The 71,511-nt window shown below is 45.0% G+C and overlaps 1 protein-coding gene, 1 long non-coding RNA gene and 1 other non-coding gene across 4 annotated transcripts in view; 2 read left to right on the top strand and 1 right to left on the bottom strand.

Moving 5' to 3' along the window:
- The window catches only part of LOC108583846, a 12,401-nt gene extending 1,480 nt beyond the window's left edge, over positions 1-10,921 (bottom strand). Inside the window, exons 1-2 of the long non-coding RNA XR_001898658.3 lie at positions 10,233-10,921; positions 1,679-1,801 (exon numbers count right to left, since the gene is read on the bottom strand). This is a non-coding gene — a long non-coding RNA (uncharacterized LOC108583846). The remainder of the gene's footprint in view (positions 1-1,678; positions 1,802-10,232) is intronic.
- Positions 10,922-15,275: 4,354 nt separating this feature from the next.
- On the top strand, positions 15,276-63,940 carry SLC25A43 (solute carrier family 25 member 43). Of its 2 annotated transcripts, XM_003918196.3 has the most exons (5): positions 15,276-15,898; positions 23,306-23,547; positions 26,933-27,105; positions 61,462-61,596; positions 62,309-63,940. In XM_003918196.3, exons 1-5 carry the CDS (start codon positions 15,624-15,626, stop codon positions 62,507-62,509), a joined length of 1,026 nt encoding a protein of 341 aa, XP_003918245.1. In that variant the 5' UTR covers positions 15,276-15,623; the 3' UTR covers positions 62,510-63,940. The 2 variants fall into 2 exon arrangements, with proteins under 2 accessions (XP_003918245.1, XP_021788281.1); XM_021932589.2 differs by lacking the exon at positions 61,462-61,596 and having other exon boundaries at positions 15,511-15,898.
- LOC116272296 lies at positions 40,887-41,050 on the top strand. The gene has a single exon (XR_004181009.1). It is a non-coding gene; the product is annotated as a U1 spliceosomal RNA (small nuclear RNA).
- Positions 63,941-71,511: the final 7,571 nt, after the last annotated feature.

The following is a 71,511-nucleotide window of genomic DNA, read 5'->3' as shown; positions in this document are numbered from 1 at the left end:
GAGACCATCCTGGTTAACATGGTGAAACCCCGTCTCTACCAAAAATACAAAAAACTAGCCAGGCATGGTGGCACGTGCCTGTAGTCCCAGCTACTCCGGAAGCTGAGGCAGGAGAATGGTGTGAACCCAGGAGGCGGAGGTTGCAGTGAGCGGAGATTGTGCCACTGCACTCCAGCCTGGGCGACAGAGCAAGACTCCGTCTCAAAAAAAAAAAAGGCATGTGTACTGCAGCTACAGTTTTTGTAATCATTGCATTCAGTTTATCTGGCAGGATAGAACACTGATGAAGCTTATCATATAAGCATACATTTGGGCTGCGTAAAGTTAATCCTAATCATGCTTATGATCATTCAGATTAAGGGTTTTTGTTCCAGAAAGACACAAGATTTTTCTTGAAACTCAGTCAAGTGATGAATTTTCCTTAGGGAAGTCAGTGACTTCCTTGAGCAAAAGTAGTTATATATGGTCATTACCCTAAGCTCATAACAAAGCTGGAAAAAAAAAAACCTTTAACATAACTGTCAAGCATTAAGTGCTTCTCATAATCTTCATGTGTAGCTCAGGTAGAGGGGGCTTTCTTGTGGTCAACAGTGTGTAGATGTATTAGTTAGTGCTGCCATTTGGATGTTTGTTCCCCCAAAACTCATGTGGAAATTTGATCCCCAGTGTTGGAGATGGGGCCTATTAGGAGATCTTTGGGTAATGGGGCAAATCCCTCATGAATAGATTAATGCCCTAGGGAGGGAAGTGGTGAGTGAGTTCTCACTCTATTACTTCTCATGAGAGCTGGTTGTTATAAAGAGACTGATACCTCCCCCTTCTCTCCCTTGCTTCCTCTCTCTCCATGTGATCTCTGCACACACTGGCTCCCCTTTGCCTTCTGCCATGAGTGGAAGCAGCCTGAGGCTTTTACCAAGAGGCCCAACATTCCAGCCCGTGGAACCATGAGCCAAACAAACCTCTTTTCTTTATTAGCGCTGATATTTCTTTTTCTTTCTTTCCTTTCTTCCTCTCTTTTTTTTTTTTTTTTTTTTGTTTGTTTGTTTGTTTGACAGAGTCTCACTCTGTCACCCAGGCTGGAGTGCAGTGGCACAATCTCAACTCACTGCAATCAACCACTGCCTCCCAGACTCAAGCGATTCTTGTGCCTCAGTCTCCCGAGTAGCTGAGACTACAGGTGTGCACTACCACATCCAGCCAATTTTTTGTATTTTTAGTAGAGACGGGGTTTCACCACGTTGGCCAGGCTGGTCTTTTTGTTTGTTTTTGTTTTTGTTTTTGAGACAGAGTCTCACTCTGTCACCCAGGCTGGAGTGCAGTGGCATGATCTTGGCTCACTGCAACCTCTGCCTCCTGGGCTCAGGTGATTCTTGTGCCTCAGACTCCCAAGTAGCTGGGATTACAGGCACGCACCACCATACCTCGCTAATTTTTTGTATTTTTAGTAAAGACACGGTTTTACTATGTTGGCCAGGCTGGTCTCCAACTCCTGGCCTCAAGTGATCTGCCCGCCTTGGCCTCCCAAAGTTCTGGGATTACAGGCATGAGCCACTGCGCCCAGCCAGATATTTCTGTATACCAACACAAACAGAAACAGTCAGGTAGACTAGAAACTGCTGTGGTAACAAAGAAACACTGAAATTTCATTGGCTTAACCAAAGGTTGATTTTTCACTCACACAAAGTCCCATGAGATGGTTCCTGTATGAGCAACTGTCCAGGGTGGTTTTCCTCTGAGGGGAAACCCAAGGATACAGGTTCCTTGCATCGTGTTTCACCATTTCAGAGTCCTTTGCTTCCTGCTGTACAACAGCAAAGAGATTTATTAATAGCATGAAAAATCATGAAGGGTATTACATGGGTCAGGCCTAGAAGTGGCAGTTATCAATCCTACACATGTTCCCTCGCCAAAACAAAACCACATGGTTCCACTTAGGCAAAAAGAAAGCCTGGAAATGTAAGGGAGCATGTGGATATTGGTGGATAGCCTCTGGCATAATAGACTTTTCTTTTGATATAACAGTTTGAAAACATGAAACAAGCTCTAAAGTTGGATTTACCTAAGCTTTTACTCTTTATAGTTTATCCTGACACATCACCTTCAGTCTAAGTTATTCACATAAAGTCATCAATAAGCTTAAATTCCTTCTGTATCTCAATTAATTACATCACCATCCACCCATTTGCTCAAGTGCAAAACTTAAAAGTTATCCGTGTTTCTGCTACATAGAAACTGGATAAAAGAGCTGGGCGCGGTGGCTCACGCTTGTAATCCCATTACTTTGGGAGGCCGAGGTGGGCAGATCATCTGAGGTCAGGAGTTCGAAACTAGTCTGACCAACATGGTAAAACCCTGTCTCTATGAAAAATACAAAAATTAGCTGGGCATGGTGGTGGGCGCCTGTAATCCCAGCTACTCGGGAGACTGAGACAGGAGAATCACTTGAACCCAGGAGGCAGAGGTTGCAGTGAGCCAAGATCCCACCAGTGCACTCCAGCCTGGGCAACAAGAGCAAAACCCCATCTCAAAAAAAAAAAAAAAAAAAAAAAACTGGATAAAAGAAAGCCAAAGAGCCCTGTGCAGGAGTGATCCCAGAGCAGCTTCTATGGATACTATAATTCTAATTGGAAGGAATATTCCTAAAGTGAAGATGGATTGGTAGAATTACCTGTGAAGATATGCTCACAATGTCAGGTCCATTTAAAAAAAGAAAATAAAATAGAAGACCTATGAAGAGTATTTTAATATTTCCCTTTGCTCTAAGGTTGTGTTTTATACTAACTTCTTATTGCAGTGTGATAGCCCCTTAAGACTTCCCTAAAGCGAAGAGGGTTCCCTGAATATCCTATGTGAGTATTCAGGTCTGCTTAACAGTTATAGTTCTCACTGTCAATTAATAAACAGACATTTTGGTTCATATGTATCTGTATCTTATGAGTAGAATCATTCATTCATTCATATATTTAATAAATATTTATTGAGTGCCTAGTAGGCTACAGTTTTAAATGCCAAAAATATGGAAGTATACCAGATGAAACCTCTGCCCTGTTAAGAGCACCCATCTTAGTAGACCCAAAAGAGGCGAGGCGGAAGGCGGATCTTGAGGTCCGGTCCGAGGCCATCCTGGCCAGCAGTGAAACCCGTCTCTACTAAAATAAAAAGCAGAGGCTGATGGTGAGAGCGCCTGTAGTCAGCTACTCGGGAGAGCTGAGGCAGGAGAATGGTAAGCCAGGGGCTGAGGAGCTTGCAGTGAGCTGAGATCGGCCACTGCGCTCCAGCCTGGGCTGAGCCAAGGCGCTCGTCTCAAAAAAAAAAGAGCAGATTTTAGCCCAGAGTGGTGGATCATGCCTGTAATCCCAGAACTTTGGGAGGGTGAGTGGGCAGATGACTTGAGTCAGGAGTTTGAGACCAGCCTGGACGGCATGGTGAAACCCCATTTCTACTAAAAAATACAAAATTAGCCAGATGGTGGCGGGCGCCTATGGTCAACCTCAGGAAGGCTGAAGCAGAAGAATCCATGACAGGAGAGCAGAAGAGTTGCAGTAGGCAAAGATCGTGCCACTGCACTCAACCTGGGTAACAAGAACAAGACTCTGTCTCAAAAAGAGAGAGAGAGGTTTTGAAGAAAAATATACAGTGTCGAGATGGATGAAGTGAAATTGAATTCTATAGAGAACAAAGAAGCGGGGAAGGGAGGATGGGGATGTACCAAGATTAGGGGTTACAATTTTTAAACTAGGTATTCAGGCCTCACTGAAGAAACATTTGAAAATCTCTGGAGGTGAAGAAAGTAGCCATTCAGATGGCTATGGAAGAAACATTCCAGGCAGAAGAGACTAAGTGCAGAGAGGCCTGAGGTAAAGTGCCTGTAAACTGTTCTGTGGATCAGCAGAAAGGCCAGTGTGACTGGTGGAGTGACATGAGGGGAGAGTAGTGGTGAGGAGTCAGAGATAATGTGAGGGACTGCAGTAGGGAGCAGAAGGAGGAAGGTGTGTAGGGCCTTGCAGCAGAACAATGTTAAGTTTTGGATTTTACTTTGAGGCATTAGAGTCATGGGAGGTTCGAACAGTAGTGACACCATCTGACTTTCATGCTAAAAGGATCAGTTAGCCATATGGGTAGCTCACGCCTGTAATCCCAGCACTGGGCAGAGAGGTGGGAGGGATCACTGAGGTCAGGAGTGCGAGACCAGCCTGTGGCACATGGTGCCAACCCCGTTTCTACTAAGGCTAAAAATTAGCTGAGTGGTGGTAGTGCCTGTAATCCAGATACTGGGAGGCTGAGGCAGAATTGCTTTCAGGAGGTGGAGGTGGCAGTGAGCCAAGATCATGCCACTGCACTCCAGCCTGAGCCACAGAGAGTAAGACTCTGTCTTGATTAAAAAAAAAAAAATTAAAGGATCAATCATTCTAATTGCAGATTTGAGAATACAGTGTAAAGAGGAACGTAGGCAAGAAAGACCCATTAAGAATATCCCAATAAGGTACAGGTGTGGATGATAGTTTTAAAAGAGAAAAAGAGTCATCCAAGCATGACTACAAGATTTACGGCACAAGGTTACCAAAGAATGAAGTTTCTGCCAGGTCTGATGGCTCATGCCTGTAATCCCAGCAATTTAGGGCCGAGTGGGTGGATCACGAGGGTCAGGGGAGTTGAGACCAGCCTGGTCAGCATGGTGGGAAAGAAGCCTGTCTCACTGTAATAAAAGGAGGGCTGTCAAGTGAATTGCTTGCCTTGATGTAGTCCCAGCTACTCAGGAGGCTGAGGCACAAAAATTACTTGTGCTGGCGAGCGTGGCTCAAGCCCTGTAATCCCAGCACTTTGGGAGGCGAGGCAGGAGGCGGATCACGAGGTAGGAATGGGGTAAATGCATTTTAACATGGAAAACCGTGATGGTGGTGGTGCAGATGGCCGTCAATCTCCATCCTGGTCAGGTGTCCTCCTGCTCTCCTGACGGAAGTAAGAACTGTGTGTCAAAAAAAAAAAAAAAAATGAGGTTTCATTTGCCAAGATGGGGAAGGTTAGGGAGGGACAGATTTGATGGGGTAGATCAGGGGTCTCATTTGAGACACTTTATGATTGAGATGTGTATGAAATATAAAAGTGGAGCTATTAAGGGGGTATCTGGACATGGGAATCCAGAGTTCGGGGAGAAGTCCAAACTGGAGATACAGTAGTCCTCTCTTATCTGCAGAACTGTTCCAAGATCCCCAGTGGACGCCTGAAAACATGGATAGTATTGAACCCAACATATACACTGTTTTTTCCACCTGATAACCGAGAGAGCTACTAAGAGACCAACAGGCAGGTATCATGGACAACTTGGGTACACTGGACAGAGGGATGATTCACATCCCAGGTGGGACAAAGCAAGATTTCATCACACTACTCAGAATGGTGCATAATTTAAAACTTACGAATTGTTTATTTCTGGAATTTTCCATTTAATATTCGCAAACTGTAGTTCACCACAGGTAACTGAAACTGAGGAACATGAAACTTCAGATGAGGGAACACTACAGTATATATTTGGGAGTCATCAGGACATAGATGACATTTAAACCCATGAGACTAGATGAGATCAGCATGGAAATCAGTTTAAATGGAGAAAAAGCTCAAGGAGTGAGCCTGGAGCATTTGAATATTTTAGAGGTCACGGAGATGAGGAAAAACCAACAAAGGAGAACAAGGAGTGACTGGTAGTTATTAAGAGTCAGCCTTCTGAGCCTGCTTGCTGCAGGGTACCCTGATAAAGCTGAATTTCTGGATCTGCAGAGCTAAGAAGTCAACAGCAGGGACTGCTGTCTGGTGAAGTCTAGCTAAGTAGTCAGTCAGCGTTTTCCTTTGATATCTTTTAAATGCAACAAAATCTCATGCAAATTATATGCAAAAACAACAGGATGGCAATATTGTGGTAGATATGGCTAGTCTGTGGTTTAGGGACAGACATTAAACCCCAGAACCATGCATGCCACACTGGTAGGAGGAGCTCCACCCTGTGACCCTCCAACCAGGCCCTCAGGTCAACCTTGGAGAACACCCAGCAGAGACACTGAAAACCACTCCCAGTGAGGCAGGAGAATAGGGACTGGAGTTATGGACTCTAAGGCCATTTCACACTGACTTCCTAGAACTAAATTGAAAGGAAAACCCTAACTTTTCATGCCTAAGTAACAAAAGGACCAGAGGCTACTCCCTTTCCAAATCCCCACCTTTTCTGGATGGCAGATGGGAAATTGAAAGTACCTCTCACTGGTTGCAAAAGGCAAAGGAGTGTAACTTTGTAACTTCACTTTAGCCTCTGATTGGTTGCACCAATCAGATGTTTGCATAGGAGAATGACCTTTGTAACTTCACTTCAGCCTCTGATTGTGGGCCACCACTTCATTTACATGGGGTGAACACCAAGTGGCCAATGGGAACCCTCTAGGGGTTATTTGGACCCAAGAAGTTTCTGTATCGGGGGTCTTGAGCGCTGCTCTGCCGCTCCCACAGAGTGGAGTACACTTTCATTTTAAATAAATCCCTGCTTTCATTCTTTCGTTGCTTCATTCTTTCCTTGCTTTGCTGTGCATTTTGTCCAATTACTTGTTCAAAACTTCAAGAATCTGGACAGCTTGCAGTCAAGACCCTCTACTGATAACACCAGTGCCCCAGTAGCAAAAGGCTAGTGACTCACTGCACCCCCTTTCATTGCTGCCACAAATACCAACTGACCTAGAAGTAAAAGAACACTTCACACTCCAACAGCTGGACCTTATCAGCAGGTTAGGTTGAGAGAGATTTTAGTTAAGGTTAGCACTCCAAGTCTATGATGGGTTAAATTCCAAAGCCTCAAATCTCTCAAGATATTCTTCCCCCATCCCTGCTGTAATCGAAACCTTGGCTGTCTGCTGACCCCTTTCAAGCGCAAGTTGTTTATTTTCTCATCCCCCCAACAGCTAAATGCCTCAGGGAGTGCCAGGAGGTGGAGCTCCAGCTCTCCTCGCTCCCCAAGACCACTTTCTGATCTTCGTTCCTCCTCCCTCCTGAGAAATCTCTAGCTCTTCCTTGGCTCATGCTATCCACTTGTATCATCCTCTCCCATTCCTGGTGGCAGTCTTCTATCACCTTCCCAGTCACTACCCTCATTTGTGAAGAATTTAGTTCTGCACTCACAGTCTCTCTGTCCTCTTTGTTCCAACTTCCCTTGCCATTCTCAGTGATTTCAATATTCATATGGCCAATAACCCAGCACGCACACCTCATGTTTCCTTGATCTGCCCATTGCAAATGACCACTGCCATTTTGGGACATACTTCACAACCCAGAGCAGCAAGATGGGACCTTGTATCTTGAAGGTTCATATACTACTTCAATGCATTTTTTTCATTGGTGCACCAGCACATGGTTTATAAAAGTTGACAACTCCTTAGTACAGGAAATAGGTAAAAGTGTGTATTGTTTTTACTAGAAGTTGGGCCTGTGCTTCATTTTTTCTGTTTTGTTTTCTGTTAAACTCACCGTGGGTCAGTGATTACAAATGGGATTTTATTTTATTTTTATTTTTTAGAGATGAGGTCTTGCTCTGTCACTCAGGCTGGGGAGCATAGCTCACTAGGGCCTCAAACTCCTGGGATCAAGGGAGTCTCCCACCTCAGCCTGCACAATAGCTAGGGCTACAGGTGCACACCACCACACTCAGCTAATTTTTAAAATTTTTTGTAAAGACGACATCTCACTATGTTGCCCAGGCTGGTCTCAAACTCCTGGCCTCAAGTGATCCTCCTGCCTTGGCCTCCCAAAGTGCTGGGATCATAGGCTGAGTCACCATGCCCAGCCTATAAATAGGATTTTTAAGTGTCACAGTAGATGAAGATAAACCCCTAACAATCCAAAGAGACATATGCACAAGGTCATTCATCACAACATTGCTTATAATTGCAAAATATTGGAAATAATATAAATGTCCATACATAGGTTTATAGCTGAATAAGCTATGGTACCTCCATACAATAGAATACTATGTGGCTGTAAAAAAAAAAAAAAGGTGAGAAAAGTCTCTACAAACTGAAGTGGAGTGACTTCTAAAATAAAGTTACAGTGAAAAAGCAAAGTGCCAAAGATATGTCTATAGAATGCTACCTTTTAGGTAGTAAATAAAAGGAAGCATTTTCATACAAACACCTGTACATGAATGTTCACAGCAGCATTATTCATAATAGCCAAAAACCAGAATCAGACCAAATGTCCATCAACAGATGAAGGGATGCTATCATTTGAATGTGTCCCCTCCAAAATAAAGGTGTTGCCAATGTGATGGCATCCAGACGTGGTGCCTTTAACAGGTGATTAAGCCATTAGGGCTTCTCCTTCATTGAAGGGACTAAGGCCCTTATAAAAGAGGCTTCAAGTTGCATTTGGTTAGTTTGCTATTCCACCTTTTGCCATGAGGTGGTGCAGCAAGAAGGACTCACCATACCAGATGCCAGCACCTTGGTTACGGACTTTCCAGCTTCCAGATTTGTAAGCAATAAATTTTTGTTCTTTGTAAGTTACCGAGTCGCAGGTATTTTGTGGTAGCAGCACAAACTAAAACAATGGATAAACAAATTGTGGTACATCCATACTATGGAATACTATCCAGCAATCAAAAGGAAGAAACTATTGATGAACACAACATGGATAAATCTTAAAGGTATTGTGACGAGTTGATGGGTGCTGATGAGTTGATGGGTGCTGACGAGTTGATGGGTGCAGCACAGCAACATGGCACAAGTATACATATGTAACAAACCTGCACGTTATGCACATGTACCCTAGAACTTAACGTATAATAATAATAAAAAAGAAAAAAAAAAAAAAAAAAAAAGAAAAAGCCAGTCTCAAAAGGTTACATGCTATATGCTTCCATTTATATGACATTCTCAGAAGGCAACACGATAGGGATAGAGAACAAATCTGTGGTTGCCCAGGTGGGGGTTGGGGAGGGCTTGACTACAAAAGGACAGCACATGAGAAGTTGGGAACAGTTCTGGATCCTTATTGTGGTAGTGGTCACACCAGTCTATACATGTGCCCAAATTCCTAGGACTCTACAACAAAATATGGTGATTATGCTGTATATCAATTACACAAAGTATAGTGGTGGAATCTGTGTGGTAAAAATGTTACTTTAATTGTAGGTCTTCAGATAGTTATTAGAGATGTATCACTCCAACACTTGGACCATCTACTGGTGTAAAAAAAAAAATACTGGCCAGGCATGGTGGCTCATGCCTATAATCCCAGCACTTTGGGAGGCTGAGGTGGGCAGATCATCTGAGGTCAGGAGTTCGAGACTAGCCTGACCAACATGGAGAAATCCCATCTCTACTAAAAAAAAAAAAAAAAAAAAAAATTATCCAGGTGTGGTGGTGCATGCCTGTAATCCCAGCTACTCAGGAGGCTAAGGCAGGAGAATCACTTGAACTCGGGAGGCAGAGGTTGCAGTGAGTCAAGATCGCACCACTGCACTCTAGCCTGGGCAACAAGAGCGATACTCCGTCTCAAAAAAAAAAAAAAAAAAAAAAAAAAAAAAAAAACCAGCAGTGCCAGGCACAGTGGCTCATGCCTGCAATCCCAACATTTTGGGAGGCCAAGGCAGGAGGAGGATTGCTTGAGCCCAAGAGTTCAAGACCAGCCTGGGCAACACAGTGAGACCTCATCTCTACAAAAAAATTTTGAAAATTAGCTGGGCGTGGTGGCATATGCCTGTAGTCCTAGCTACTGCAGAGGCTGAGGTGGGAGTATCACTTAAACCCAGGAGTTGGAGGCTGCAGTGAGTTATGATCATGCCACTGCAGTCCCGCCTGGGTGACAGAGCAAGACCCTGTCTCTGAAAACAAAAACAAACAAACAAAACAGCAGCAAAGAAACCAAAAGTATCATGCAACTCCCATGAAAAATAACTGAAATTTGGATTACCATGGCCTGGTGTATTAGTTCATTTTCACACTGCTGATAAAGACATACCTGAGACTGCGCAACTTACAAAAGAAAGGTTTAATGGACTTACAATTCCACATGGCTGGGGAGGCCTCACGATCGTGTTGGAAGGCAAGGAGGAGCAAGTCACATCTTACGTGGATGGCAGCAGGCAAAGAGAGAGCTTGTGCAGGGAAACTCCCATTTTTAAAACCATCAGAACTTGTGAGACTTATCCACTATCACGAGAACAGCACAGGAAAGAGCCACTCCCATGATTCAATTACCTTTTAGTGGGTTCCTCCCACAACATGAGGGAATTGTTGGAGTTACAATTCAAGATGAGATTTGGGTGGGAACACAGCCAAACCATATCACCTGGTAATGAGAGAAAATTAAACTCCATTATGTGACATATGTATCACTTGCACAGTTCCTGATATAGAGTAAGTATTCAATAAACATTTGCGGAATGAGTAAATGAATAAATGAGTGAATGAGTGAGTGAATAAATGAAAAGGCTCATATATTTTGATACAAAATCTTCCTGCTTCAAATATCATCAAAAATTTTGAAGCAGAATAGAAGGACATTTCATCATCACCTAAACACAACAGGCCAAAGGCAAAAGCTGTGGAAACCACATTTTATAAGGTTGTACTGAATTGCAAAGGTTAGACCTGCTGAATTCATTGTTCACACACTTACCAAAACTGCTGCCAAAGACAGAGTGAAAATGATGACTGGGAACAAAGCAAGTGTCTTTGCAAATATCACAGTTCTTTTTAAAATTACAGATGTGGCTAGGAACTTAAAATAGCAAATATCCAACTTCTGAGGAGGTTGATATTATTTGCTGCAAATTGATGAGTCTACTGATCTTGTGAATTAAGCTAATAATTTGGTATTTATCATATTTAACTTAAACCATTTCATGAAGACATCATGTTCTGCCAATCTTTTGCAACTTGTACAACTGAAGAAGAGATTTCCTTCCCTCCCTCCCTCCCTTCCTTCCTTCCTTCATCTAATGATTGCTGGGCACTAATGTGCCAGCCACCATTCCAGGTAACAAGGACACTGCTGTGAACAAGAGACAAGATCCCTTCCCTCAAGGATCTTACATTCTGGTAGGTGGAAACAGACAATAAAATGACAGGAAAGGAAAACAGCAGACAGGGATGAATGCTATACAGAGAATTGAAATGGGGCAATGTGGTAGACTGAATGAGGGCCCTGTAGATTAGGCAGTCAGGCAAAGCCCTCTGAGAGGAGGTAACATTTAAGTTGAGCTCTGAATGACAAAAAGAAATCAACTCTGCAAACTGGGAAAAGAACATTCCAATCAGAGGAAGCAGCTAGAGCAGTGGTTCTCAGCAAGAATAGCACCACCTCCTAGGAAGCATTTTGGAAATTTGCGGGGAAGAGTACCACAGTGATTGGGGTATTCTGCTGTCATTTACTGGAGAAAGGCCAGGGAAGCTGCACATCTGCAAGGCACAAGACAGTCCTGCATCCTTCATGGCTCTCAAAGATCCCATCAGACATTCATGCAGGTAGAAAACCTGTTTACAATTATCTGTGTGGAGAACTTAACTTTGCTTTACTCCTAAAGATAAAACATTTTTTGCACGGTATTTTTGTACATGGCATTTTCCAGGATCGCAAGTACCATGTAAACAGAAGGAAGGTTGTATCTCGTTTGTTTCTTTCGGAACTTTATCAAGAGTTGTTTAACATTTAAAAAAAAAAAAAAAAAAAGTTGCCGGCCAGGCACAGTGGCTCACTCCTGTAATCCCAGCACTTTGGAAGGCCGAGGCGGGCGGATCACCTGAGATCAGGAGTTCAAGACCAGCCTCGCCTACATGATGAAAACCCATCTCTACTAAAAATACAAAAATTAGCCATTTGCCAGGTGTGGTGGCAGGCGCCTGTAACCCCAGCTACTCAGGAGGCTGAGGCAGGAGAATCGCTGGAACCCAGGAGGCGGAGGTTGCAGTAAACCAAGATCGTGCCACTGCACTCCAGCCCACACAACAGAGTAGACCAGATCTGAAGAGCCAATCCAAAAAAAAAAATTGCCAAGGAAATAAAGATGTGTCATTAAAAGGAAAAAAAAAAAAATATCACCAATGGCAAGGCAATGTCACAGAAAACACTGCACCCTCAGAGAAAATTGATAGAGAAGAGAATTTTTTAAATTAATGATACATGGCCACGGCAAAAAAAAACAAAAAAAACAAAAAAACAGGAGAAAAAGGCAAACAGTATAAAAAGGCACACAGGCTTGGGTGCAGTGGCTCACGCCTGTAATCCCGGTACCTTGGGAGGCTAAAGGGGGCAGATCACTTGAGGTCAGGAGTTTGAGACCAGCCTGGCCAACATGGTGAAATTCCGTCTCTACTAAAAATACAAAAATTAGATGGGTGAGGTGGTGGGTGCCTGTAGTCCCAGCTACTGGGGAGGCACGAGAATCGCTTGAACCTGGGAGACAGAGGTTGCAGTGAGCTGAGATAGTGCCACTGTACTCCAGCCTGGGTGACACAGCGAGACTCTGTCTCAAAACTAACTAACTAACTAAATAAATAAACAATAAAAGAAAATGAAAAGGCACACAGTCAAAACTCAATCTCCCTTCCACCTCTGCTCCCAAGTCTCCCAGTTTCCTTCCCCAAAGATAACCTGATTATCAGTTTTTTGGGTATCCTTCCAGAGGAATTATTTCATTTCTGTTTCAAAGGAAGGAAAGAAGGAAGGTAAGAAGGAAGGAAGAGCGGAAAGGAGGAGAAAGCAACCCCATATAATATTTATTGGTCTGAGCATGAAAAAAAATATGAGGAAGAACATTCACACACACACACCAAGCTCTTAACTGTGGTTACCTCAGGGCATGGGCAGGGGAACTTAACTTTCTTTAATACACTTCTGGACTATTTGTCTTGTTACAACAGGTATATACTACTTTATAATTTACAAATTTCCAAAAAAGTAAAAAATAAAAGAAAATTAGGAGAGTGGGAATCAATCAACATTAGTATAAATATAACAAGATAAATTATATTTTAAGAAATACTAGCAAGTTAAACTAAAGTAATGTACTGAGAGATTTCAGTTGGTGAGAAGACAAACTGAAAAATGAAAGCTAGACAATTTAAAAACCTGCTAGCATCTCCCAAGCCCTGACTGGGGCAACAGGAAGCTGCCTATGGCTTAACTGTGGCTGGCCACCTTTCTCCTTACATTACGATATAACTTCTAAGATTTTTTTTTTTTTTTTAACTTACTGCCTCTTCCCTTTTTTTCAGTTACCACACATTGATTTTTAGCATAGCACCCCAATTTCACATCATGTACATTTTCCAAAGTTGGAGATTGTTAACCTACTATGCTCTCCACAGACTTTTCAACAAGTGTGAAAAAGAGGCAGCAAGGTTGGCCTGAGTCTACAAGTCACAATCCAAAATAGGATATCCTCAGAGATTTATTTATGTTTAGGATCAATATACATAAGGTGCCCAATGCTAAGCAGATGAATGAGACTCTGGCTGAATAAAATATGAACACCTGGTTAGCACATGATCATGAAAAGACAGAAGGCATCCAATATATAGTTTGGTGTTATTCATTTTACCGTTCAGTGTACCTGTAGTGAAAAATATACATTTTACTTTCAAGGTTAAAATAGGCCAGGCACGGTGGCTCATGCCTGTAATTCCAGCACTTTGAGAGGCCAAGGCAGGTGGATCATCTGAGGTCAGGAGTTCGAGACCAGCCTGGCCAACATGGCGAACCCTGTCTCTACTAAAAATACAAAAAAAATTAGCCGGGCAAGGTGGCACGCACCTGTAGTCCCAACTACGCTACTTAGGAGGGTGAGGCAGGAGAATCACTTGAACCTGGGAGGCAGAGGTTACAGTGAGCCGAGACCACGCCACTGCACTCCACCCTGGGCGACAGAGCAAGACTCTGTCTCAAAAAAAACATAACTTGGCTGACCCAATCTCCATACAATGGGGTTATCGCAAGAAATGTTCCAGACCCAGGAACTTCCTGAAGGAGCTTTAGAATCTTGTCCTGTTGTCCAACAAAGTGCTTTAGGAAGTACCAGTACCCGAAGGTTTCCTTATTGTAATCCCCAAATTCCAATTCAAGCCCTTTTAAAGTCAGGGTCCTTGGGTCTTCAGAGTCATACATCTTTCTCAAGTTTCCCCCAGCCATGAAATTAGCTTACAGCAAGACAGGAGAATTCACAAAACATGAAAATAAGCGTTCCCCAATTGTTGAGAGCAGAGCAAGGCTTCTGCAACTAGAACAAGTTCTCACAGTCAAAACCTTGTAATCTCAAGTGAGACTAACAGTGAAAAATAAAACAGGAGAAACCCTGCAATGCCTTTTAGAAAACGTTCCTACAGCATTGTGTGTTAGTAAACATAAACAACTATACAAGCCTAAAAGCAACTATGTATGCGGAACATCTTGCTCACACCAACAGACTGCTGACTGTTCCTTTCCTTGTAATTATTAGTGACATGGCTTTTTTAGAAAAAAAGAGACAGAAATTCTGAAATTCTGAAATTTTTGAACTGATTAAAGAATGCTTGGATTCTGGCCAAGCCTCTCTTAGCCATTCTTTGCCTCTATTCTCTTAGCTTACAGAACCACTGAAAATGTCCCTACTGGAGTTAACTGTGCAGTCCTAGTAGACGCATAGTGTAGCCGTTAATGGAAATTGACATAAACCGACCTAGATTTCAAACCAGTCTCTGCTTTGTAGGTAGCTGTGTGAGCCTGAGCAAGTCCTCTCTGTGTCTTGGTTTCCTCTCCTGTAAAAGAATATCTAATTAGAACTAACACATATAAACTGCTTACTCGTATCAGTCATTGTTCATTAACCCTTACAACAACCCCTAGGAGAAAAAATTATAATCTCTATTTTATAAAGCAACTGACGCACAGAGAGGTTGAGTGACTTCCCCAAGGTTCCACAGCTGGTAAGCTGCAGAGCCAAGAATCTTAGCAGTTTCAAGAGTCCAGATTCAAATCCCCACACCCACATAGCCTCTGTCAATGAGGACATACGTACGTAGGGCCGTTTTGAGGATTACATGAGAACATCTGTAAAGCCCAGTATTTGACAAGTGCTTGAGAGATAGCTGTGGTTGTTAGAATTTTTTACCTTCTGCACTGGGAAACCATCAAGGCTTTTTGGTCAGGCAGGAAAAAAAAAAAGAGGTTGGAAGGAAGAGGAGGAGGAGGGAAGAGCCAGGGGAGGAAGAGAGAGAAGTGGGATGTGAAAGGGAGAAAAGGGGCAAACCAGAGGAGAGGCAGGGAGGGGCGGCGGGGACGCACTGAACATTTAGGAAGCAAGATGTCTAGCAGGCCGGGCCTTGAAAGAACAGTGACTGTTTCGCAACTGAAAGTCGCTACTCGAGCCTTGCCAACTGGGGAGACTATGCCCATAATATCCGCGGACTCGGAGCCCAGACCCTCCGGGCCCTCGCGCCCCAACCCCCACCAGCCTCGGGCCAGGCTAGGGCGTGGACGGGGCTTCCCGTCCCTCACGCGGGTCCGCCCCATGCCGGGCGGGGCCTGGGGCCCGCCCCCTCCGCCCCCTCCGCCCGTGGCCGGAGAGCCCCAGGCCCGAGCCACGCGGTCTCCCGGGCCCGGGCCGGGGCTCGATGGCGACGTGGAGGCGGGACGGCCGACTGACAGGCGGCCAAAGGCTGCTGTGTGCTGGGCTGGCGGGGGCGCTCAGCCTCAGCCTCACCGCGCCCCTGGAGCTCGCCACCGTGCTGGCCCAGGTTGGCGTCGTGCGAGGCCACGCCCGGGGGCCGTGGGCCACGGGGCACCGCGTGTGGCGGGCAGAGGGGCCCCGGGCCTTGTGGAAGGGGAACGCGGTGGCGTGCCTGCGCCTCTTCCCCTGCAGCGTCGTGCAGCTCGCCGCCTACCGCAAGTAAGAGCCGGGCGGGGCCTGGGAACCCGGAGGCCGGCGGGGGGGGGGGGGGCGGGGAGCCGCGGCCCGACGCCGCCCTGCTGCCTGGACTCGGGGCCCTGGAATAGGGACGGCCCCCTTGTCGATCCCTTGTGGGCCCCTCGGGGCAGTGGGCCACCTCTGTGGTCCCCAGCGTGCAGTCCCAATGTTTTTCACGTTCTCTTGGGGTTACCGCCCTGCAAGATGCAGTTTTGTGGTCCGCAGCCCTGGTCCAAGAGGCTTTCCGGATTGGACCAGGCGAGGAGGTGGAATGCAGCAAAGGGTTTGGAGGAAAGGAATAAAAAGCTCTCTAGAGAGATGAGTCCTAACCATTTCCACCGCCCTCCAATTTGGAAACTTCTGCTTTGGCTGGCGTAGGAGGAGAGAGACCCTTTTAAAGGTGTTTTTGTCTGTGTGGTCCAAGCCCCGAGAAGAAAGTGCTTGGTGTGAGGAAAGGACCCAATCCATCGATACGAAAAGACCGCAGATTTCTGCCCACACATCTCCCCAACTTAAATGAAGCTTGACTTCAGGCTCCAACAGAGGCTGCAGCTTCCCCGCCCCAAGCTGAGAACGGCCCCTTCAGCCCCACTGGCCTCATTTTTTCGGCCTTTTCCGCCTTTTGCCACATCAACAGCTCCTCCTTAGGAAAAGATCTTAAGGTGTAAATGCAGCCTTAAAGCTTCCACCGAGCTCAGAGGTACCTGCATTTGAACTGGAAACCAAGCCTAAAAGAATGAATTGGTAGTGATGGCATTTCAGGAAGCAGAGATGTTTCTGTATTGGGGGCATGGTCCCTGTGTTCCTCATTCAGTGGGCACAGTGGCATCTTTGACATCGCCTTGGCTCTGAATTAGACAAACAGCCCACAGTTGGGAGAGTCGGTCTTGACCACATAGTTTAGCTTTGGCGGCTAATAGTCAAAGGATTTTGCGTTGACAGTGTCACTCACTTGGGAGGCCAGAGCTGGAAGGCTCACCTGGCAGCTGACAAGCCAAATGGAATGATCCTTATCACCTAGGCCTCTAGGCCAGCACTCATTTTGCCTCTGCCTGGAAGTAGAGTTCTCTTCTCTTCCTCTACAGAGGGACTCGTGGGTAGGATCATGACATTTAGTTAAGGCCCTTTTTCCTCCCCACCCCTGCTTGCCCTCATCAACATCTGGCCTGCAGTCTGTAAACAGTTCTCCTCTGAGTCTTAATGACTCAGTTTCTCCCCCATTTCACCCTCTTCTCTACAAAGTAGTGTGGAAATCTTCCTTTGGATGGGATAAAATATGTCCAGAGCAGTGGGGGGCAGAACTTCAAAGGCTGGTTTAAGTATTGTGGCTCTTCTGCTAACCACCTAGTATATGCACATCATTAGATTTTTACAGCTCATGCCTCCTGCCCTGTAAGGTCCATAGGACAGGAAGCATTGTGCCTGTTTTACAGATACAGAATTTGGGCTCAGAGTGATCACACCTCTTATCAGTGACAGAGCTGAGCTCCACTACCTGGCCTTCTGACTCCAAATCTCATAGTCTTTCTGTTATATCTTGCTGCCTCCCTGCAACCATTTGACACTAATTTAGTTAGGCTACATTAAGTCCCCACTGTGTGCACGATGCTGAGAACAATACCAGGATGGAAGGGGCATGGTCCCTGTGCCCCAGGAGCTTACAGAGTAATAAAAGAGTAAGACTAATATGTCCATGACCATAACACACAACGTAGCATGTGATTGTCATGAATAATGTGCTCTAGAAATGTACCCTTCTGATAAGCAATGAGGAGGAGAAAATGTGAAGACTTCATAGAGGAGAAAAAAAATTCAGTTTGGCATTGGGAGAATGAGTAGGAGTCTGCTGGGCAGAGATGGGGAGAAAGATACTGCAGTTGATGTCAGCAAAGGCACAGAGGTGGGAAGGCAAGCAGCACAACAGGAAACCCAACCAGAAAAGCAGGTTGGAATGAGATATTAGAGGGTTGGATTAAGGAATTTGGACTTGACTTGGTATCCAAGGGTAGCTATGGGAGGTTTTTGTGGGGGGTGGGGGGAGGCGTGTTGTGATTAAAGCAATTCAATGGAAATGATCGTCACATCGTGGCAAAGATGACTAGAGAGGAGGAAGAGTGGAGACAGCAGGGCCAGTTAGGAACCTGTCGCACTAGTCCACATAGCAGCTGAGGGCACCGGCAATAGGTGACCATGGGAGCAGAGAGGAGGAGATGTGTGGGAGAACGAGAACAGAGACTTACATGGGCTAGGTTTGCTAGGAATTTTTTTTTCCCTACAGGATTATTTTCTTTCTGAAAACTAAAAGGAAGTATGTTGTTGAATGGCAAGGCATAGTTGGAAAGCAAAGTGGTTGATTAATCACGATGCCGTCCTTCCTGCATCAACATGATACTCTTGATTCATCATTATACTGATTCATTTTTACTCTTTTCTGACCATGAATTTGCAAAACAGTTGGCTGGGGGCCTGTGATCATGGGTTTGAACAAAACATAAACATCCAGAATGTTCAGGAAATGGGGTGGTTAAGTGACTTGTCCACAAACATGATTAATGGAAGAGCTGGAACTTGAAGCCAAGTCTTCTGGCTCCTTAGTTCAGGTCTCTGTCTACCATCGCACAGCAGAAATATCTGCTTAGTTGGATTTACGATCAAGAGTCCACTCAGTAGTCTATTGGGAGCTAGGTTATTGTAATGGGTGGCTTTCAGATGTATCAAATAGAAGACCCCCCCCTCCTCCCCTGTAACTTCACAACCGCTTGTCTATCTTGTCTAATAAATATTAGTTTGGGTCCCTGCAACTCTGAAATTGTTCGTAACCAACACTATTTCTTTATTGAATAAGCACTTCATGAGCTTATGTTTGGCTGCATTGGCTGCTAACCTGTTAGGTTGAAGTATTGGCAGTTCTCATTACACATATCCAGGCTGTGTGTTTTATCTGTGCTGGCTGAAAGGAAGGGGTTGCTGCAGTTCACTAGTCTCGCTAGAAAATGCTTCTGTACATGTATGTGTGGGGGTGGGAGGAAGAACAGAAAAGGGAACAGTGCCGCCCTACCTAGCCAATCAAGAGTTTAAGATGCATGGACCAGGATGACGTCACTGGCGGATTATCAGGGTTGCCTGCCCTGACTCTGAGATTCTAGGGGGAACAATTGGTAGGCCTTATCTCTGTATCAAATGGGAGAAGTCTGAGAAAAAAAGGACTTCCTGTGGTTCTTCTTTTTAATTGTGTATATTTGATATTGAGACTCTATAAAAGAAATTGATATAAAATACGGCTCCTCTCCCTAGTTCATCAAGTCGTTCAGTGAATTAAGGGCCTGTTTCCTCTCCGCTTGCCCCTACCAGTCATTTCCTTATCAGAAGTGTTGAACTCCCTTAGGCTCTATGCTGAGGACTAACACAGGGTCTGATACATTGTAGATCTTCAATAAATGGGTAGTGAATTAACTATGCCCTAGAAGTGACCAAGTGGGATGGGGAATAAGAGTGGGACAAGGAGAATGAATGGTGTTTCTTTGGGCATTTCAAACTCCACCTTCTAGGTGGTTCCAGCTTGCTGCAGACCACCCCTCCAGTCAAAAATTTCTTTTTTTTTTTGGAAGAAGTATCGCTCTGTCGCCCAAGTTGGAGTGCAGTGGCGCAATCTCGGCTCACTGCAACCTCTGCCTCCCAGGTTCAAGCGATTCTCCTGCCTCAGCCTCCCGAGTAGCTGGGATTACAGGTGCGCACCACCATGCCTGGCTAATTTTTGTATTTTTAGTAGAGACGGGATTTCACTATTTTGGCCAGGCTGCTCTCGAACTCCTGACCTCGTGATCCACCTGCCTTGGCCTCCGAAAGTGCTGGGATTACAGGCGTGAGCCACCGCGCCCAGCCCCAGTCAAAAATTTCTACTTCCTCTGTTTCCCCTGTCCTTCCTGAGGTCCCCCTCCAACTTGACCAGGGTATAGAAGAGGGAGGAACGAGGAAGTGGGCAGGCGGGCAGTACAACTGAGGCAGATAGTCTATTGGTGAATGCCACCTGTTTGAGAAAACCCTCTGTCAAACTGGGTTTTTCCTCTGCTCTCATACCACAACCACCCTCAACACAGAAGAAGACTTCTGTGACCAAATGTGTGTGGGGTTTTCCCCACACTCTGATAAATGGACACCAACTAGGTGTCCTCTGATTCAGTTCTGACACTGTCTACCCAGACAATGTCGGACACCACAGGTTAAGGGCTTGGTCCCCCAGAATGGCCCCCAACCAGGCACTAGTCACAGTCCAACCTCCAGAACTTTTTTTTTTTTTTTAAAGACTGAGTCTCACTCTGTGACCTGGACTGAAGTGCAGTGCATTATCTCGGCTCACTGCAACCTCTGCCTCCCGGATTCAAACTATTTTCCTACCTCAGCCTCCTGAGTAGCTGGGATTACAGGTGCCCGCCACCATCCCTAGCTAATTTTTATAATTTTTTTAGTAGAGATGGGGTTTCGCCATGTTGGCCAGGCTTGTCTTGAACCCCTGACCTCAAGTGATCTGCCCGCCTCGGCCTCCCAAAGTGCTGGGATTACTGGCGTGAGCTGCCATGCCAAGCCAGGCCTCTAGAACTTCTGACCAACCAGCTTCAAGTTGGGGTTCCCACGACCCCCTCTTTGGATTCGATTAATTTGCTAGTGTGGCTCACAGAACTCAGGGAAATAGTTAATGTTTATCAGTTAACTATAGAGGATACCACAAAGGATACAGAGAAGAGATGCACAGGATGAGGTAAGGGGCAAGAGGCATGGAGCTTCCATGCCCTCCCTGGGCACACCACCCTTCAGGAACCTCCACGTATTCAGCCATCCAGAAGCTTCCCAAACCCTGTCTTCTCGGGTTTTATGGTAGCTTTGTTAGAGACATGACTGACAACCATGTAGAAATGTGATTGGATGAAAAGCACATGATCTAAACCCAGCAAGGCCTGTCTGTTCAGACTTTTCTTGGCCTCTGTGCAGCATTCCTTTCTCTGGGGCAGAGGTGTCCAATCTTTTGGTTTCCCTGGGTCACACTGGAAGAAGAAGAATTGTCTTGGGCCACACATGAAATACACTAACGATAGCTGATGAGCTAAAACAAAAACAAAAAAAGTCGCAAAAAAATCTCATAATGTTTTAAGAAAGTTTACAAATTGGTATTGGGCCACATTCAAAGCCATCCTGGGCCACGTGCGGCCTGTGGGCTGTGGGTTGGAAAAGTTTGCTCTAGGGTATGGGGCAGGACCCTCTCTGGAATGAGGATCTTTTAACCCACAATCAGATTAGAGTCCTACCTTGGGCAGGTAAAAGGAGGGCAGGAGAAGGTCAAAGAGAGAAAGATTCTGTTTCCTGAGACGTAAAGTGCCCCAACATTATAACAAGGACTACGGAAGTTAGGAGCCAGGAACCAGGGGTGAAAACCAATGTATGTATCATAGCACCACATCACCTTTACTTACCTGTATGTTTAAAAGCAACTGATTAACTCAAATGACTGTTTCAGTTAATGCGGCTAAGATAGGTTGACAAAATGAAGTCAAGACTTGTACAGCTTGAAGGAGATGCCCCTGGCCTACGGGCAACTGAAAGAACAGGAAATGTACCTCTTCACTGGAGGTTTGAAGGCTAAGTAACTGGGGATGCTCTCATTTTAAAAAGATAGGCCAGGCACAGTGGCTCACACCTGTAATCCCGGCGCTTTGAGAGGCTGAGGCGGGCAGATCACTTGAGCCCAGGAGTTTGAGACCAGGCTAGCCAATATGGCAAAACCCTATCTCTACAAAAAAAAAAATTAGCCAGGCATAGTGGCACACATCTGTAGTTCCAGCTACTCAGGAGGCTGAGGTGGGAGAATCTCTTGAGCCTGGGAGGTGGACATTGCAGTGAGCCCAGATCGTGCCACTGTACTCCTGCCTGGGCAACAGAGTGAGACCCTGTCTCAAAAAAAAAAAAAAATTTTTTTTTCTACCAGAGAGTGGGGCTAGGGAGAGAGGGAGAAGGATATAGAGAGTTTGGAATCAAAGGTAAGTGAACAGAGCTGGGCTAGAATAAAAGTATTTTAACCGGTTTTTTTTTTTTTTTAAGACGAGTCTTGCTCTGTTGCCCAGGCTGGAGTGCAGTGGCGCAATCTCGGCTCACTGCAACCTGCACCTCCCTGGTTCAAGCAATTCCCCTGCCTCAGCCTCCCGAGTAGCTGGGATTACAGGCACATGCCATCATGCCTGGCTAATTTTTTTGTATTTTTTAGTAGAGATGGGGTTTCACCATGTCAGCCAGACTGGTCTCGAACTCCTGACCTCAGGTGATCCACCTGCCTCGGCCTCCCAAAGTGCCCAGTTCTGGGCCAGGTACAGTGGCTTATGTCTGTAATCCCAGCACTTTGGGAGGCCGAGCCGGGGTGGATCACCTGAGGTCAGGAGTTTGAGACCAGTCGGGCCAACATGGTGAAACTCCATCTCTACTAAAACTACAAAAATTAGCTGGGCATGGTGATGTGTGCCTGTTGTCCCAGCTACTTGTGAGGCTGAGGCATGAGAATTGGTTGAACCTGGGGAGCAGAAGTTGCAGTGAGCTGAGATCGTGCCACTGCACTCCAGCCTGGGCGACAAAGTGAGACTCTGCCTCAAAAAAAAAAAAAGAAAAGAAAGAAAGAAAAAACAACGGAATTACTGAGATGCTCAAAGTTATCATTTCAAGAAATTTTGTTCCTTTTAAGTTTCAGCTGAACTAAAAGACTGCATTCCAGTTGGTATTTACCAGGTACTTCTGTGCATTTACACCCTATAGGCAAGCCAGGATCGACAATTACGTAGCTAAAAGTAGAAAATGCTGGCCGGGCGCGGTGGCTCAAGCCTGTAATCCCAGCACTTTGGGAGGCTGAGACGGGCAGATCACGAGGTCAGGAGATCGAGACCATCCTGGCTAACATGGTGAAACCCCGTCTCTACTAAAAAATACAAAAAACTAGCCAGGCGCGGTGGCGGGCGCCTGTAGTCCCAGCTACTTGGGAGGCTGAGGCAGGAGAATGGCATGAACCTGGGAGGCGGAGCTTGCAGTGAGCTGAGATCCCGCCACTGCACTCCAGCCTGGGCAACAGAGCGAGACTCCGTCTCAAAAAAAAAAAAAAAAAAAGAAAATGCTTTAAGTGGGAAGGACTTGGGATAGATGTAAATAAGAAACTTAGGCATCTCTTATAGCCAACTAGCGTCATATAAATATAGAAAAATGTAAATGTGTTATTCATGAATGCTTATATAGTACTATAGTAACTTCTCACTTTGTAAAGTTCTTTGAAATGCTGGAAAATATTTCAAGAACTAGTGGAGAGAACTCTAGCACAATCCATAGCTGATTCCTCTGGCCTTTCCCCCTATTTTCTCCCAGGTTTGTTGTGATGTTCACAGATGACCTGGGCCATATTTCCCAGTGGAGCTCCATCATGGCTGGGAGTCTCGCAGGCATGGTTTCCACCATTGTAACATATCCTACAGACCTCATCAAAACCCGGTTGATCGTGCAGAACATGCTGGAACCATCGTACAGGGGGCTCCTCCATGCTTTTTCTACTATTTACCAACAGGAAGGGTTCCTTGCCCTTTATCGAGGGGTTTCCCTCACTGTTGTAGGTAAGATGGACCTTTTCACCTTGTCCAAGAAAAGGCTATGTCCTCTGAAATTACAAATGTATTGTATACCTTTGTGAGCCACTAAATCAGTTTTACTGAGGTCAAGGTTATATGGGTTCAACCTACATAGAGCCAATTAGCTTCATTCTATTCCATAGCCATACGCTTCACTCCTAAACTGTGGCCAGTTACATCCCCGGGAGGGGAGTAGAACGGAAAGTGGAGGTGACTCAGCAAACCGGTAAGAATGCAATTCTGCCCACTCTCCATCTGACTGCAGAAGGAGTCTTCAGTGTACATACGCATTGATATGCCATGAGGGCAACTAGGGTAACAACTGTGTCTTCCGGGGTCTTTGTAACCTTTGCCAGAGCTACACATTTATGGCCCAATTGCAAAATCCAGCAGACTTTTGCCCTTTATCTGAATTTGATAAGGTTGACCACCCCTTCTTCTGGAAACTTGGCTTCGAGGACCCGTCCAAGTCCTGGGTGTCTTCCCATCTCTCTGGCAGCTCTTTCTTATCTGACTTATCTGGCCCATCTGGCTCATCTGATACTGCCAGCCCCTACACGTTGCTCTTCCCCTGGGCTCCTTCCTTAGCTTTCATTTTAGCCTCCCCTTTAGCTTGCTTCTCATCCTCCAAACCCTCCCTAGGTGGCCTTATCTGTGCTAGTGGCTTAAACAAGCGTCAGTGTACTCTGTGACCCTCATTCTCTACCTCTTTAGTAACAATGACCAACTTTTGGGGGAAAGTACTTACCACATGCTGGGTACTGTGCCAAAAGCATTGCATGCACTTTCTCATGAGGCCTTACTTTACAGATGAGGAGATAGATGCTTCAGGAAGCTAAGTGACCTGCCCAAGTCCACATAGATAGAAAGTGGGAGAAACTAGCCATAGAACTCCAGAGCCCTCTGTTAGCCCCTGACTGATACCAATTCCCAATGGTAGTATGAGTCCCTGCTGTTGGACACCTTCACCCCATGCTCCCTAGGCACATCAAATTCAAGATTAACCCTGATGTCCTCATTGGTCTCAAACTAGCTCTTCCTCCTGTGTTCCCTAATGAATGAGACTACCTTCCTTTCACCCCATGGCCCAAGCCAGAAAAAAAACCTAGGGATCACTTCAACTTCTTCTCTCACTCCACCCCCACTTGAATCACCAAGCTCTGTCGATTTGACTCATCCTCTTTCCCACAGATCCTTACGACTCACACTCTCAGGGTCTCCCGCAGACTCCGGCTCCTACCTGCTTCCACTCTTGGTCTCTCCTGCCCCAGTCTTCCCCGTCCACTGCTGCCTGGCTGAGGTGATCTCTCCACATGCAATTTCATCGTTTCATGGCCCTCATTTCACTGCTGTCCTTAAAAGTGTTCAGCGACTCCTGAGCTACAGGAGAAAGCCCAAATTCCTTAGGACATTCCAGATCCTTCAGACCTGGCCCCTGCCAGTCTGTCCTACCTCATCTCCTGCCACACCTCCACCTGCATTCATCCTCCAGCCATTCAGAAAAACCTGGATTTCCTGGAAATATGACTCCCTTTAAACATGCTGTTCCCTTTGCCTTTCCACTCTGTCAAAGTCTGATGAACTCCTACTCATTCCTCAAGATCCAGTTCAAAAGTTCTCTCTTCCATCAAGTCCCTCCTGAACCCCCAGGCAAAATTAATCCCTTTGATCCTTGTGTACCTAATGCATTTCATATAGCCCCCCTGTTGTGGCACACATCAGGGGCGTTATACTTACTTTTCCCTGACTGTCTCTTCTCCTCGATGATGAGCATCTCCAGAAATTAGCCTGTTGCTCTTTGGATTCCCAGCGCCTGGCACAGGGCCCGGCACATAACCTAAGCTTTCCAGATGTTTTCTGAATGAAGGTAAATGGAAGGTTGGTGAGCCAATTAAATAAACATTACATTTTTCTAAAGATAAGCAATCTCACTTGTATTATCCCCTATTTTAAATTTCATTTTGAGGGAGAAATGTAGTCCCTCTGTAAACTAAAGATGGCTCCTAAAGTTTCTGGAAGTTTGTGAAAGTGCCACCTACTATATTACTTACCATCTCAGTTCTTAGAAAGGTGAGGAAGCCACACAGTGTAGGGTGCCCACTGGGCCATGATATGACCACGTAATTCCCAAAGGTGAGGTCAGGTGACCTCCCTCACCACCGAGAGTCTCTCACTTTCCAGTTTTCACAGAATGTTTCCTTCTCAGCTAGAGAGCAGTCCCTCCTGTCCTCCAAAACATAATGAGGTGCTGCCCACTGACTTTTTTTACCTGAGTGATTTTTCCCCAAACATTAAAAAAAAGCTTCAAATATTTAGAAAAATTAAAAGAAATATAGAGTACACATCCATGGATCATCTAGATGCTACAATTAACATTTTGCTACTCATCCCTGTCACCCGGGCTGGAGTGCAGTGGTGCAATCTCGGCTCACTGCAACCTCTGCCTCCCAGCTTTAAGCGATTCTCATGCCTCAGCCTCCCAAGTAGCTGAGATTACAGGCACGCACCACCACACCCAGTTACTTTCTGTATTTTTAGTAGAGACAGAGTTTCCGTTTTAGTAGAGATGGAGTTTAGTAGAGACGAGGTCAGGCTGGTCTCGAACTCCAGACTTCAAGTGATCTGCCCACCTCGGCCTCCCAAAGTGCTGGGATTATAGGCATGCACTACTGTGCTCAGCCAGTCCACTTTTTTTTTTTTTTTTTTAATGATTTCAGTGTAACTTGCAAATATCAGTATACTTCACCCCTAAACCCTTCAACATGTGTGTTATTAACTAGAGTTCAATATTTGTGTATGGTTTTTTTTTTTTTTGAGATGGAGTTTCTCTCTTGTCGCTCATGCTAGAGTGCAGTGGAGCGATCTCGGCTCACTGCAACCTCCACCTCCCGGGTTCAAGTGATTCTCCTATCTCAGTCTCCCAAGTAGTTGGGATTACAGGCACCCACCACCACACCCAGTTACTTTTTGTATTTTTAGTAGAGATGGGGTTTCACCATGTTGGCCAGGGTAGTCTCAATCTCCTGACCTCGTGATCCACCCACCTCGGCCTCCCAAAGTGCTGGGATTACAGGCATGAGCCACCACACCCAGCCGTATGGTTCTTTTTTAAAGTACAATTTACATCCAGTAAAGTGGACAAACTTTTAGTGAACCATTTGATGCATTTTGACAAATGACACAACCCCTACCAAAATATAGCACATTATCGTCACTCAAGAAAGTTCCCCCATGCTCCTTGAGTTGGAGGGATTTTAGCAACCCCAGAGCCCCTCCTGTTTTCTTTCCCCGGAATCCCCCCAGGAATTTATGTTCTCAAGCCAGTGTTTTCCCAACACAGCAGCAACCTTTCCCTGGCCTTGTTTCACAGGTGCTCTCCCGTTCTCTGCTGGCTCCCTTCTTGTTCACATGAACCTGGAGAAAATCTGGAATGGACCCCGAGATCAGTTTTCTCTCCCACAGAACTTTGCTAATGTCTGTCTGGCTGCTGCAGTGACCCAGACCCTCTCCTTTCCCTTTGAGACCGTGAAGAGAAAGATGCAGGTGAGAAGTTATCCGAGCGGGATGGGGGGTGGAATGCTTTGCAGTGTTTGTGGGTGGGTAACAACAGCAAAAAACACCGACCCCAAGTGATGCCAGGTTTCCAAGGAGCTTCCGACTGCTCACACAAATACTGTGCAAAAACCCCCACGCTGTGGCATTTCTGCTGCTAACCTCAGAGCTGTTGGCTTGAGCCCAGGCTGCCTCCTAATTCCCATCCTGTTTTTTGGTCTTTTAAGAAGCCTCCAGGCCAGGTGCAGTGATTCACGCCTGTAATCCCAGCACTTTGGGAGGGCTGAGGTGGGTGGATCACTTGAGGTCAGGAGTCCAAGACCAGCTTGGTCAATGGTGAAACCCCGCCTCTACTAAAAATACAAAAACTAGCTGGGAGTGGTGGCAGGTGCCTGTAATCCCAGCTACTCGGAAGGCTGAGGCAGGAGGATCACTTGAACTTGGGAGGCAGAGGTTTTAGTGAGCTGAGATCACGCCACTGCACTCCAGCCTGGGTGACACAGACAGACTCTGTCAAAAAAAAAAAAAAGTAAAAAAGAAAAAAGCCTCCAGATGAGGCTTCCCTCTTCTTTCCTGACTTCCTGATTATATCACTTGTGGCTCTCTTCCTCCAAGACCAGCAGAGAGTAGAATATTAAATGCAGCCTGCTAATAATGCTCCCTGTCCTTCCTGCCTCCACAGCAAGGATGCCACTCTTGCTTTCCACACTGTGCCTTACCTCAGTGAAGCAGACTGGATAGGACCAACATAAGCTAGGAACTATAGCTAACAAGGGTCCAGCATCCCTGACTCCCTCGCTGAGGAAGGAACTGCATTTAAAATGGGGCAGCATCGGGCCGGGCGCAGTGGCTTATACCTGTAATCCCAGCACTTTGGGAGGCCCAGGAGGGTGGATCACCTGAGGTCAGGAATTTGAGACCAGCCTGACCAACATGGAGAAACCCTGTCTCTACTAAAAATACAAAATTATCTGGGTGTGGTGGCACTTGCCTGTAAACCCAGCTACTCGGGAGGTTGAAGCAGGAGAATCGCTTGAACCCGGGAGGCAGAGATTGCAGTGAGCAATTGCGCCATAGCACTCCAGCCTGGACAACAAGAGTGAAACTCCGTCTCAAAAAAAAGAAAAAAGAAAAAAAGGGTGGTACCTTAGTGAGACCACTGAGGCAAAATCCTAGAATCAGAGGTTCCAAAGTGAGTAATTGACTTAGCCTAGAATAAGCCAATTTTGACCAAAGAAAAATCAGACTAGTTCAAATAAGGTTGGATGGGTAACAGTTATATCTGTACAGTGGCGGCAGGCCCAGAATCCTAGCAGGGCTGAGGTGCTGTATCTTCTCTTAGCCCTGCTCAGGCCCTTAAAATTCAAAAATAGCTAATGCATGCTGGACTTAATACCTAGGTGATGGGTTGATAGGTGTAGCAAACCACCATGGCACGTGTTCACTTATGTAACAAACCTGCACATCCTGTACATGTATCACAGAACTAAAAATTAAAATTAAAATTAAAAAAAATATTCCACTTCCATGGGCTAGCCTGTCTCCATGGCCTCTTCTGGGCAAACCCTGATTTATACAAGTAATATATTCCTGAAGAACTCTATAGAAATTAATTTGGGGTCAGCTGAATCCAAGTTTAAATGATCAGTCCCAACCAAGTTTGGTTTTCCCCCGGGACTCTAACTTGTCCTCGCTTGCTCAATGCCCCTCCCCGCTCCGCTTTCCCTCTGTAGTATTCCCGGCTGCCCAGGGCCATCGCTTACCTCAGCACTAAACAGCCTGAAGGTGCTTATCAAAACTGCCTTCAGACAAATACACACTATGATTACACTCAATAATGCCACTCCACTCCCTGAAACTTTATCTGTCTGGGTTGCATTCCTTTCCTGTCCTTGTCCAAACAGATAATTGTCACATCATTGTAATGGTAGTATAGGTGCAAAGTTTTTCTATTCGTTGGTAAGAAGTCTTTATATATTAAAGATATTAACCCTTTGTCATACATCTCACACATTTTTCCCAGTTTGACATTTGGCTTCACTTTTTTTTTTTTTTTTTTTTTTTTGAGAGACAGAGTCTTACTCTGACACCCAGGCTGGAGTGCAGTGGCACAATCTCAGCTCACTGCAACCTCCTCCTCCTGGGTTCAAGCGATTCTCCTGCCTCAGCTTCCCAAGAGCTAGCACTACAGGCACGTGCCACTACACCCAACTAATTTTTGTATTTTTGGTAGAGACGGGATTTCACTATATGTTGACCAGGCTGGTCTCGAACTCCTGAGCTCAAGAGATCCACCTGCCTCAGCCTCCCAAAGTGCTGGGATTACAGGCATGAACCACCGTGCCTGGCTGACATTTGGCTTCTAGTGCTGTTTATGTGTTGGTGGTGGTGGTGTTTTGTTGTATATATTTGTAGAATTTTATCTAATTATATCTATTACTTTTTTTTTGTTTCTGACTTTGCTTTTCTGCGTAAATGTAAAGTCTGCTTAGTGCGTGCTTATTTTTTTTTTTTTTTTAGTATTTCTAATTTTAAAAATAATGCACATTTGGAAGGCCAAGATGGGAGGATCACTTGAGCCCAGTAGTTTGAGACCAGCCTTAGCAACATAGCGAGACCTTGTCTCTACTAAAAATAAAAAATTACCTGGGCATGGTGGTGTGTACCTGTGGCCCCAGCTACTTGGGAGACTGAGGCAGGAAGATTACTTGGGCCCAAGAGGTCGAGGTCACAGTGAGCTATAATCCTGCCACCGCATTCCAGCCTGGGTGACAGAGAGAGAGCCTGTCTCAAAGAAAAAAAAAAAAAGTAATGCACATATACTTTAAAATGGTTAAAAATGGTTCATTTTATGTATATTTGACTACAGTGAAAAAAAAAAGTAATACACATAAGTCGCAGAAAATTTGGGAGATACAGAAAAATGCAAAAAGGAAAATAAATTACCCATAGCCCAACACCCATGGATTATAATGATTAATAGTTTTCCTTCTATGGATCTTCATACATATACATATACACACACACACACATATAAATATATGTAAGATTATTTCTTTTACAAAATTGTGTTCACACTGTATATAAAAAGTAGTATCCTTAGGCCAGGCGCGGTGGCTCACAGCTGTAATCCCAGCACTTTGGGAGGCCAAGGCAGGTGGATCACCTGAGGGTCAGGAGTTCCAGACCAGCCTGGCCAACATGGCGAAACCCCGTCTCTACTAAAAAATACAAAAATTAGCTGGGCATGGTGGCACGTCCCTGTAATCCCAGCTACTTGGGAGGCTGAGGTAAGATAAGTCCCTGAACCTAGGAGATGGAGGTTGCAGTGAGCCGAGATTGCACTACTGCACTCCAGCCTGGCCAACAGAGCGAGACTCCATCTCAAAAAAAAAAATTAGTATCCTTTTTTCACTTATTATATAATGGGTATTTCCCTGGGCCATTAAGTATTTAATTATCAAATAATATTCCACCATATGGATGTGCCAAAAATATGTAACAATTTCTCATTTTTTTAGTATTTAGGCTTTTTCTAATTCTTGAGTTATGATAACATTGTAATGAAAACCTTTATATTCTTTTCGTATCTGTGATGATATCTTTAGGCTATATTCCTAGAAATTGACTTACAGGTCACAAAATATGAACAATTCTAAGACTGTTCATGAAATATGCACTCCAGAAAGGTTGTAAGTTTATAATTTCACCAGCACTAAAGGAGTGGTTCAACTTCTAAACTCTAAATATTAATTGATATTAATTATCAATATTGTCACTTTTTAAAGCATTATGAACCTAACAGCTGAAAAGTAGTATCTCATCATTTTAATTTTAATTTGATTGATTATAAGCAGGGTTGCATTGGCCCTTTGTATTTCTTTGTAAATTTTGTATTTATATAGTCCTTGCCCTATTGTTCTAGAATATTCAACTTTTTCTCTTCATTGGTAAGAAGTCTTTATATATTAAAGATATTAACCCTTTGTCATACATTTCATGTATTTTTCTCAGTTTGACATTTGGCTTCTAATGCTGTTTATGTGGTGGTGGTGGTGGTGGGTTTTGTTGTTTTGTTTTGTTTTGTTTAGACAGGGTCTCGCTATGTCGCCCAGGCTGGAGTGCAGTAGCAGTTCAAGCGATTCTTCTGCCTCAACCTCCCAAGTAGCTGGGATTACAGGCACCTGCCACCATGCCTGGCTAATTTTTGTATTTTTTATAGAGACGGTTTCACTATGTTGGCCAGGCTGGAGTGGTGATGTTATGTTGTACATATTTTTAGAAATTTATCTAATTATATCTATTAGTATTATTTTTTGTTTCTGATTTTGCTTTTTTGCTTAAAAGGCCTATTCTATCCCATAATCCTATGACTGTTCACTTATATGTTCTTTTTTTTTTTTTTTTTTTTTTTTTGAGACGGAGTCTCGCTCTGTCGCCCAGGCTGGAGTGCAGTGGCCGGATCTCAGCTCACTGCAAGCTCCGCCTCCCGGGTTCCCGCCATTCTCCTGCCTCCCAGCCTCCCGGTAGCTGGGACCTAGGCGCCCGCCACCTCACCGAGCTAATTTTTTTATTTTTTTAGTAGAGACAGGGGTTTCACGTGTTAGCCAGGATAGTCGATCCTCCTGACCTCGTGATCCGCCCGTCGGCCTCCCAAAGTCTGCTGGGATTACAGGCGGAGCCACCCGGCCTTGACCCCTATATGTTCTTTAAATGCTTTTTTTTAGTTGTGATTTTTACACTTGGCTTCTTTTTTTTTTTTGGGGACAGGGGTCTCACTTTCTGCCAGGCTGGAGTGCAGTGGTGTGATCTCGGCTCACTGCAGCCCTCGACTTCCTAGGCTCAGGTGATTCTCCCACCTCAGCCTCCCGAGTAGCTGGGACTACAGGCATGCACCACCATACCCAGTCAATTTTTTTTTTTTTTTTTGAGACAGAGTTAGGCTCTGTTGCCAGGCTGAGGTGCAGTTGCGCCATCTCGGCTCCACTGCAACCTCCGCCTCCCTGGTTCAAGCAATTCTCTTGCCTGAGCCTCCTGAGTAGCTGGGACTACAGGCACGTGCCACCATGCCCAGCTAATTTATTTTATTTTATTTATTTATTTATTTATTTATTTTGTATTTTTAGCAGAGACAGGGTTTCACCATGTTGGCCAGGATGGTCTCAACCTTTTGACCTCGTGATCCACCCACCTCAGTCTCCCAAAGTGCTGGGATTACAGGCATGAGCCGCCATGCCTGGCCATCATACTCAGCTAATTTTTCTACTTTTTGTAGAGACAGAGTCTTGCCATGTTGCCCAGGCTGGTATCAAACTCCTGGACTCAAGCAATCCTACTCATCTCAAACTCCCAAAGTGCTGGGATTACAGGCGTGAGCCACTGTGCCCGGCCTTATACTTAACATTTTAATACATTTAGAATTTACCTGGTGTGTCAGGGTGCAGTGGCTTGTGCCTATTATCCTAGCACTTTGGGAGGCCGAGGTGGGCGAATCACCTGAGGTCAGGAGTTCAAGACCAGCCTGGCCAACATGGTGAAACCCTGTCTCTACTAAAAATACAAAAAGTAGCCGGGCGTGGTGATGCATGCCTATAGTCCCAGCTACTCAGGAGGCTGAGGCAGCAGAATCATATGAACTCAGGAGGCAGAGGTTGCAGTGAGCTGAGATCGTCCCACTGCACTCCAGCCTGGGCGACAGAGCAAGACTCAGTCTCAACAACAACAACAAAAAAATTTACTGGTGCACAGGTGCTGTGGCTCCTGCCTGTAATCACAACACTTTGGGAGTTTGAGATAGGTAGAATCACTTGAAGCTAGGAGTTCGAGACCAGCTAGCCAACATGGCGAGACCTGTCTCCATAAAAAAATACAAAAATTAACTGGGCACACCTGTAGCTGGTGCACACCTGTAGTCCCAGCTACTTGGGAGACTGAGGAGGGAGGATCACTTGAGCCCTGGAGGTAGGGGTTGCAGTGAGCCATATTTGTGCCACCACACTCCAGCCTGGGTGACAGAACAAGATTCTATCTCAAAAAAAAAAAAAAAAAAAAAAGAATTTTCCTGGTGCATGATGTAAAGCAGTCATCTAAGTTTTTTTTTTTTTTTTAATAGTTTACCAATTGTTTAAGCACCATTTTTAAAATAATTATTCTTTAATCCACTACTTTGTGCTGCAACTTTCGCCACATACTAGGGTCGCTGTCTATCTTAATGACCATAACTTTAGAAAAATGCCTTTTTTTGTTGTTGTTGTTTTTGAGATGGAGTGTTGCTCTGCCGCCCATACTGGAGTACAGTGGCGCGATCTCAGCTCACTATAACCTCCGCCACCTGGGTTAAAACGATTCTCCTGCCTCAGCCTCCCGAGTAGCTAGGACTGCAGGCGTGTGCCACCACTATGCCTGGCTAATTTTTTGTATTTTTAGTAGAGATGAGGTTTCACCATGTTACCCAGGCTGGTCTCGAACTCCTGACCTCATGATCTGCCCACCTTGGCCTCCCAAAGTGCTGGGATTACAGGCATGAGCCCCCACCCCTGGCCGAAAAACACCTTTTAATGTCTAGTGGAATATAGCCCTCCTCATTGTTTTTCTTTTCAACATTTCCTTGATTATTTTCAGGCGTTTGTTCTTCCTGATAACTTTAGAATTACCTTGTGATTATGATTGCAATTATGTAAAACCCATACACTTGGAGTAATTTATGTAAAATATTTCATCTTTTATTCAGAGACACAGTATGTCTCTCCTTTACTTTCAGTCTTCTTTCTTTAGCTTGAACCAGATGAAATTGTCAATATTCAACTTTGTTGACATCATTCAAACAGCAATTTCATCTAGTTCAAACCTTAGAAAAGTTGTTTTCTTCACAGCGTAATTATGCTCTCTCCAAACAAACAAACAAAAAAATAGTTTCTCTTTAAAAATCTAGGGAGAAGTAGGGTGGGAAAGAAGTATGATATACTTTAAGTGTTTTATTCATTTTTTTTTTTAATCCTGGTCCTAAGAATTTCTCACTGCCAGTGGCATCTCTCCAGCACTTTCTGCCACTTCATGCATAGTTCAAGGCTTCTCGAGCTTAGCTTCCTCCCCATAGTGGGCCAGTCCAAAACCAGGGCCTTGAGCCTCAAGGGGTAGGGCTAGTCAGTGAAAAAGGGTTTCAGGCCAATGCAGTGGCTCACATCTGTAATCCCAGCACTTTGGGAGGCCAAGGCAGGTGGATCACCTGAGGTCAGGAGTTCAAAACCAGCCTGACCAACATAACGAAACCCCATCTCTACTAAAAATACAAAAAAAAAAAAAAAAAAATTACCCAGGTGTGTTGGCATGTGCCTGTAGTCCCAGCTACTTGGGAGGCTGAGACAGAAGAATCACTTAAACCTCAGAGGTGGAGGTTGCAGTGAGCTGAGATCACGCCACCGCACTCCAGCCTGGGCGACAGAGTGAAACTCTGTCTCAAAAAAAAAAAAAAAGAAAGAAAGAAAAATGGTTTCAGATGAAGTCCAATGACATCTAAATGGGAGGGGGGAAGGGTCCCAGTCTTCCCCATAAACCTTAGTTTTGCTTTCTCTTCCTGGGAGCTAGAACAGTGACCTCATCTGGGAGAATCCAGCCAACACTGCTTTCTACACCATCTGCATGCTATACCCCTACCACAACAACCCACTATAAACTGGGGTAAGATACACTAGAAGTGGGTATTTGGGGGTAATCCTGATCATCTTTTTCCTTGTATGGGAGCCTTCCAGATAATGCATATATAGAGCATAAGAAGAAGTTTTTAAATAGATGCGAAGTCATGATGATTGTATAAAAAAAAAAAAAATCTGAAGAGGTAATTGCACCGTTTTCACAAAATAGGATCAGCATGTAATTATGAATAACAATATAAATGTCATCCAAAGATATAGGAAGTGAACTTTTAGGGTTTCAGTGAAAGTGTTATTTTGCACTTTTTTAGTATGTTAGTAACATACTAATACTTTGTCCACCCTATATTAAAAAAAATATATCACCCCCAAGACAGAACTGCACACTGCTTTTAAATGCAAACATGGCATTGGGCTTTTCTGGCCATTAGATGTCACTGCAGTAAATAGAGAGTAGCTGAGCACCACCTGATTGGAGCCTGAAGTTCAGTGATCTCTGTCGAGTTAAAAACTTCATAATCCCCGCTTGAAATCCATCTTCGGTTTGCAGACTAAGAGGCCTAGAAACCACAGGCTAATGCTAAACTTGTTGGTTTTGTTGTTATTGGTATTTGTCCTACAAAGCACACACTCCAAATTTACCGAGAAGAGAGGGCTTTAAAAACAGTCTGTCCCCGCTGGAGCAGGCAGGGTTTGCCAGCAGAATAAGTAACAAGGGACCTTTGCAGGGCCACTGGGCTGCTCTGACCTGAGCGCACTTAATGGCAACATTTGCATTCCATTGGCTTTCCCCATTGCACTGCCTGTCATGAAGCAAATCAATGGCAGGTGTCTGTTGGATAATGCGCTACACAGGAAATTTTTCTCAATCCCTGCACTGACTGGCCCCTTTGTCTGGATGTCTCTTTCTCTTAATATGCTTTTCTCTAGACACACACAGCCCATTTAATGGCACATCAGGTTGGAACTCCTTTGAACATAATGACAGTAATCAGAAGTCTTGTTTAACCAGCTGAGCCCTTCCTTCATCATGCTTACACTCATTTTATCCCTTTTTCCTTTTCTTGCCTTGGCTCCTGGCTGGCATGCTAGAGAGTGGAGAGGTAAATAAATATGCATGTGCATGTCTTGATAGAATGACTTCTGGTGGGAAGGGGGGTGGGGCAGGCCTGTGCAGACATGGAATGAGGTGCCCCCAACTTGGTGTGCTTTCACGAACCCCAACCACCCTGCCTGAAATCCCCTTCTCCACGCTTCAGTGCATCTTAGCTCAAGCCCTTCCAGGTATAGCCTGGCCTTTTCGTCTATTTCCCACACCTAGCCCAGGGCCTGGGCCAGAAGAGATGGCAGAACTTAGTGTATTCAGAGAAAGGTAAGAGGGGTAAAATATTGACAGAGATGAATTCATCTGATCAATCTGTATACCCCGAATAAGAACCAGGGAGTCCTGAGAAAATGGCTCTCTGCACAGGTGCATATGGAAAAGAGAGGGAGATAGGCTGGGGAATACTGCCCTGAAAATCCAGGGAGCAGCTGAGAATGTAGGAGCCTTGGAATCTGGCAGGCCTTCTGAAAGGATCAGGAGGGAGGCACCAGACACATGCTTGGTTCCCCCACAACTCTGCCTGACACCCTCCCCTATTGCCCATATTAGGTGTCTCCATTTCATCAAATATAAAACCAAGTATGAGCCTGTTGCTTTATACCCCAGTGGACTTTGACCCCATCACAGCTCACAAGGTAAGCAGGATTGGGCCAGGTCAGCATTTGAACTGAAAGCACATAAGATGAAGGACAAAGGTGGTATCCAAGTGGTACAGCTGACTGAGCAGAATACACATGGTCAGTGAATAAACAGAGGCCCCAGCCTACTCAAATAGAGATGCTCGACACCTCGGGTTACCTTTGCTGAATTGGACACAGTCACTTCATTCATTCCCTCTCAGGGCGCTCATCCCCTCTTGCAGTTTTTCGTTTTCATATCTACATCTTCAACCCTGACCTCCCTTCTGAGCCATGGTCCCACATTTCCCACAGCCTGCTCCACATCACTATTTGGCTATTGTATCCCCACTGTTACCTCTAACTTAATATGCATCAAGCTGACTTCTTCTTTCCTAACACTGTCATCCCAGAGTTTTCCATTTCAATTCCATCATTGCCCTAATGACTCAGGCTGGAAATCCACAACTTGTGTTTGACTTTTCCCCTTCCCCTCACGCAGTCAACCTTGAGCCCAGTTGCTTCTTCATTCCTAATGTTCCCATGCTGGTCTTTCTTTCTGTCACTGCCTCTTGCCCTAATCTTGGACCTTACCAGCTCCTATCTAGGCTATGACAGTAATCTCCTCATTGGTCTCCAGGATTAATTCTAAAAATGACCTTAAGCATTGAATATTAATATGTACCAGGTACTGTGCTAAGTGCTTCATGTTCATTATCTCATTTAATCCTTACAACAGCCCTATAAGGTGGGCACTGTTATTAAGTCCATTTTACAAATGAGAAAATTGAGGCACCGAAAGGTTCTATAGCCTGCAAGTTCACCCATGCAGTCATTGAGCTGGGATATAAGCCCAGGGAACTTGTCTCCAGAGTCAGTGCTCATTTCAGTCCTCTCCAGCCCAGCCCATATGGGATTCTGGCAGATGAGTCTTTCTCAGATCTGTCTGTATTATATCCTTTTATTTTTCTTTATGAGACAGGGTCTTGCTGTCTCTCCCAGGCTGGAGTGCAGTGGCACAATCACAGCTCATTGCAGCCCCAACCTCCTGGGCCTAAGCAATCCTTCCACCTCAGCCTCCCAAGTGGCTGGGACCACAGGCATGCGCCACCTATGCCTGACTAATTTTTTAAATGTTTTGTAGAGATCGGGTCTCCTGGTCTCCTTATGTTGACCAGGCTAGTCTCAAACTCCTGGGCTCAAGCCATCCTCCCGCTTTGACCTCCCAGAGTGGTGGGATTGCAGGCATGAGCCACTGTACTCAGCCTATTGTGTCCTTCTTGATTGTCCCCAGAGAAAAAAGGCTGAGCCCCTTGGCTTGGCATGTTTCCCTTACCAACTCTGCGATCCTCGTTGCACAGAGGCCCTTTATATAAGAAATTACAAAAACAAATGCCTGCAGAAACTTGGAAGTAACATGAAAAAGAGAATGTAGGGAATCCCAGATAACATATACTCACCCTGTAAAGAATAAAGCCTTCAGGCTGGGCCTGGTGGTCCACGTCTGTAATCCCACCACTTTGGGAAGCCGAAGTGGGTGGATCACTTGAGGTCAGGAGTTCAAGACCAGCCTAGCCAACATAATGAAACCCCGTCTCTACTAAAACACACACACAAAATTAGCTGGGCGTCGTGGCAGGTGCCTGTAGTCCCAGCTACTCAGGAGGCTGAGGCAGGAGGATAAGTTGAACCTAGGAGGTGGAGGTTGCAGTGAGTTGAGATTGTGCCACTGCACTCCAGCCTCGGTGACAGAGCGAGACTTCATCTCAGAAAAAAAAAAAAAAAAAGCCTTCAAATGCATTCTGAGCCATCATGGCTTTCAAAAGCATTCTGAAGAGCTAAACTTCACTGTGCTCACAAAATGTGATTTGCATCTAAATATGGATAGCAGAAAGGAATAAAGAGAGCCAGTAGAGGCTGTGGCCAGTTCCTCTCCTCCAAAGGACGGATGCCATTTAGAAATGTAGGCCCAGTTTTCAAAGGAGTCTAAAATCCAGATTTTTATGTAAAATCTCCCAGTTTTTCACGGGCGGCAAATGAAAATTGTTAGGTACTGGCTGGGCTAAACAAAACACACATTTGTTTGACCTCTGCTCTATTCAAGCCTCCAAGTTCATCAAACTAATCTTCTTAGCCCCTTCTCCCAAGCCCTGAAGACTAAGTGCATTTCACATTCCAGTCACCAGGCCTTTGTTCATGAGGTTACCTCTGTCTTGGAACATCTGTCCCAATTTTCTTAAAGGCTCAGCTGAGGTTTGTCTCAGTGATGGCTGTCTTTTCTGACCTACTATAGCACATACCTGTTGTTTAAGAAATGAGTTGGCTTTTCCAACCCCCAAAACAGCTGTCCTATCTTGATGGATCAAGGTAGATGTTTTGCCTTTGTAGAACCACAATGGAGGTGCTTCAGCCCACTTCGGAGGGGATTCTGGGGCAAGAGAAGCTGAGTTAACTAACAATCTACTCAGTTAATAACTACAGATGCTGTATTTTCACTGTCCCCCACCCAACCCCCAAGGGCATAGTTATTTTGTTCTAAGAGCTTTGTGGGTGAATACCACCCCCCACCCCTTTTTTTTTTTTTTTTTTTAAAAAACAGAGTCTCACTTTGTTGCCCAGGCTGGAGTGCAGTGGTGCAATCTTGGCTCACTGCAACCTCCGTCTCCTGGGTTCAAGTGATTCTCCTGCCTCAGCCTCCCGAGTAGCTGGGACTACAGGCACATGCCACCATGCCCAGCTAATTTTGTATTTTCAGTAGAAACGGGGTTTCACCATGTTGGCCAGGCTGGTCTTGAACTCCTGACCTCAGGTGATCGATCCACCTCAGCCTCCCAATGTACCGGGATTACAGGCATGAGCCACAGTGCCCGGCCCAATAACCCCTTTTAAATGATGCTTTTAGCCTATATGTGCCCTCTGATCCAGCCAGTTTCTTTTCCGTGGCATTTCTCTCCATGCCCTACCTCTTCCCATCTTAACACTATTGCCCTGGTGTCCCATCACTATAAAAGCCGCCTCTTGAAGTCTTCTCCCATCTCCCCAAGCAGTAGTCTCCCGCTCCTGAATAGCTCACTCTTGCTAGAGCTGTCTTATGACCCATGCTACATGCTTCCTTTTGTTATAATCTTTTGTGTCCCTTATTTCCTCTAGATTGCAAACTCTTTGCCTGTGGGAAGTATGTCTTACACATTTGTATATCCTCACAACATACAGCCTCATGTAGCAGACACCTAATACTTGTTTAAAAATGAATGAAGTTTAGGGACAGCTTAGGAGATCTCACTGTCTGCTGGGTGAGTCCCAAGTCCGTGTGGTTGTACCTACCCAAGATGAAAGTAAGAACACCCAAGCCTGCCTCCTGCTCAACCTGCTGCCCTAAGAAAACCTCTGCATGTCCCCTGTCTAAAACTGTCTATGCACTTCACTCTGAGAATGCACTGTCTTCCATCTCCTGCCCTAGCAATCAGGTTCTATGCATCTCAGTGCAAACAGCCGTTAACATTTCAGGATAGACAAATGTGCTAAAAGGACAGAAGGAAAAATTCTTGACACCATCTTGATTTACACTTCCTCTTCATTCCAGCCTCCTGGCGCTTTGTATGGTGGCTGGAAGTGCTTGACAAATCATAGCACCATCAAATGTATACAGTCGTCCCTAGGTATCTGCAGGCCATTGGTTGCAGAACCCCTCTCTGATACCAAAATCCACTCATTTCTCAGCCCTGAAGTCGGCCCTGTGAAACCTGTGGACACAAAAAGTTGGCCCTCCTTATACAAAAGTCCCACATCCCAAATTTGGTTGTGGATGCAGAACCCACAGAAACAGAGGGCTGACTGTATTTATTGAAAAAAATCCACATATAAGTGAACCAGGACAACGGAAATCCATGTTGTTCAAAGGTCAACTGTAGGCCAGGCATGGTGGCTCCTGTCTGTAATTCCAACACTTTGGGAGGCCGAGGCAGGCCAATCACCGGAGGTCAGGAGTTCGAGACCAGCCTGGCCAACATGGTGAAACCCCCATCTCTACGAAAAATACAAAATTATCCCAGCATGGTGGCCCTTGCCTGTAATCCCAGCTACTCAGGAGGCTGAGACAGGAGAATAACTTGAACCCGGAAAGTGGAGGTTGCAGTGAGCTGAGATTGCACCACTGAACTCCAGCCTGGGCAACAGAGCAAGACTCCATCTCAAAAAAAAAAAAAAAAGAAAAACAAAGGTCAACTGTATTTTGTTAGTTGATTGCTTTCTGTAAATGTGACCAGATCTGAATGAATGCATGTAAATCTATGCTGTACTTTGTTGGGGAGGTTTTTGTCAGGGATAAGGATGGGGGCAAACTATGTTAAGGGAAGTGATGACAAGAAAGCCTTCCCTGCGATTAAGAAATTATAATAATATATACTTACCTGGCAGGCGAGATACCGTGATCATGAAGGTGATTTTCCCAGGGCGAGGCTTATCCATTGCACTCCAGATGTGCTGACCCCTGCGATTTCCCCAAATGTGGGAAACTCGACTGCATAATTTGTGGTAGTGGAGGACTGCGTTCATGCTTTCCTCTGAGGGAAAAAAAAAAGAAAGAAAATAATATAATAATAACTACCACTTATTGGTCATTTAATGTGTACAAGGCCGTTTATTCCATTTAACTGTCTTTATTGACCCTATGAAATAAGTACTCTTAGTACTCCTGTTTTATAGATGAGGAAACAAGGCACAAGGTGTAAGTCACTTATCCAGCCATCACATAGCTAGTAAGTAAGTGGCGGAGCTGGGACTTGAACCTATGTCTCTCCTTCCTCAGGCCCTTCCTTATTCACCAAGAGTACAGGAGCCTAATCCTGTAGGCGAGGTAATCGAATCATTTCGACTTCAGTTCCCTTGCCCCAGGTGCCGGACTAGAGGATGAGGGAGCAGGAAAGCAAACCTTGATATTGGGAGTCCACAGCCTCAGTGCAAGAGGAGTTGAGAAAATCAATACTTTGCAAGCTCAGAAACTGACAGGCCAGAGTCTTGTCTTATTCCGTTCAGGCTGCAATAACAAAATATCATAAACTAGATGGCTTATAAACAACCAAAATGTATTTCTCACCGTTCTGGAGACTGAGAAGTCCAAGGTCAAGGCAGATTTGATACCTGGCAAAGGCCAGCTTCCTGGAGCCTTCTTGCTTTGCCCTCACATGGTGGAAGGGGGAGCTAGCTTTCTTGCATCTCTTTTAAAAGGACCCTAATCCCATTCAATGAGGGCTTTGCTTCCATGGCCTAATCACCTCCCAAAGGCCCTGCCTCCTAAAACCATCACCCTGGGAGTGAGGATTTCAGCAGATGAATTTTGGGAGGACACAAACACTCAGAGCATAATGAGCCTGGCTTTGGGCAGGGAATGGTTAACTCGAGTTAGAGAGAGAAAAAAAATCTTTGGAAAACTGGGCTGTCCTGGGGCCTGCTTTAGTCCCTGGCAGTCTGGCAATGGAAAGCCCTACTTGTGGTTTTGACTTGAGAAGCCATAATGAGCAGTGAGCCACAGGCATAGACCATTCAGTAGCCACAGGCCTTTGGCCAGCCTTGAACGACAACTGCTCAGAGGGACTGGGAAGAAAGCCCGCTTACCACAGCGAGCAGGGCAGGGAGCAGAAGCAAAGCCCCAGAATGGGAGAGTAAATTGTTGTAACTATCCCTGCGAGGAGGTGCTAACAAAGTTCCAGGTTTTCTGCCTACTTCAGTATTTCCCGGTTGGCACAGCATCTACTCTCAGTAGGAACAGAGTTCTGTTTTCCTAACAGAGTCAAATTACCTGTCCAGAGGTACAAACACTGCTAGGTTCTGAGCCTTCAGGGTAGTGGGAGAGGAGGGCAGCCTTACCTTTAGTTTGCTGTATTTTCAACTGTCCCTGCTGTCATCTTACTTTCAGGTCTGGCCCCTTTGTGAACCAAATTCTTCTAACTGAGTAGCATTGCGTTAGCAGTCAGAAAAAAAAAAAGATGCTTTTCAAATATAGGTAGATATCTAGGCAAGGTGGCTCTGTATGAGCATCACTATTAAAGTGAAAGGAAAGGAAAAGTCTCCCCCCCACCCTTTTTTTTTTCAGAAGATATAGAGTGCCCGAAATACTTTAGGGATGGCAGCTGTAGAGCATGGAAACGAGACTAGTCCCTGGAGGGAAGGCAAGGAAGGCATGGGGAAGAGCCTTCCTAACTCCACTGAGTGTAAAATCACTCTGTCCTCTTCACCTGACCGGAGCTGGCTTATTCCTTGGAACAGATAAAGATCTGGGAGTCAAAATGACCACCCTGTGCTGAGCGGGCTTCTTTGAACTCCAGCTAAACAGTAACAGCACCTAAGATAGGATCTTCCCACCCTCACTCCCCACCTCAAAGTGGAGGTGAAGAGGGAGGTAAGGGAAAGGGAGAGAAAGGTCCCAGGAAAGGTCTGCTGTCAACAGGGAGGACCCGCAGCTGGCTGGGAACATTCACAGGAAGCACCAATTTTCACCTCCTTTTTTCTGCAGAGCTGTCGCTTATTTGCCTATGATGGCTGTGTTCCTCTTGAGGCTGTAATGGGCAGACTAGCTCAGTGGGTAACAGCGTGGGCTTTGGATCCCATCCTTGCCCCTTACTCCCGCTTGAACTTGTGTACACCACATAACCCTTCTGAGCCTCATCTTCCTCATCTGTTTTGAGGGTAAGAATGGTGCCTACCTCATCTACTTGCAGGAAAGACTAAATTCGTTTAGTGCAAATGCAGAGCCAGGTCCGTAATAAGTACTCTCAATAATGCTAAGATGCCATGTTTATTGTTCTTGAAGCATCACTTCAAAATCTGTGCACAGCATGGAAGGCCTGATTAGAACCATAAAAGCCAGTCCAAGGCCAGGTGCGGCAGCTCATGCCTGTAATCCCAGCACTTTGGGAGGCCGAGGTGGGCGGATCACTTGAGGCCAGGAGTTTCAGACCAGCCTGGCCAACATGGCGAAACCCCGTCTCTAATAAAAATTAAAAAATTAGCTGGGCATGGTGGCATGTGCCTGGAGTCCCAGCTACTCAGTAGGCTGAGGCATGATAACCACTTGAACCACGGAGGTAGAGGGTACAGTGAGCCAAGATCACGCCACTGTACTCAAGCCTGGGCGACAGAGTGAAACTCCATCTCAAAAAAAAATCCAGTCCAGATGCGTTTTCATGCTTCCTATGATTACTGTAAACACACAAATGAGCTGGGGTCACAGAACCTCAATAGACCCTCAATATGTATAGCTAATGATGAGCAGCAACAGGAATCGAGAGTTCGTACAGAATTTTTTGGTTTGGTTAGTGTAACAACAGGCTTTACAGAGAGGCTCCATGCGCAAGCACTGCATACATCTGTATGTTCCCAGCCTTCTGAGAACTGTCACTGGCAAATCTTTTCCTTCACCCTCCCCACCCTATCTCAACCCCAGGCAAGGTGACACTCTCAAAGTTGGCACAGCAGGCAGCACATGCCAGGTCTGTGACCCGGGCCTCAGCAGCTCTGCTCACTTGCATGGCAATTGCTTTCTGCAGTCGGGCCCAGCTGCTCTTTGGGTTTCCCCACCCCCACCCCCAATCACCACACAGGAACTGGCTGTTTCTCTTCTCTCCGTCCAAGCTGAATACTAACCTACTGTGGTTTGCTTGCTTCCCCCATCGTGATCGCAGGCTTTCTGAGCAGCTAGTCAGCCCTCCAGCCTGCCACTGAATCGGGAGGCATTCACGCTACAGGGGACCAAGGGGAGCTTGTAGGCTTGCCTTGCTGGTGGGCAGCCGCCTACACCCACTCATACCAGTGTCCCCGCTGCAGAGCCCGGGTGCTTCCCAGATGTACAAGGACAACTATTTGGGTCCCGGCTATGCCAAGAGAAACATGGGTCATGTGGTTCACAGGACAGAAAGGTTCGTTTACTCCAATATGATTGGCATGGTTTTTTTTGTTTGATTATTGGAGATTTGCCAAAAGACTGGAGCCTTCTGCCACAACCGCCTCCCCCACATATATGTCCTCAGATGGTTTGTGAATTGGGCAGCTTAGTCATCAGGTCGTGTCCTCCACATCCACAGAAGATACAAGTTGTTTCCAGATAACATGCAGAAGGTTCTGAGCTCCTTCCTGTGCGCTCCAACTCGAAGACTCTTTTCCTTTCCCTATGAATTTTTTTCCTTTTCTTTCTCTGGTCTTTCCTTCTTCATGCCCTTTTAAAATTAAGTATTCTGTCTTTTGAGTGGGTAACACATACACATGATACAAAATCCAAAAGGTGCAACGAGTATATGCTGAAAAGTCAACCTCTCTAACCTTTGTCCTTAGCCACCCAGCTCTCCTGTGAGTCAATATTGTTGTTAGCAGTTTCTTACCTGTATCTTCCCAAAGATGATCTATACAAAGATCCACATAAACTTGTATATTTATTTTCTGTTTTTAGATCAGCAGCAGCACACTACATACACTCTTCTGTGCCCTGTTTTTGTCCACCTAAAAATGTATCTTGGCTGGGCACAGTAGCTCACACCTGCAATCCCAGCACTTTGGGAGGTTGAGACAGGTGGATCACTTGAGGTCAGGAGTTCAAGACCAGCCTGGCCAACATGGCGAAACCCCGTCTCTACTAAAAATACAAAAATTAGCTGAGCGTGGTGGCAGGCACCTGTAATTCTAGCTACTCGGGAGGCTGAGGCGGGGAAATCACTTGAACCTGGGAGGCAGAGGTTGCAGCGAGCCGAGATCACACCATTGCACTCCAGCCTGGGTGATAAGATTGAAACTCCGTCTCAAAAAAAAAAAAAAAAAAATCTTGGAAATGATATCACATCGATCCAGATAGAGCTGCCACATATTTTTCATTTATGACATAGTATTCCACAGTATGACACACTGTTTATTTAACTAGTCCTGGATTGATGGACATATGGATTATTTCCAGTCTTCTGCTATTACTGACAATGCTGTAACAAATCTCCTTGTTACATACATTTTTCACGCACATGCAAATAGATCTGTAGGATAAACAGGGGTCCCCAACCCCTGGTCCATGGCCTGTTAGGAACCAGGCTGGCCCACACAGCGTGAAGTAAGCGGCCAGCAAGTGAGCATTACGGCCTGAGCCCTGCCTCCTGTCAGATCAGTGGTGACATTAGATTCTCATAGGAGTGCAAACCCTATTGTGAGCTGTGTGTGCAAGGGACCTGGGTTGCATACTCTTTATGAGAATCTAATGCCTGATGATCTGAGATGGAACAGTTTCATCCCAAAACCATTCCCCCCAACCCCTTGTCCGTGGAAAAATGGTCCTCCATGAAACCAGTCCCTGGTGCCAAAAAGGTTAGGGACTGTTGGGCTAAATTCCTAGAATTTTTGCTTTGGTCAAAGGGCATATGTGTCTTGCATCTTTTTCTTATTTTTATTTTTTTGAGACAGAGTCGCCAGGCTGGAGTGCAGTGACAGAATCTCAGCTCACTGCAACCTCCACCTCCTGAGTTCAAGCAATTCTCCTGCCTCAGCCTCCCAAGTAGCTGGTACTACAGGCACATGCCACCATGCACAGCTAATTTTTGTATTTTCAGTAGAGATGGGGTTTCACCATGATGGCCAGGATGGTCTCCATCTCCTGACCTCATGATCTGCCCGCCTCGGCCTCCCAAAGTGTTGGGATTACAGGCATGAGCCGCCACGCCCAGCTGTGTTTTACATCTTTATGAATATTGTTCAGTTATTTCAGTACTCATGGAAAGGTTGAACAACAAAAATGCTGCCTCTGTTGGAAGACCTCTGAGGAATTTATCACAGGAATAATCAAGTGCTTTGCTTTTAAGTCTTTGTTCTTTATTTGTATCTACTGCAAGTTTGTTCTTTCTTTCCTTCAATATGTATTAAACACCTCTACTGTGCACCAGGTAAGCTTTGAAGCCAAAACCATAAACACAACAAATGTGGTTGCTGCCCCCACGGTATTTACAGTCTATGAGATGGAGCAGTTGGGGGCAGGAGTACACATGAACGAAATAATTATACACTGAGTCATTACAAACTGTGTTAAGTGCCATGAAGGAGAAGCACAGGGTGACTGCAAGTGTTCAATAGGCTCCTGACTTCGTGTGGAGGTCTCAGAAGACTTCCCTGGGGAAATGATGTTTATTCTGATCAATAAGACAGACTTAGCAAGGCCGAAGAAATGGCAGGTTTGAAGTCCTAGAGGAAGGAAGGAGCACGGATTCTGGCTAGCAGCATGGATTACAGGATCTGGAAAGGGTCTTCAAGGTCATTGTGTTTCAGTCTCCTCATTTGACATGTGAGAAGACTAAAGTTTAGGGAGCTAAATGACTTGACCAGGGTTACACAGATAGTAACAAAGTCAGGCCGGGCTGCTCTGATAGTTTCAGATGATGCCAGGTTGCAGAATCCAGTGTGCTCATCCTGGGAGCTGTGGGTCTGAACTAGACAGCTATGGGATAGTTGCCTGGATTTGTGTAGGAGGACTTAAGTTCAGGTTCTTGTGACAAGCTGCCTGACATGTTTCATTTCTCTTTACTAGTAAGATACAGTTTGGATGAATGGCCATTCCAATCTAGCGGGTTGGTTTGGTCTTCAGCATACTTGTCTTTCCTACAAGTTTGAATAATAATAACAACAATGATGGTTAATTCTTTAGCACTTGCTCTATGTCAAATACAGTTCTAAGCAATTTACATGTATTGAATCATTTGACAGCAGTTCTGTAAGGTAGGTGTTATTATTTTTACACCATTTTACAGATGAGGAAATTGAAGCTCCAGAAGGTAAAGGCACTTGCCGACCATCACAGAGCTAGTGAGTGGCAAAGCGGGGGGACTCAGTCCAAACAGTCTGGCTTCAGGACCCATGTGCTTTGTCTCCCAGGCACCCTCAGTGTCAGCAGCAGGTTGATGAACTCGAGTTTGAGCCCAGAGCTGCCTTGTGCCATGGAAGGTCCACATCAGTGGCTCTCAACGCTGGCTGCACATCAGAATCAGCTGGGGAACTCGTAAAAAGTGCTAGTGTCCAGGCCCTCATCCCTGTTCAGTTAAATTGCGATCTCTAGGGATGGATCCCAGTCACTGAGGGTTTTTAAAAGCTTCCGTGGTCAGCCTAATGTGGCTAAGGGTTTAGATGTACTGGGATCTAGCCTTGCCATTCCTTTGCCCTTTGGGAGCAACCAGCAGCCCATACTTGCCTTTGTATTTTGGACACCCAATTAGTAGGACACTTGTAGAGGCACTTATTCATACCACAGCACAGGCTCCTGTCTCGGCATAAAGAACTCATTCAGTGTACATGCTGTGGCAGCCACATCCACCAATGATGTGTGGCAACAAGTCTGTAAAGGGCTGAGAGAGTATTTTCAGTCCTGAGCATCAGGAGACAGTGGAGCTTAGTGGAGTGGAGCTTGGCTCTGAGTCAAACAGACCCAGATTCAAGTTGATGCTTTGTGTCATGGTCTGTGATTTTAGAGACTGGTGTTTATCCTCTCACCAACTCCATTTTGTCATCTATATAATCAAGCTAATACGATAATACTACCTCTTTCATGAGGCTTTTGTGAGGATTAAATGAGATAGTATATAGAAAGCAATCAGTGGGCCAGGCGCAGTGGCTCATGCCTGTAATCCCAGCACTTTGGGAGGCCGAGGTAGGCGGATCACCTGTGGTCAGGAGTCCGAGACCAGCCTGGCCAACATGGTGAAACCCTGTCTCTACTAAAAAATAGAAAAATTAGCCAGGCTTGATGGCAGTCACTTTTAATCCCAGCTACTCAAGAGGCTGAGGCAAGAGAATCGCTTGAACCTGGGAGGCGGAGGTTGCAGTGAGCCAAGATTGCGCCACTGCACTTCAGCCCAGAAGACAGTGAGACTCTGTCTCCAACAACAACAACAAAAAAAGCAAGCGCTCAGTGCTAGGCCATTTCTTTATTTCATGACTATCCATATAGCTTATGTGAGTAAACAGCTGTGTTTGGGAAAAGCTACTAGTAACACTGATATTGACAGGAATTTGACTTGACATTTAATGAGTGCCTGGTATGTACAATGGAGAGTGAAAGATCCTGAAGAGCTAGGATGACTAGGAAGGCCCCGTGCCTGCTGATTGGCTTGCTGGCTGGGAGGGAGCATAAAGACTTACACACAGATAACTCATATAAGGTAGAGTGTGCCACAGCAGAGGTCTAAATGAGAAGCTAAGGGAGGCCAGGTGTGGTGGCTCATGCTTGTAATCCCAGCGCTTTGGGAGGCTGAGGCAGGTGGATCACTTGAGGTTAGGAATTCGAGACCAGCCTGACCAGCATGGTGAAATCCCGTCTCTACTAAAAATACAAAACAGCTGGACATGGTGGCGGGCACCTATAATCCCAGCTACTTGGGAGGCTGAGGCAGGAGAATCACTTGAACCTGGGAAATGGGGAGGTTATAGTGAGCCGAGATCGCTCCATTGCACTCCAGCCTGAGTGACAAGAGTGAGACTCCATCTCAAAAAAAAAAAAAAAAAAAAAAAGCTAAGGGAGCACAGGATATGGAGAGAGAGAGCCCCAATTCAAACAGAAGCTGGAAAACAATTATAAAATAACCAAGGAAATATGAATACTAACTGAACTCAATATATGATGATATTAAGGAATTATAAATTTTTAGGTGTGATAGCAGTATTATTATACATATATTTTTAAGGAGCAATTATAGTTTAGATAAACATAATGCTAATTAATAATATGTAAGTCAGATGAATTGAAATGATGTCTCATGGGGGTAGAGATGAAAGAAGATTGGCCACGTATAGCTAATTGTTGAAGTTGGGTGATAGAACTTTGTGTTCATTTTACTGGCCTCTCTACTTTTATATATGGTTGAGATTTTTCATAATAAAAAGTTTTAAAAAGAGGGCCGGGCACAGTGGCTCATGACTATAATGCCAGCACTTTGGGAGGCCAAGGCGGGCATATCACTTGAGGCCAGGATTTCGAGACCAGCCTGGCCAACGTGGTGAAACCCCGTCTCTACTAAAAATACAAAAATTAGCTGAGCGTGGTGGCACACACCTGTAATCCCAGCTACTCGGGAGGCTGGGGCAGGAGAATCACTTGAACCTAGGAGGCAGAGGTTGCAGTGAGCCAAAATCGTGCCACTGCACTCCAGCCTCAGTGACAGAGTGAGACTCCGTCAAAAAAAAAAAAAAAAAAAGTTTTAAAAAGAGGTAAAGTTGCGGCCGGGTGCAGTGGCTCATGCCTGTAATCCCAGCACTTTGGGAGGCCGAGGCAGGTGGATCACGAGGTCAGGATTTCGAGACCAGCCTGGCCAAGACGGTGAATGCCCATCTCTACTAAAAATACAAAAAAAAAATTAGCCGGGTGTCTGTAATCCCAGCTACTCGGGAGGCTGAGGCAGAGAATTGCTTGAACCTGGGAGGCAGAGGTTGCAGTGAGCTGAGATCGTGCCATTGCACTCCAGCCTGGGCAACACAGTGAGACCCCGTCTCAAAAAATAAAAAATAAATAGAGAGAGAGGTAAAGTTGAAGAAGAGGAAGAAAACAAGCAGTACACAATTGTGGAATCAGGAAAAATTTCAGGATGAGGTAGCATCAGACTTGGGCATGGGTGACTAGGGTGAGTTGATGTTGCAGTTTAAATCTGAAGGGAGTCTGCTGGCAGAATCTCCTCTTCCTTGAGGGGCTTCAGTCTTTTTTCTTTTAAGGCCCTCACTGATTGGATGAGGGCCACTCACATTATGGACAGGAATTTGTTTTACTTAAAGTCTACTGATTTAAATGTCAGACTCATCTTAAAAATGCCTTTACAGCAACATCTAGACTAGTGTTTTCCCAAATAGCTGGGTACTGTGGCCTAACCAAGTTGACATATGAAATTAATCATCACAGGGTGGCAGTGGGAAATGATACTAGGAAAACCGGTAGGGGCCAAATTGTAAAGGGTTTTGAATTCTGTTAAAATTGTCTTTAGTAAACTTCTTTGGAGAATTTGTCTTCTCAAAATGTTTTCTTTAGAAAATTGGGAATTGTTGAAGGCTTCTGAGCAAAGCAATGGTGGCATCTGATGAGTTTGGAAGGGTACTTGCCTGCAATGTGGAGGATGAGTTGGAGAGGGCAGAGACTGAAGATCAAACGATGGGTAAGGAAACTGACCCTCAAGAGAGACGATGTGAGGTACTGGGAGTAGACTTGAAAAGTATCCAACGCACAGATTATAATGCAGGTAGCAGCAAGAGATCAGACTGAGCAGTAGGCAGAGGCCAGGTCATGGAGCACCTGGTAAGCCAGATTAAACAGCCTGGAGTTTATCCTGACGATAATGGGGGACCCACTGAAGAGTTGAAGTCAAGGGAGTAAACTGATTAAATCACTCTGACTGCTAGATGGGGGATAAGGGCAGGTAGACCAGCTAGTAACAGTTGTAGTAGTATGGGCAAAAGATGATGGTGGCTCGGACTAGGGTGAGAGTGGAACGGAAGAAAAGTAAACAAATTTAGAGTCACTGGAACTTGGCTAGTGATGGATTAGATCAGAGAAAGGTGAGAGACAGAGAAAACTTAAAGGTAACTCAGGTTTTGGGCCTGAGCAAGTAGGTTGATGACAGTGCCATTTGCTGACATGAGGAAAACTAGAGGACGGTCAAGATTGGAGTGGAGCAAAATCAAGAGTTCTGATTAGGACATAAAAAGTTTCAGATGTTCAGTAGACTTCTGAGTGGCAATGTCAAGTAGGTAGTTGACAACATGATCCTGTCGCTCAGAGGAGAGATACAGATAGAAATTTGGAAATCATCAAGCAGAGGAGAACAGAAAGAAGGCCAGCGCAGTTGAAGGGTTTTGTGACCCTTGGGTAACAAAAGAGTGACCCAAGATAAAGTTGAAAAGGTGGAAGGGTCGGGCATGGTGGTGCATGCCTGTGGTCCCAGCTACTAGGAAGGCTGAGGCAAGAGGATCACTTGAGCCCAAGAGTTCTGGACTGTAGAGCACTAAGCTAATGAGATGTCCACATTAAGTTCAGCATCACTATGGTGACCTCTTGGGAGTGGGGGACCACGAGGTTGCCAAAGGAGGGGTGAACCAGCCCAGGTTGGAAACAGCAGATCAAAACTCCCGTGCTGATCAGTAGGTGGGATTGCACCTGTGAATAGCCTGTGTTGCCCACTCCAGCCTGGGCAACACAGTGACACCACATCTCTGCTAAAAAAAAATTTTTTTTTTTTTTGAGACAGAGTCTGCTGCGACATCCAGGCTGGAGTGCAATGGTGCGATCTTGGCTCACTACAACCTCTGCTTCCTGGGTTCAAGCCATTCTCGTGCCTCAGCCTCCCAAGTAGCTGGGACTACAGGCATGCACCACCACACCTGGCTAATTTTTGTGTTTTTAGTAGAGATGGTGTTTCACTATATTGGCCAGGCTGGTCTCAAACTCCCAACCTCAAGTGATCCGCCCACCTTGGCTTCTCAAAGTGCTGGGATTACAGGTGTGAGCCACCACACCCAACCTAAAAAATATTTAAAAAGAAAAAAAAAAGGTGGGCAGAGCAGATCATATAGGACCTTGTAGCCTACAAGCATGCTGGAACCACTTCCTACTGGCTCAGGAAAACTGACTGTTAAATTTCAGGAAATTTGGGAGCTGGTTGACTTCACATTTGGCAGCCTGAAATCAGCCACAGTAGGGGTACTGACGCTGTTGAAATTGGTAAATGCTACAATTCAGCCCTTTTTCTTTATTTTCCCCCAGAGAACCAGTTGTTAAACTTTACTACCATATTAGTACTATGGCTTGTAGGCTCCAGTAAGAAATTTAGATTTTATTCTAAGAGTGATGTAAAGTCATTAAAACGTTTTAAGCAGGTGAGTAAAAGGATCTGATTTTTAAAAATCACTGTACATGGCCAGGCGCAGTGCCTCACGCCTGTAATCCCAGCACTTTGGGAGGCCGAGGCAGGTGGATCACATGAAGTCAGGAGTTCAAGACCAGCTGGGCAACATGGTAAAACCCCGTCTCTACTAAAATACAAAAAAATTAGCCGGGCGTGGTGGTGCACACCTGTAATCCCAGCAACTCAGGAGGCTGAGGCAGGAGAATCGCTTGAACCCGGGAGACAGAGGTTGCAATGAGCTGAGATTGCGCCACTGCACTCCAGCCTGGGTGACACAGCAAGACTCCATCTCAAAAAAAAAAAAAAAAAATTAATTAATCACTGTACAAGAATGGACTCTCAGCGGGAGAAGGCAAGATTGCTAGGAAAACTGCTGCAACAATCCACATACACACTGGTGCCTTGGCAGTGCAGGTAGAGTTCAGTCAAGAAATTTGGAAGATTGTTAAGGTCCTAAGACTGGATATAGATGGGCCTTGATTTATCACAAGTTGATTATAATTGACCTGTTATGTAATTCGTGTTACTTAGTGTCTTTTTGTTTTAGCTGTGGGGAGCACTAGATTACAGAATGATTCCCTTGACTCATGACTCGGGGCTTTTTACAGTTCTTACCAGAAACTGGCAGATGATAAATCAATCATCTTATTTGGTAGCAAAATAAGGAGGTTACTTTCCTGCATGAACATAATTTCCTCTTTTCAATATTTCAGTCTTACATTAGCAGGAGGAACTTGAAGGCTTGTGATTAGGCAGATTCTTTGTAAGGGAAAAGGAGGCTTAGTATCCCTTTGGTAACAGTTCTTTACTGAGAGGGTAATAAAGAAAGGAGGTTGAGTCTGAGCAATGCTAAAGGAAACACTTTAAAGTAAGACATCCAGCCATTTTGAAGACCCCTAGCCATTTTGCCTACTGTAAAATAGAACCATCTACAGTGTCTTGTGAAGAGGGAAATGAAATGAATTTTGATATTTGTCTTCTACAAAGATTCTACATTACACTGTGTAAGTCTTGATCCACCATTTTTATAACTCATGCATAAAATTATGTGAAAATGCTTTAAAAATTCCAGCCCACTCTTATACTGAGCATTTTATGTACTCATTCAGCAAACCATTCATTGAGCACCGGTCATGTGTCAGCTGCTGGTTAAGGCACTAGAGATGTGGAAATTAAAAAGACCCAGTCCTCACAGAGTTCACAGAACACTAGGAAAAACAGACATGTAAATTGGACATGATTACAGTACAATTGTGAAAGAGAACTCTTTGAAAGAGTTGTCTGTATTTATGTACCATCTCCACTCTTTCTCTTCCCATTCTTTTTTTTTTTTTTTTTTTTTTTTTTTTTTTGTCACAGATTTTCTTTTTTTTCCCCAGGCTGGAATGCAGTGGCACAATCTCAGCTTACTGCAACCTCTGCCTCCCGGGTTCAAGCAATTCTCCTGCCTCAGCCTCCCAAGTAGCTGGGACTACGACCAGGCTGGGAGATTCAGCTTGTCCATTTCATATTCTGTTTCTCACAATCATCTGTGTTTGCTTGTCACTGCACCTTAAAGAGAAGGCATAACTCAAGTTTCACCCCTCACCTTGATAGAGAATTCTTTTTTTTTTTTTTTTTCCAGACAGGGTCTTGCTCTGTTGCCCAGGCTGGAGTGCTGTGGTACAATCTTGGCTCACTGCAGCCTCAACCTCCTGGGCTCAGTCTATCCTCCTACCTCAGGAGCTACTCCCTCCTGAGTAGCTGGGACTACAGGTACATGCCACCATGCCCGGCTAATTTTTTTTTCTTTTGTAGAGATGAGGTTTCATCATGTTGCCCAAGCTGGTCTTGAACTCTTGAGATCAAGCGATCTGCCAGCCTCAGCCTCCCAAAGTGCTGGAATTATAGGCATGAGCCACCGCGCCCAGGCATTTTATATTTTTAAAGCATAGAATATTGATCCTTTGAGCTGGATTAATGAGGAAAGATATAACAATCATTAAAATAAAATAAAGAATTGTGAAATCGCATTGATTTGCATGCCACCAACCTAAAATTCTAATAACCCAGGGCTTAGTAAGCAAATTAGTCATATAAATAGCATAATTATAGGGATATTTAAACTGTTAACCTAAAGAAGCTGCTTTTAAAGCCTGCTGAAGTACCTATTTATTACTAATAATGGCTAACATTATTGACACTTATAATGTTGCTGGCACTCTTCATTGTCTTATTTAATTTTTACAGCAACTCTAAGAGCTAGGTATTATCACTCCCATTTTTGAAATAAGGAAATTGAAGCTCAGAGAAGTTAAGGAACTCACTGGGTGCGGTGGCTCACGCCTGTAACCCCAGCACCTTGGGAGGCCGAGTGGGTGGATCACTTGAGGTCAGGAGTTCGAGACCAGCTTGGCCAACATGGCAAAACCCTGTCTCTACTAAAAATACAAAAATTAGCCAGGTGTGGTGGTACGTGCCTGTAATCCCAGCTACTCAGGAGGCTGAGGCAGGAGAATCGCTTGAACCCAGGAGGCAGAGGTTGCAGTGAGCCAAGATCATGCCACTGCACTCCAGCCTGAGTGACAGAGTAAGGCCCTGTCTCAAAGAAAAAAAAAAAAAGAAAGAAAAGAAAAGTTAAGGAACTTGCTTAAGATCAAATAGCTAGTGAGTAGAGAGACAAGGGTTCCAATCCAGGTGTGTGTCATGCTGAAACCCACCTGCAGAACGTTCGTGCTCTACCTAGGCTTCCACAGATCACTCAACCATGCATGAAAGTAAGGCCTGAAAAGTGTCTCTACTAGGTTGCCCTTCATTAATCTAGTTCCAGTCATATATAATAAAATGGAGTGTCTTTCCAAAATTTCATAATTTAGATTTCATTCATTTAGGCCGACTCCCCATCTATACATACCCACTAGTTGGAATTGGCCTTTTACTATATGCTGTATTGAATGTCCGTATAGTTGGGGATCATGAGAGAAGCTGAAGTCTAACTTGGACAAGATGATGACTGGCATTGCCAGGGTTGTGCAGCAACAGTAGTGGGGTGGGGTGTCCTGCAAGGGCATGAGTTACGTGACTGTCAGGTGTGGCATAAGTTGTAGTACAAAGCCTTGGAGCCTAGAGGCCAAGGTCACAGAGTCACCAGGAGGCAGGATCCTGGAGTGCAGATTGCAGTGGCCCAGTAGGCAGAGCATCTGACCTCTAGGCCTGCCTCTGCTACGCACCAGCTGGGGGCTTTGGTTTAGTTGCTCTGCTTCTCCAGGTTGTAGGTTTTCGTTTGTGAAACGAATAATTGGAAGGGAAGATCTTAGGGTCCCTTTCAGATTTGGATCTCTGGTTTAGGGCTCTGCGTTATCAGAGCCTAAAGTAATCAAGGCCTTGGAGATCTAGTAATCAGAAGGAGAGCAAGAAAAAGCCAGCTTTCATGGTCAGGGGCAACAAAGAGGTGGCTCATGCCCGTAATCCCAGCACTTTGGGAGGCCGAGGCAGGAGGATCACCTGAGGTCAGGAGTTTGAGGCCAGCCTGGCCAACATGGCGAAACCCCACCTCTACTAAAAGTACAAAAATTAGCTGGGTGTGGTGGCATGCACCTGCAGTCCCAACTACTCGAGAGGCCGAGGCAGGAGAATTGCTTGAATCTGGGAGGCAGAGGTTGCAGTGAGCTGAGATCACATCACTACTCTCTAGCCTGAGTGACAGAGTGGGGCTCCATCTCAAAAAAAAAAAAAAAGAAGTCCAGAAAGCCTGGTTTGAATCAGTAAAATCGAGTTTTCACACTGCTTCTCTGATTGTAATTCATTCTTCTACAGATTTTTAAGGAGGGTGAAAGAGAGAAAAGCTAAGTAAAATGTGGTCCTAGCCATCACAGGTCTCATAGTGTCCTGAGGGAAAGAGACAGGAAACAACTAACAATGAAATGTGTTCATTACCTGCTGTATGACCTTGGTCAAATCACTTAACCTGTCCCTGAGCCTCAGTTTCCTCAACTGCAACAGACACATAAGCAGTCAATAAATGTCAGCAGCTATGTATCAGTAGTGGCAATAATAATATGGACTACATGTGTGATATTCTGTACTATTTCATTACATCTTAGTAAAATAGAACCATCTATCTTGTGAAGAGAGAAATGAAATGAATTTTGATATTTGTTTTCTGCAAATATCAACTGCTGGTTAAGGCACTAGAGACACGGAAATTAAAAAGACCCAGACCTCATAGAGTTCACAGAACACTGTGACAAACAGACATGTAAATTGGACATGATTACAGTACAATTGTGAAAGAGGCCTCTTTGAAAGAGTTGTCTATATTCACCGTCTCCAATCTTTCTCTTCCCATTCTTTTTTTTTTTTTTTTTTTTTTTGAGACAGAGTCTCATTCGGTTGCCTAGGCTGGAGTGCAGTGGCGTGATCTCGGCTCACTGCAACCTCCACCTCCCAGATTCAAGCAATTCTCATGACTCAGCCTCCTGAGTAGCTGGGATTACAGGTGCCCACCACCATGCCCCGCTAGTTTTTGTATTTTTAGCAGAGACAGGGTTTCGCCATATTGGCCAGGCTGGTCTCGAACTCCTGACCTCAGGTAATCCACTTGCCTTGGCCTCCCAAAGTGCTAGAATTACAGGCGTGAGCCACCGTGCCCAGCCCCATTCTCTCTTGAATCCATTCCAGTCAGACTTTTGCTCCCCCACCCAATAAACTTCTCTTTTATTTTTTGAGACAGGGACTCACTCTGTCGCCCAGGCTGGAGTACAGTGGCACAATCGTGGCTCACTGTACCCTCAACCTCACAGGCTCAAGCAACCCTCCCACCTCAGCCCCCCAAGTAACTGGGACTACAGGTGTGCACCACCACACCCAGCTAATTTTTATATTTTGTGCAGAGATAGGGGTCCCACTATGTTGCCCAGGCTGGTCTTGAACTCCTGGGTTCAAGCAATCCTCCCACCACGGCCTCCCAAAGTGCTGGGATTGCACATGTGGGCCACCGCACCCAGCCAGAACTTCTCTATTTATGATAACCAGTGACCTCCATGTGTTTAGATCCAATGGTCACTTCTCAGTCTTCATCTTACTGGGCCCTCAGCAGCTCACCACTCCCTCCTCCTTGACATACCACCTTCACTCGGCTTCCTGGACACCACACTTTCCTTTTTCCTTCTTCACTGAGTGCTCCTTCTCAGTCTTCTTTTCTGGGCCTACTATTCCCTTGACCTCTAAATGTGGAAGTATCCCCAGGCTCAAACCCTAACTGATCTCATCTGGTCTCCTTGCTTTAAATACCATCTGTGTACTGATGACTCCCTAATTATGTCTCCAGCCCTGACCTCTCCCCTGAACTCCAGACTCCCCAACTCCATTTGAATGGCCAACTCCCCGTCTCCATTTGAATGGCTAACAGGCATTGCACAGTTGAACTCTTGATGTTTTCACCCACCCTCAAAAAACAAACAAAAACAAAAAGCCAATCTGCTTCTCCCATAGCGTCCTCCATCTAAGTTCATGGCACTTCCATCTATCCCGTCACTCAGGCCAGAGTGTTCCCCCTGCTTTTATTTTATCCAGAGCACTCACCTCCTCTTAGTATTTGGCATAATTTGCTTATTTATTTTCTTTCTTTGTCTACTCTTCCCCTGCAATTAGAATTTCAGCTTTATAGGAACAGGGACTTTTGTCTGTTTGGTTCACTAATGTATCCTGAGTGTCTGGCATATAGTAAGTATCAAGAAATATGCAAATAAATAAATAGTCTTTAGAGGGGATAATGGGAGTATAAAAAAGAGCTAAGGAGTGCAGTCAGTATGATTGGGGTGAGTGATGCTTTTCATGCTGGAAAAGTTGTCATGAAGGGCCTTGCATGTCATTCTAAGGAGCTTAGATTTTATCCTATAGGCAGTAAAAAGTCAGCAAAGGAGTCAGTGGTCTGAACTGGAATCTTAGAAATGCGTTCTGGCTGTAGTATAAAGAATGAGGCCGGGCATGGTGGCTCACACCTGTAATCCCAGCACTTTGGGAGGCTGAGGCAGGTGGATCGCCTGAGGTCAGGAGTTCAAGACCAGCCTGCCCAACACAGGGAAACCCTGTCTCTACTAAAAATACAAAAATTAGGCAGGTGTGATAGCATGCACCTGTAATCCCAGCTACTCGGGAGGCCAAGGTGGGAGGATCATGTGAGCCCAGGAATTCGAGACCAGCCTGGGCAACATAGGGAAACCCTGTCTCTACAAAAAATACAAAAAGTAGCAGGGCATGGTGGCACATGCCAGTAGTCCCAGCTACCAGGGAGGCTAAGGTGGGAGGATCACCTGAGCCCAGGAGGTTGAGGCTGCAGTAAGCCGTGATTGCACCATTGCACTCCAACCTGGGAAACAGAGCGAGACTCTGTCTCAAAAAAAAAAAAGAAAGAAAAGAAGAAAAGGAAAGAAAAGAAAAAAGAAAAGAAAATAATTGAAAAGGACAAGAGTGGGTCCAAGAGGCCAGTAACAGACTGCTGCAGTAATGCCCACATGAGATTTTGGTAGCCTGAATTATGGGAGTGCCAGTGGGGATGGAGAGGAGGAGCTGCATTTGAGAAATGCTCTATTTAGAAGACGAGATTGATAGGACTTGATGGTTGCTTGGATAGGGCAGTAAGGGTGGGCAAAATGAAGGAATCTCAGGTTTCTGGTTTGAGGTAGCTTGTTAAACAGTTGGGCCGTTCATCACTGAGATAAGAAATACAGAAGAAAGAATAAATCTGACACTGTCAAGGAGAAAGGCAACAATGGGTTCTAGGTGTGTCGAGTTTTGAGTACTTGTGTACTATCCAGGTAGAGCTGCCCAGTAGGCAGTTGGGTGCTTGGTTTTGGAGGTCAGTGGGAGGTCAGAGCCAAAGATAAAGATTTGGGAGCCATCTGCCTGTAGGAGGTGTTTAAAGCGAAAGCTATGGTAGAATTTCCTAGAAAAGGTATATAAATTGAGGAGGACCAAAAGAGTTGCTGGATATCAGTGCCAAATATTGCCCCCTAAAAAATCCAGTAATAGGCCAGGTGCGGTGGCTCAAGCCTGTAATCCCAGCACTTTGGGAGGCCGAGACGGGCGGATCACGAGGTCAGGAGATCGAGACCATCCTGGCTAACACGGTGAAACCCCGTCTCTACTAAAAAAAAACAAAAAACAAAAAACTAGCCGGGCAAGGTGGTGGGCGCCTGTAGTCCCAGCTACTTGGGAGGCTGAGGCAGGAGAATGGTGTAAACCCAGGAGGCGGAGCTTGCAGTGAGCTGAGATCCGGCCACTGCACTCCAGCCTGGGCGACAGAGCGAGACTCCGTCTCAAAAAAAAAAAAAAAAATCCAGTAATAATATAGCCAAAAAGAGCCACTGGATTTGGCAACCTGGAGGTCGACAATGGAATGCATTTCATTTATTCAAATGTTTATTAAATATCTTCTGTGTGTTAAGGATACTAAGGATACAGAAGTCAATAAAACAGACCAAAAATCCCTCCTTACATGTAGCTGAAATTCTAGTTGCAGGGAAGGAGCAGGTAAATAAAGGAAATAAGTAAATTATTCCAAGTATTAAAAGGCAGTGAATGCTCTGAAGGTTAGATAAGCTGCCTCGGGTCACAGGGCCAAGTAAGTGAAGAAACTAGGACTCGAAATGAACCTGCTCAACTCCAGAGTTGTGCTCTTCTTAGTGTTGTACCACACCTCCTCTCCCACATTGATAGTCTTGCTTTCATTGCCACAGAATGCCATACCGCCCCAACTAAATGTTTCAGAAACAAACCAAAGTACATGCATAGCTTAATCTAAACTCAACACCATTTCTGAAAGCCAGGTATGAGGGGACATCCCCTTCATAGTGGACAGGTAGTACCAGTTTTATATGTAGATGGTATATTGAAAAGTCATTTCATCTGATCGTAAAATTATTTTTCTAAGAGGATGGCTGGATGCAGTAGCTCATGCCTGTAATCCTAGCACTTTGGGAGGCCGAGGCAGGCGGATGACTTGAGGCCGGGAGTTTCAGACCAGCCTGGTCAACATCGTGAAACTCCATCTGTACTAAAAATATAAAAATTAGCCAGGTGTGGTGTTGTGCACCTGTAGTCCCAGATACTCGGGAGGCTGTGACAGGAGAATCACTTGAACCTGGGAGGTGGAGGCTGCCACAGGAGAATCACTTGAACCTGGGAGGTGGAGGCTGCAGTGAGCCGAGATCATGCCACTGCACATCAGCCTAGGCAACAGAGTGAGATTCTGTCTCAAAAAAATAATATTATTAAAGGATAAAACGTTCCTTTCAGAGATGGAGCATTTTGGTAATAATAGGGTTCGGTCAGGATGGCTCTGAAGGTGGTGATGATATCCAAGGGGTGGCCAAAATGGTATAAAGGTGAGGATCACTGAAGCCAAAGGCCAGAAACTGGTCATGGGCTAGGTCATCTTTATAGATGCCAAAGTTACCTAAGATGATGGCGAGGCTAGGAGGGGGTGAGCCACCAGGTGTCACAGTCTTTAATGAATGTGGGAGAGTGGCCAGATTAGTAGATAATAGCAGGCCAAGGAGTACGGTTCAGTGACATCAGCCCCAGCTAAGTGCTTCTGTCATGAGAGTGAAGGAGGAAGGGTTTGGGAACAGCAACAGAGAGCGAGAAGAATGCCACCATCGCTCTGCTCCCCACCCTGTCACATCTATGAGGTGGAGAAATGAACAGCCTCCACTTGGGAGCTCCACAGGGGAAGGACCAGTAAAGACAAGGAAACAGAAGAAGACTTTAAAAAGGCTAAGGGCATGGGATTATGTTTATCATGTCCAGAAGGCATAGGTTGGGAGGGAATGTAAGTATGAAATTGAATCTGTCCCTAATGTCTGCTTCCATCCAGGCAAAATAAACCACAAATATATGGACAGGGTATCATGATTGTATTGCATGTTAATATCCATTCTAAGCCCATAGAACAAGAAGAACCCCACAGCAGCCATTCTTTGCCATCATCTTGGCCAGGAGCCCAGCGTCCAGAGTGTAGACTTGAGACTCTGGCTCCTTCTGCTAGGACATTTATTTCCTAGTGTTTCAATCACCTCATCCCAGCTTCTGTTCCCTGCCAGGCTCAGAGCCCCTACCTCCCACACAGCGGAGGAGTAGATGTCCATTTCTCAGGAGCAGTGGACTGCTTCCGGCAGATAGTGAAGGCCCAGGGGATCCTGGGGCTCTGGAATGGATTGACAGCCAATTTACTGAAGGTGAGAAGAGCCACCAGTCTCCGCTGCTCCTCTGCCTCTTCCAATTCTACCCTCTTCTTTTGTCACCCCCAACCCCCACCACAGTTTGCTTGGAAAACCCCCTCTAGCACTAATGGGTAGCACAAGGCCCATGAATGCACACTGTCTGTCAGCCCTGTAGAGAAGGGAACCTGTGCAGTGGTGGAGTATCTTATACCCCATTCCAGAGGAGCTGAGCATTTAGTGCAGAGATACCTAATATGGAGGTTCATGGGCCCCTAAGGGGAACCTAACCCCTCATCCTAAAATTCTATGCAAAAATATATGTGTATATGCATATGTGCATCATATTCCCAAAGAACTCCATGACCAAAAAAAAAAAAAAAAAAAAAGTTAAGCACTCTGGACTAACCTTGCACTAGCTGGCATGTAAATGATTCCAGTCAAGGTCAGCATATAGTGACAGGCAGTATCAGATAGTCTGCGTGCATATGACCCAGATCCAGCGCCTCCCAGGCAGGTCATGCCCTTCAATCACTGTCATTCCTCTCCCAACCCACACCGAACCAGTTTTCCTTTTGCCATCTTCCCTGATTCCAAAAAGTTACCATTTGTGTTGCCACCACCATTATCTCACTTTACAAGATAATTTACTCTGATCCAAGTTGACTGCAGACACATTGATGTTTTCTTTTTAAGAATTTAACTTGATCTTCATTTTCGGTTTTAACAGATAGCTCCGTATTTTGGAATTATGTTTAGCACCTTTGAGTTCTGCAAGAGAATCTGTCTTTATCAAAATGGTTACATTCTGTCTCCACTGAGCTATAAATTGACCCCAGGAGTCGATCAGAGTTTGCAGCCACAGGAATTACGAGAATTAAAGAAGTTCTTCAAAACGAGAAAACTGAAGTCTAAAAAACCAACTCTATAAAATGGAATGGAACTAGAAGTGCACCGACTGACAGCGTGTTGCAATCACAGATAAATGTAGCCTCATAACTGTACACCTGAGGAGGGATGAGAAGCTACTGTTATCTGCTGCTCTGGGAAATGAGACGGTTTGGCCATGCACCACCTCAAATCTCCAAACTGATGTCCCTGTGAACACCTGCACCATGAGAAGGCTTCCCAACAAGAGTGTATCATGATAGCATTCCACGAGATTTTATAACCAGAGTCTAGCAGTGATAAAATGTACAATTTATGCTCTGAATAGAAACGTGACACCAAAGAAAGGGCATTGCCATGACATCTCAAAGCAACAGGTAATTGAAGTGGCTGAGTGGATACCACGTTGTGAGGTCAGCCACTGGGTCACTTGTAGTCAATGCAAAGCTTGCACAAACCAACGTCAGCCTAGTTTCACTCAGTTTGACCAGAGACTTCCCAATACAGTCTGTTGTTGTTTTGTTTTTAGAGATAGGGTCTTGCTCTGTCACCCAGGCTGGAGTACAATGACACAATCATAGCTCACTGCAGCCTCGAACTCCTGGGCTCAAGACATCCTCCTGCTTCAGCCTCCTGAGAGTTGGGACCATAGGTGCACACCACCACACCTAGCTAATTTTATTTTTCTGTAGGGGTGGGGGGTGGGCGGGGTCTTGCTATGTTGCCCAGACTGGTCTTGAACTCCTGGGCTCATGCAGTCCTCCTGCCTTGGCCTCCCAAAGCCCTAGGATTACAGGTGTGAGCCACTGCACCCTGCCCCAGTACAATCTTTCTTGAACTCAAATTTTTGCTGACTTCTGAGTACACACACCACAGTGTAAATTATGCCTTATCAGAAACTAAATGGAAATAGCAAACATTTAAAAGCGATCACCATTGTAGTAGAGTCATCCTTATTTTTTGAAATTTGAAGCATCCCAGGCTTATAAATCTTGTGTTTCACAAAGACAGTTTATACCATGACTGCTTAATTATCCCCCCGAAGAACTTCTGATTGAAGTCATGTACAGTTCAGTGGCCTAAATTCTCTGCCTTTTTAACTTGCTTTGCAAGCCTACCCTGAAAATAAATTATTTAGTCAAGTTATTCTCAAAGATGTCCCAGTTGCCTAGAAAGGATCAAATGGAACATTTGACACACATACCCAAAAAAATGTAACTGACTATAAACAACTTTAACCTAATCATCTGTATCAAACTTCCTAAAAATCAAATTTCAGGATTGTTCCACCTTAGAGATTCTATGTAAAGTTTAAATAACTATATTTTTCAAATAGCACCTATCTATGCACTTAAAAATGCATTAATATCCAACATTAAACTGTTAATTTATACACAGACATACACTCCTACACAGAGATTTTCAGTATGTTGCAAGTATTTTTTCTGATTAAATGTATTTTCCAAAGAAAAAACGATGTGTTGGTCATTTATTGCTAGTCTGAGTTATAAAACTATGGTCAAATACATACTGGCCAAATCTGTAAACTCTCAGAGCCTTATCCTATTTAAGTATACCAAAATAATTCACTTTTCCAACTGCTGCGGCATTCTGTTTTATGGAGAATGGCAGTTAACACACACACATGGAAATCTCATCTGTAGCTCAATCTGTTAGAGTTTGGAGGGTGGCAGATTCTTTACCCAGAGTGAACAGTTCATGTTTATTACTCTTTATTTTCCTTGAAACAGACAACTTTTCAAACAGTTATGAAAGCTGCAAAAATATTTTTTCCTTTTTTTTAACTAACTCTAAAATCCTAACCTCACATTATTTCATGATAATATCTTGTGTATTCTTCCACAAGTAATTTTTTTTTTTTTGAAAAAAAAATTGTCACCCAGGCTGGAGTGCAATGGCATGATCTCAGCTCACTGCAACCTCCTCCCGGGTTCGAGAAATTCTCCAGCTTCAGCCTCCCGAGTAGCTGGGATTACAGGCACCCGCCACCATGCCTAGCTAATTTTTGTATTTTTAGTAGAAACGGGGTTTCACCATGTTGGCCAGGCTGGTCGCGAACTCCTTACCTTAGGTGATCTGCCCACGTTGGCCTCCCAAAGTGCTGGGATTACAGGTGTGAGCCACGGCACCCCGCCCTTCCACAAGTATTATTAAATAGATAGCTAAGCTCTTGCAGTTGTCATGCACAGAAATGTTTTCTGAGCTGCAGTTTTGATTTTTTCTTCATTAAATTAAGTGGAGAAAATAATATTCCTGATTTTTCTAATATCAGAAGAACTCTAAAACTTTTGTTCTGTTTCTAAAATAAACTACCAGCTAATTTCATTTTCTTGGGAGTACGAAAAGAGAGTTCTGCCTTTCTGCTGTGTGGCTGACAGTGAGCACCACACTGAACTAAGTACTTGAGAAGGATTATAAAGATGTGTGATGTAATATTGACTCAGGAGGAATTTATGGTCTTAAGGAACAAAACATACCTACATATATGAAATGACTGATTACAAAGCAAATACAAGCAAAGGCATGATAATGTAGTATCAACTGTTCAGAAGATTGCCAAGGAGCTCTATACAAACTTAGTGAATAAAAAACTAAAGGGATCATCACATGGGAGAGAGACTAGGGATCAACAGGGATTTGGGGAGGTTGTGAGTCTTTTTTTTTTTTTTTTTTAAACAGAGTCTCGTTCTGTCACCCAGCCTGGAGTGCAGAGATGCAATCTTGGCTTACTGCAACCTCCACCTCCCAGTTCAAGTGATTCTAATGCCTCAGCCCCCTGAGTGGCTGGGACTACAGGCGCCTGCCACCATGCCTGGCTAATGTTTGTATTTTCTTGGTAGAGACGGGGTTTCACCATGTTGGCCAGGCTGGTCTTGAACTCGCGACCTCAGGTGATCTACCTGCCTCAGCCTCCCAAAGTGCTGGGATTACAGGCATGGCCTACTGCACTCAGCCATGAGTCTTGAGCTAAGTTTTGAAGGAAGTTAAGGGATATGTATTGGTCACGAGTAGGAAGACATTGCAGGTTAAAGGCAGGGCATATGCAGTGTCACAGAGATGGAAGCAAGCAAAAGTGGGTCAGAGCAAGAAGAGTAGCTTTGTGCATTTATTCAATAACTGTTAGATACTACAGACACAGTGGCACAAAAGGCAGATAAGGTCCTTGCCCTCAAGGAGCTTATATTCTAGTGAGAGTGGCAGTCAATAAACAAGGAAACTCATCAATAATTTAGGTAATCATGGACTGTAATGTTACGAGGGTGCTTATATACAGGGTGCTTTATTAGAGAATTATGTGGAGGTAAGGGGACTATTTTATTTTTGGTTTTGGTTTTGTTTTGTTTGAGACAGGGTCTCCCTCTGTCACCTAGGCTGGAGTGCAGTGGCACGATTTCAGCTCACTGCAACCTCTGCCTCCCCGGCTGAAGCCACAGGGGAATATTTTAAATCACAGAGCCAGAGAAGGCTACTCTGACAGGTGACATTTGAGATGAGACCTGAAGGATGAGAATGAGCCAACTATGCAAAGAACTAGGGAGGGCTGGTCAAAGTGCAGTGGTGTTTACAAGTAATTGACCACAACCAGCTACAGATTTCTTTGTTCTTCCCACTCCCACTGCTTCACTTGACTTGCCCTACAAAAAAGAAAAAAAAAAAAAAAAAAAAAGGGCCGGCGCGGTGACTCACGCCTGTAATCCCAGCACTTTGGGAGGCCAAGGCAGGCGGATCCCTTGAGGTCAGAAATTTGACACCAGCCTGGCCAACATGGTGTAACCCCATCTCTACTAAAAACACAAAACTTAGCCAGGCGTGGTAGCACACGCTTGTAATCCCAGCTACTCAGGAGGCTGAGGCAGGAGAATCCCTTGAACCCAGGAGGTGGAGGTTGCAGTGAGCCAAGATCGCACCACTGCACTCCAGCCTGGGTGACAGAGTGAGACACTGTCTCAAAAAAAAAAAAAAAAAAAAAAAAAAAAGAAAGAAAGGAAGAAAAGAAAAGAAAAAAGAAAGAAAGAAAAGAAAAGAAAAAAGAAAGAAAGAAAAAAGAACGAGGGAGAAGAGCATTCCTGGCAGAGGGAAGAACAAGTGCAGAAGTGTGGCAGTGGGAAAGCCTTTGTGAACAGAAAGGAGGCAAGGGTAGCCAGAGTGTGGTGAGAGAGTGGGATGACATGAGATTGGAGAGAGAGCGCCAGATCTTATGTGGCCACGTGGGCCAGAACAAGAAGTCAAATTTTATTCTAAATGCTGTGGGGAGGCATTGAAGGTTTTTAAGCAGAAAAGCGACATAATCTAATTGATTTTTTAAAAGATTACTCAGTTGCTGTGTGGAGCATGGATTGGAGTGGAGCATGGATTGGAGGGAAGCAAGGCTGTAAGTGAGAGAGACCAGTTAAGAAGCAATTTCGGAAGTCCAAGCAAGAAAGGATGGCGTGGACTAGAATGGTGGCAATAAAGATGGAGAGGAATGAATGAGTTCAAGATGTCTTTTGGAGGTGGACTCAGCATGATTTGCTGAAGGATTGAATGTAGGGAGTTAAAGAAAGGAATCAAGGGTGGCACCTAGGTTTTTGGTTTTTGTTTGTTTTCATGAGACAGGATATCACTCTGCTCCCCCAGGATGGAGTGCAGTGGTGCAGTGGCGCAATCTCGGCTCACTGCAACCTCCGCCTCCCAGGTTCAAGCAATCCTCCCACCTCAGCCTCCTGAGTAGCTGGGATTATAGGCATGCACCACCATGCCTGGCTAATTTTTGTATTTTTTGTAGACATGGGATTTCACCATGTTGCCCAGGCTGGTCTCGAACTTCTGAGCTCAAGTGATCAAGGCCTGCCTCGGCCTCCCAAAGTGCTGGGATTACAGATGTGAGCCACTGAGCCTGGCTGGTTTTTGCCCTTTGACTTAAGAACAGGTAGATGATCTTGCCATTTGCTGATGTGAGGAAGACTGAGGAGGGACAGAGTTTTGGTGGGGAGGAATTAAAAGTTCTGTTTTGGACATGTTAAACTCAAAATGCCCATGAGACATGCAAGTAGAGAAGTCAAGTAGACAGTGGGCTGGACCACATGCTGTCTGTGTAATTGTCCAAACCAGTCATGGTAAGCAGAATAATGGCCCCTACCAAAGATGTCCACACCTTAACCCCCAGAACTTGTGAATATGTTACCTTTCATGACAAAAGAGACTTTGCAGATGTGATTACTGTTACAGACATTGCGATGGAGGGATTCTCCTGGATTCGTTGGGTGGGCCCCATCTAATCACAATCCTTAAAATCACAAGTGGGGCCAGGCACGGTGGCTCACGGCTGTAATCCCAGCACTTTGGGCGGCTAAGGCAGGCGGATCATTTGAGGTCAGGGGTTTGAGACCAGCCTGGCCAACATGGTGAAACCCCGCCTCTACTAAAAATACAAAAATTAGCCAGATGTGGTGGCACACACCTGTAATCCCAGCTACTCAGGAGGCTGAGGCAGGAGCATCACTTGAACCTAGGAGGTGGAGGTTGCAGTGAGCCAAGATCACACCACTGCAATCCAGCCTGGGCAACAGAGCGAGACTTTGTCTCAAAAAAAAAAAAAAAATCACAAGTGGAAGAGGAAGACAGAAGAATGGGTCAGGGAGATGCAAGGATGGAAGAAGAGGCAGGAGAAATGAGGCCTGAGAAGAACTGGACTCGCCATTGCTGGCTTTGAAGACAAAGGTTTCGGGGTGCCAAGAAATGGGTATGGCCTCTAGAAGCTGAGCATGACCCTCAGCTGACAGCCAGCAAGGAAATAAAGGACTTCAACCCTACAGTCACAATGAACTGAACTCAGCCAAGAACCTGAATGCGCAAACTAACAGATTCGCCTCTGGAGCCTCCAGAGAGGCACGCAGGCCTGTCGACACTTCAATTTTGGCCCAGTGAGACCCACATCAGACTTGTGACTACAGAACTACAAGCTAATAAATTTGTGTTGTTCAAGCCGATGTATTTGTGGTAATTTGTTATAGCAGCCATAGGAAACTAGTATATCAGAACATTATTGATAATTATTTCAGGATAATAGGGACAAGTCTAGAGTGTGGGGAAGAGTGATGACTGGAGATAGGAATTTGGGTGTCATCAGCAAATAGATGGCAAGGGACTGAGTAAGACCAGCAAAGGAGTGGATGGGAAGAAACTTCTGGGGGAGTGGGAAGCAACAAAAACTGACACTGAGGATGGTGGCTAAAGAAAGGCCTCAAGATGTGACTTGAGGCCAGGCATGGTGGCTCACGCCTATAATCCCCGCACTTTGGGAGGCCGAGGTGGGTGAATCTCTTGAGGTCAGGAGTTTGAGACCAGCCTGGCCAACATGGTGAAACCCCATCTCTACAAAAATACAAAAATTACCTGGGTGTGGTGGCGGGCACATGTAATCCCAGATACTCGGGAGGCTGAGGCAGGAGAATTGCTTCAGCCCGGGAGGCGGAGGTTGCCGTGAGTTGAGCTCACACCACTGCACTCCAGCCTGGGCAACAGAGCAAGACTCTATCTCAAAAAAAAAAAAAAAAAAAAGATGCGACTTGAACCGGGCATGCTGACTTGAAGCCCTAATACATTCTATTGTGATGCAGGTGCCCCTAATCTAATCACAAAGACAATGAGGAGGAAAAAAACAAGTATAACAACAATAGAAGACGGGAGAAGGGATAGACACGGGGAAAGTCGTGTACTAGCAGAAAGCAAAAATAAATTATTCAGTCATTTGCATCTCTCCCTTTTGTTGTCACTGCTAGCCAAATATGAAAGTAATATCCAAACTAATTGATATAATATTCAGGTCCATTTGACAGCTGTTACTTAGGAACTGTCTAAAATATTCCAATGGGGCCAGGCACAGTGGCTCAGGCCTGTAATCTCAGCACTTTGGGAGGCCAAGGTGGGAGGACTGCTTGAGCCCAAGGAGTTCAAGACAAGCTTGGGCAACACAGGGAGACCCTGTCTCTACAAAAAAATTTAAAAATTATCCAGGGGTGGTGGCAGGCACCTGTGGTACCAGCTAATCAAGAGGCTGAGGTGGGAGGGTCACTTGAGCCCAGGAGGTCAAGGTTGCAGTGACAGTGAGCCATGATCACGCCACTGCACTCCAGCCTGGGCAACAGAGTGAAACCCTATCTCAAAAATAAATATAAATAAATAAATAAAATATTACAATAGGATGATGGAAACGAGGGGGGTGTGTTTGACATACAGCAAAGCACATACAGCTAGAGTAGTCATCAGAAGATAAATATCACATATTAGATCCTGAAACAAATATTTTTGCTCACATTTCTAAAAGGAAACTTGAAATAAAATTTTGTGTGCTCATTATGTTTACTTTGGAATTAGAAGAAATTATACATCTTTATCAAAGATGAATCTGTGCTCCATTTTCAATAAGCTCACCTGGGGATCCTGATTGTTATGCCAAGGTGCCTGATTTTATATATATCAAATTACATTTAATTATATAGATGCAATATGTAATTTTCCCCATAAAGTTATTTAGTCTTATTCAGACTAAAGTTGGAGATCCATAAAGCAAAATGTATATGTGCAGGGGGTGTTTTGTGTAAATTTAGGGGTATGCGTACAATTTTGTTATATGAATATAATGCTTAGTGGAGAGGTCTCGTCTTCGTGTAACCATCACCTGAATAATGTACATTTTACCCTGCACAGGTTTAGAAGATAGTCACAGCTTATAAAATTTATTAAAATATATAAATATTTCTAAGTTAAATTTTTCTGAGTTAAATTATTTCTATGCAATTGGGCCACGTGCAGTGGCTCACGCCTGTAATCCCAGCACTTTGGGAGGCCGAGGCTGGTGGATCACTTGAGGTCAGGAGTTCAAGACCAGCACGGCCAAGATGGTGAAACCCCATCTCTACTAAAAATACAAAAATTAGCCAGGTGTGGTGGTGCACGCCTATAATCCCAGCTACTTGGGAGGCTGAGGCAGGAGAATTGCTTGAACCCAGGAAGCAGAGGTTGCAGTGAGCCAAGATCACGCCACTGCACTCCAGCTTGGGCAACAGAGCAAGACTGTCTAAAAAAAAATTATTTATATACAATTGCATTTAAATGGTAACTAACCACCCCCATTGGGCAATATAGGGAGACCCTGTCTCTACAAAAAATTTAAAAATTAGCCAGGGGTGGTGGCAGGCGCCTGTGGTCCCAGCTAATTGAGAGGCTGAGGTGGGAGGGTCACTTGAGCCCAGGAGGTCAAGGTTGCAGTGACTGATGTGGAGGAACTGGAACTCTCGTACCCTGCTGTTGAGAATGTAAAATGGTACAATCACTCTGGAAAAAACTTGGGCAGGTCCTCAAATCGTTCAACATAGAGTTACCACGTGACCCAGCCATTCCACTTCTAGGTGACAACTCCAGAAATAAAACCATATGTCCACACAGAAACTTGTATAGGAAAGTTTATAGCAGTGTCATTCATAATAGGCAAAAAGTGGAAATTAGCCAATGTCCATCAAATGATGAATAAACAAAACGTGGGCCAGGCATAGTGGCTCATGCCTGTAATCCCAGCACTTTGGGAGGCCAAGGCGGGTGGATCACCTGAGGTCCAGGAGTTCAAGACCAGCCTGACCAACATTGTGAAAACCTGTCTCTACTAAAAATACAAAAATTAGCCAGGCGTGGTGGCGCATGCCTGTAATCCCAGCTACTTGGGCAGCTGAGGCAGGAGAATCGCTTGAGCTCAGGAGGCAGAGTTTGCAGTGAGCCAAGATCATGCCATTGCACTCCAGCCTGGGCAACAAGAGTGAAACTCCATCTCAAAAAAAAAAAAAAAAAAAAAAAAAGTGGCATATCTGCACAATGGAATACTACTTAGCAACAGAAAGTAAATAACTATTGATACACACAACATGAATGAATCTCAAAAAGTAACATGCAAAGTGAGAGAAGCTAGACCCCAGAAAGAAGAGTACATAATATATGATCTCATTTATACAAAATTCTAGGAAATGCAAAATTCTAGGAAACTAATCTATA

The sequence above is a fragment of the Papio anubis genome, chromosome X (assembly GCF_008728515.1).
Source record: "Papio anubis isolate 15944 chromosome X, Panubis1.0, whole genome shotgun sequence".
Lineage (NCBI taxonomy): Eukaryota > Metazoa > Chordata > Mammalia > Primates > Cercopithecidae > Papio > Papio anubis.
Note: the sequence above shows the minus strand (reverse complement) of the source record. Positions and strands in the feature narration are given on the sequence as shown.

Bases quoted from the DNA above. Each gene is read 5' to 3' on its own strand.
- SLC25A43 (XM_003918196.3), top strand. From the start codon at position 15,624: ATGGCGACGTGGAGGCGGGACGGCCGACTGACAGGCGGCCAAAGGCTG. The intron at 15,899-23,305 runs GTAAGAGCCGGG...ATTTTCTCCCAG, and splicing joins CAGCTCGCCGCCTACCGCAA to GTTTGTTGTGATGTTCACAG. The intron at 23,548-26,932 runs GTAAGATGGACC...CTTGTTTCACAG, and splicing joins GGTTTCCCTCACTGTTGTAG to GTGCTCTCCCGTTCTCTGCT.